The sequence below is a fragment of the Rana temporaria genome, chromosome 8, assembly GCF_905171775.1.
Source record: "Rana temporaria chromosome 8, aRanTem1.1, whole genome shotgun sequence".
Taxonomy (NCBI): Eukaryota; Metazoa; Chordata; class Amphibia; order Anura; family Ranidae; genus Rana; species Rana temporaria.
The window spans coordinates 23941485-24013573 of NC_053496.1; the positions used below are offsets into that span (position 1 = coordinate 23941485).

The 72089-nt window shown below is 42.8% G+C and overlaps 1 long non-coding RNA gene across 1 annotated transcript; it reads right to left on the reverse strand.

Annotated features, from left to right (window-relative positions):
- Positions 1-1853: 1853 nt before the first annotated feature.
- Positions 1854-17507, reverse strand: LOC120910338. Its single transcript, XR_005741527.1, has 3 exons — positions 17360-17507; positions 2539-2766; positions 1854-2039 (listed from the first exon to the last, which is right to left on the reverse strand). It is a non-coding gene; the product is annotated as an uncharacterized LOC120910338 (long non-coding RNA).
- Positions 17508-72089: the final 54582 nt, after the last annotated feature.

The window sequence follows — 72089 nt, forward strand, 5'->3', positions numbered from 1 at the left end:
CGCAGTGTTTCGTATTTTCATAGGCCTTGCAGAAATCATTTATTGGAGGATTGTGCTTTCATTGAATAATCATCGGTGGAAAATTAGTGGCTTTGGGACCCAACGTCACAAGAGAATAGTGGAGGCTACCATTGCTCTCCTTTTGAGAATGCCATGCCAGCTCTCTGTTGATGCTGGGAATGCTTTGGCTTCAATACTGTGTAGATGAAATAAGTATACACACGATCCGAAATTCCGACAAGAAAACCGTGGATTTTTTTAGACAGAATTTTGGCTCAAACTCGTATTGCATACACACGGTCACACAAAATTCCGACCGTCAAGAATGCGGTGACGTACAACACTACGACGAGCCGAGAAAAATTAAGTTCAATGCTTCCGAGCATGCGTTGACTGGATTCCAAGCATTAGATAGAGAAAATTCCTGGACTGCCGCACTCCTTGAAACAATGTCTTTATTCAGCAAAAAAAATCCAAAACACAAAACAACCAAAAACAGTGCAGTCAAAAAGGAGAGGTGGACAAAAGGAAAAGGGTGGCTGACATATTTCACATCTTTCGATGCTTAGTCGTAGCATGCGTGTTTTTTTTGTGCATACAGACGATTGGAATTTCTGACAAGAACTTTTCTTGTCGGAAAAATTGAGAACCAGCTCTCAAATTTTTGCTGTTGGAAATTTCGACAGAAAAAGTCCGATGGAGCCTACACACGATCAGAATTTCAGACCAAAAGCTCACGTAGAACTTTTCTTGCCAGAAATTCCGACGGTGTTTACGCGGCTACAGGGAAAAATAATCCCTTGATAGACTACAATATTGTGGGTACCGTGCTGTCCAGAACTACACTGGAAAAAATATTTGGAGATACTTACCGGATTTTTTTGGCATATACCATGCACAGGCGTATAACACACATCTCTATTTTAAGAGGTAGGTTTCAGGAAAAAAAATGTTTTTTTAAATAAAGAACTTTGAAGCAAAATAAGGGTCAATGCCCATCAATGCAGCCGGATCAATGCCCATCTGCAGCCTCAACATTTCCCATCAATTCAGCTTGATCAATGCCCATCTGCAGCTTCACAATTTCCAATCAATGCAACCTAATCAATGCCAATCTGTAGCCTCGCACTTGCCCATCAATGTAGCCTGATTATTGCCCATTTGCAGCATCAACATTGCCCATCAATGCAACCTAATCAATGCCAATCTATAGCCTTACAATAGCCCATCAATGCAGCTTGGTTAATGCCCATATGCAGCCTCCCTATTGCCATGAATGCAGCCTGATCAATGCCCATCTCAGGGAGGGACGTGGGATGAGAGCCATCAGATTACATACAGCAAGAATCTCCTGTTTACTCGGTGGCCTTTTTAATTAAAAGTCCCACCTCCTGGACCAGCTTCTATGATAGACAGAACACTGGTCCAATGCCAGCCCAGGAGACTGTACTTTCCTATTACAGAGGCCGATTAAACAGAAGATTCTCGCTGTATGCAATCTGACGGCGCTCGTCCTGCCCCCTCCCCGAGGCAGCCCCTATTGCAGTATCGGCGTATAACACGCACACACTATTTGCAACTGATTTGCAGGGTGAAAAAGGTAGTGTTATATGCCAACAAATACAGTATTTCAAAATGGCCATGCAGTGGGAAAAGCGAATAGAATTCTAGGATGCATCACTAGAGGGATCACAAGGAGGAAGGAGGTCCTGATTCCCTCTATATAGATCTTTAGTTAGACCTTATTTAGAATACTGTTTCCAGTTCTGCAAACAAAAACATATTTGGGCCCACGGGACTTTTAATCACACATCAGACATATAAGTAAAAAATATAAGCAAGTTTATTACCATACATTTAAAAACAACACATATACATAAATAGCCCAAAAATATATGTAGTACTGAATATTGATCAACATAAATAAACATTGCAGTTAATATTAACATCCACCATCAACCTGGAAGACCTGTGCTGACATTCTCGACACGTTTCGCAAGGAAAACCTTGCTTCTTCAGGAGAAGCGTAAAGAAATGATCTGAAGATTAATACAGTAACACACATGAATGCACGGCCAACAAAACACACATCCACACACACAAAAACACAAACAAGAGGAAAGAGATATGTACATGCAATAATACACATATATATATAGGCCCGGGTTCTCGTACAAGTCCGAGCCGTCGTATCTATGCGCCTGATTCTTAGAATCAGTTACGCATAGATTTGTATTAGATCCGACCGGCGTAATTCTCTTACGCCGTCGGATTTTAACTGCATATTTACTAGGGGCGTGTACGCTGATTTACGCCTGAGAATACGGCACTTGCCTGTCAAAGTTGCAGAGGCGTAACGTAAATAGGATACGTTTCGCCCGCACAAAGATATGCGGTTCTACGTGAATCCGGGCCATACTGTATATACGTATATATATATATATATATATATATATATATATATATATATATATATATATGTGTAAAGATATCAAAACCAATGCATGTCAGACCTCACAAGGTCAACTTACAACGTACATTGTTAAAAGTGATGGCCAACTATCGCATCAATGATGGTTTAGCCAGAGAATGGTTTAAGACCAAATATGTTTTCCAATATACTTCAGTTATATCTGATAACAAGAAAAGGAAGGAAAGGAATAGCCACAGGGTCCACTTTTTTTTAACCAGGACCTGAGAAGGGATGGGGGTTAGGAGAACGAATGCTCCACTGTCAGTATGAAACACCACAGGTAGATGTCAGATCTGAAATAAAGAGAAAAATCAACCTAAACAAATGACATTATGGCGGTGAAACAAACATGAACTAAATATAGGTGCTAAAAAACAATCAATATAAGGAATGGTGTGGATAAGAGAAGCCTCAAGAACCATTAACATAGTGTCTGGGACGTAAATAAGCTTTACAGATTGACCAGATACGCTGATACGCCGCTGATACGCTGATACGCTGCTGATACGCCGTCGTATCTCTGTTTCTATCTATGCGACTAATTCATAGAATCAGTTACGCATAGATAGCCAGAAGATCCGACAGGTGTAATTGTTTTACACTGTCGGATCTTAGGATGCAATACCGCGGCCGCCGCTGGGGGTAGTTTGCGTCGTAAACCAGCGTCGGGTATGCAAATTAGGAGTTACGGCGATTCCCGACGGATTTTCGCATTCGCTACGTCGCCGCTAGTCTAGTTTCCCTTCTCAAAGTTTGTCAGTTTTTTGTGTGCCTTAACTTTACGCAGCAATCGTATTGCTGTATAAAGTATGGCCGTCGTTCCCGCGTCGAAATTTAAATAACAACGTCGTTTGCGTAAGCCGTCCGGGAATATGGAATTACGCTACGCGCGTCGCCGTTCGAAAAAATGACGTCACGGCGCGCAAAGCACGACGGGAATTACGAAACTGAGCATGCGCAGTAGGTCCGGCGCGGGAGCGCGCCTAATTTAAATGGCACACGCCCATTTAAATTGGCCTGCCTTGCGCCGGAGGCCGCCGGCGGAGGATTTTATCGCAAGTGCTTGGTGAATCAGGCACTTGCGATGAAGACTTGCGGCGGTGTAACTATGATACGTTACGCCTCCGCGCCCCTACGTGAATCTGGCACTTAATATCTACAATCAAGAGTAAAGAATAGGGGGCGACATGATTAAAACCATTAAATAAATCAAAGAGGTAAATAAGGTTCACAAGGGCAGTTTTTTCAATGTGAAGCCAAGATCAAGAACACAGGGACTTGACCTCAAGCGGGTAGTTGATGCTTGGCAACAGAGAATGGATTCAAACTTGTTTGGAACAAACATTGATCTATATACTATACTTTTTTGCATAAGGAATCTCTTTTCTGAAATGTGTGCTTGTTTTGTGTCTGTGACTCAAAAGTATAAACCATCATTTTGATTTAAAAAAGTATTATTATTACTCCAAAAAAATATTATGACTCATAATAAGGGATGAGGTTTGGATTTGGGTTATACTTGAACCTGACCTGTTCACAGTTTAGTGAGCTGCTCAAAAATCTGTCTGTATTTTGATAGTTCACCCCCTTAAATCCCTGGCTGCTGTTTGTATAGGGATCTGTCATTTAGTTGTAGCAGTGGTGTGGGGTGACATTGCCAGGCAGCTGGTCATTGTGATTGATGCCAGATCTATATTGTTAGGCGACATGAATGATGATGATTTTACATCATGGGACATGATTAAAGAACTTTCTCTAAGGTGTTGGTGTGTTTATTTACCTTGAACTATATGGGAAGGAGTAACACAGGGTAATATTGGACCCACACACATTCCTCTAGAATAGTGGTTTTCAACCTACAGTATATACTGCTGTGACCCCTTGATAAAATTTACAGCACCCAAGGCAAGACAAATAATTTGCGCCCCTAACCCACAGACATTTAGCGATCTGAGTCCCTTCCGCTTGTACAGTATTAAAACCCATTATGGTACATTTTAGGGTGTCCCACTCTTTCTCTTTGTTCCCCTTTCTTTCTTCTTTTTTTAAGTGTATTTTGTGCATGTACTCAAGAGAGGAGCCGGACTGCAGGAGTTGGGAGTAGGCAGGCCTCCCCCAGAGGCAATCGGCCACCTTTCTCCATGCCCCGGGTGGCAATGGTGGGTGTGTGAGGGGGTCCTCCCACATAGCCCGCCCTACCTGCCCCGCTTTGAAGCCCAACGGGGCAGAGGGACTCCCTATAAGGGAGTGAGAGGATTTGCCCGCTCAACCAGCCTCGTTAGTCCTTCGCCTCTCTTTTTAGAGACCGCGTGGTCAAAGTGCGTGCATGTTAACCCAATTTCGAGTGCGTGTGTAAGTGTGGTGGTTTTTGTGGAAGGGGGGTGGGCGTACTAAGCGCAGGCTTACCTCGCATAGCACACCCACCGGGAGCCGGGCTGAGACCACCAAACTCAATTCACATGTAGCCGAGACCGGAATCCGAACCCCTAGCTGCAGAGGTGAATGGCTTGTCAGCGCAGTGCCAATCGCGTTGAGCCACCGCAGCTCCGGCCTTTCTTTCTCTTTTATCTCTCTCTATCCTAATTTCTTTTTTTCCCCCATCCCTAGAGAAGCCATCTTTCTTGTTCTTTCTTTTATTCTTTCTCTCCCTTTTTCTTTGTTCCTCCCCCTCTTTTCCTCTCCCTTCCATGTACAGTAGTCTCTATTTTTATTGCTTCTCTTACTCCTTGGTGGGGAGGTGTTGGGAATGGGATGAGTGGCAGTGCTGGTGGGGGGAGTTGGAATGAGTGGCAGTGCCGGGGGGAGTTCTGATCGGCCCACTTAGGTGCTCTTGATCAAGGTAATCTGCTGATCTGAGAACTGTAGTGGGGTCTAACACTACCTGTAATCACAGGTAGTGTTATTCCGTGTACACACGATCGGAATTTCCGATGAAAAAAGTCTGATCGGTGTTTAGAAATAGAACATGTTTTATTTTTTTCCGATGGGAAAAAAAAAGATAGGAAAGTCTATCAAAAAAACCCACGCATGCTCAGAATTAAGTCGACGCATGCTCGGAAGCATTGAAATTCATTTTTCTTGGCTTGTCGTAGTGTTTTACGTCACCGCGTTTTGGACGGTCGGAATTTAGTCTGACAGTGTGTATGCATGACTGATGAAAGTCAGCTTCATCAAAAATTCCGACGGAAAATTCCATCGAGCTGGGCGGCCACAGGCTCCAGGGACAGCCCTGATGGGCGGCTACAAAAAGGCTGGGAGCGGTGCAGGCTTCAGGAAAAGCCCAGGATTCGGTGGCCCCTGGCAAATAGTAGTTCGACCCCCCCGAGCGGGTCCCAACCCCCAGGTTGAGAACCACTGCTCTAGAAGGTGTCAGATATCTGGGGGCCCCTTATTATAAAATAGGTGTTTCGGATACCATAAAGTCCTCCAGCCATAAACTCCTACGTCCTCTTGGGGACTTTGGGGAATGAGTGTAGAAATTAGGCTCTTGTCCTCTTAATATGAGGATAAGGTACCTTAAGTTGGAAGGGGGGGACTTTGCATCTGTACCAGGTACATGCCCAAAGTTGAAATGCATGTGTCCTGCCATGGTTCAGGAAGGAGGGGAGGGGGACTTGCTGCCTTCCATTTTACTGGTCACCCAGGCTGCATGCCCAAATAGTGGCAGATATGAATTTCAAAGGGGACCCCATACCATTTGACACTCTTTTTTAAACGGGACAGTACTTACTGTATTTAAAAAAAGTCCCTTATCCAGACATGCAGCCCGGGTGGTCATAAAAGGGGAGGGGGGAATTGAGCATGCAGCCCCCAACAGTGGTGGTACCTTGCAAGGGAAGGGCAGTAAAGCCCCCCCCCGCACCCCCACAAGGCACCTTGTCCCCATGTTGACAAGGACCTCTACCTCACATCCAGTTAGTTATGAACCTTACTCAAAATACCTTATCCAAAATGAAAAAATAAATAAAAAAAGTTTTGCCTTTGGTTACACTTTAATTGCTGCATTTATATCTTCCCCCGTGCACAGATAGCATAGATACAAACTACATTTACAAAGTGCTGTGTACAGAAATAATTTGTTTTTAGTCTGAAGGTGTCAATAAAAAGACTTAGGAATCAATGGGTGCCACTGAGAGCTATGGACACCAGTTTTTTCTGTGTTGGGTAAGGAAACTGCTGATCTTAATTATGGAGACGAGGCAAATTCTACTCTGCCAGTCAGTGACCCATTCCCATTCATTTCCTGATCCGAGCCACAAGCGTGACCCTGCACAGTTCTGAAATGTTATTTTTGTAAATAGAAACTTTTCATTTTTCCAGTACAGGAAGGAAAACAACTTCCAAATAAACAGTATTCTGCGCCGCTTGGGGAATATACAGTATATATATATATACACACACACTATATTACCAAAAGTATTAGGACGCCTGCCTTTACACGCACATGAACTTTACTGGCATCCCTGTCTAAGGCCCCGTATACACGATTTGATTTTCGGACGTCTGAACGTCCGTTTCTTGTGGCATGCTAGTCTCATGTCGAAAGTAAAGAGGTTTTTAGAATACAATGTCAGAAGTGACATAATGGGGGTTATTTACGAAAGGAAAATCCACTTTGCACTACAAGTGTAAACTACGGGCCAGATCCACATACCTTTACACCTGCCTACCTACGCCGCCGTAACTTTTCCGCGTTGGTTCAAATCCTGAAAGCTTGCGCGCCGAAAGTTACGGCGGCGTAGTATATTTCTGGCGGCGGAATTCAAATCGGCGGGTAGGGGGCGTGATTCATTCAAATAAAGCGCATCCCCGCGCCGAATGAACTGCGCATGCACGTGAGTTACGTCCATCCCTATTCACGGACGACTTACGCAAAAAAAATTCTAATTTCGACGCGAGAACGACGCCCATACTTAACATGGCAAGTCTATCTATACGCCGGATAATAGCAGCTTTAACTATACGCCGGAAAAAGCCGACTAGCGACGACGTAAGAGAATGTGACGGCCGCGCGTACCTTCGTGGATCGTCGTAAAAAGCTAATTTGCATACCCGACGCGGAAAACGACGCAAACTCCACCCAGCGGGTGCCGAAGTATTGCACCTACGATCTGAAGGCGTACGAAGCCGTACACCTGTCGGATCGAAGCCAGAAGCCGTCGTATCTTGTTTTGAGGATTCAAACTAAAGATACGACGCGGCAAATTTGAAAGTACGCCGGCGTACTGTCTTTCTGGATCTGGCCCTACAAGCGCAAAATTGCACTGAAAGTGCACTTTGAAGTGCAGTCGCTGTACATCTGAAGGGTAGATCTGAAATGAGGGGAAGCTCTGCTGATTTTATCATCCAATCATGTGCAAGCTAAAATCCTGTTTTTTATTGTCCTTGCATGTCCCCCTCGATCTACAGCGACTGGTTTTAAATCATCCCAAAGGTGTTCTATTGAGTTGAGGTGCAGTCCAGTCAAGTTCCTCTACCTCAAAATCGCTCATCCATGTCTTTATGGACCTTGCTTTGTGCACTGGTGCGCAATCATGTTGGAACAGGAAGGGATCATCCCCAAACTGTTCCCACAAAGTTGAGAGCATGGAATTGTCCAAAATGTCTTGGTATGCTGACACCTTAAGAGTTCCCTTCACTGGGACTAAGGGGACAAGCCCAACCCCTGAAAAACAACCACACACTAAACCCCCCCCCCCCCCCACCAAATGATCTGGACCAGTGCACAAAGCAAGGTCCATTAAGACATGAATGAGCGAGTTTGCGGTGAAGGAACTTGACTGGCCTGCACAGAATCCTCAACCCGATAGAACACCTTTGGGATAAATTAGAGACTGAGAGCCAGGCCTTCTCGTCCATATCAGCGCCTGACCTCACAAATGCACTTCTGGAAGAATTTTCAAACATTCCCATAGACACACTCCTAAACCTTGTGGACAGCCTTCCCAGAAGAGTTGAAGCTGTTATAACTGCAAAGAATGGCCAACTCAATATTGAACCCTACAGACTAAGACTGGGATGCCATTAAAGTTCATGTACAGATATAGATAGATAGATAGATAGATAGAGAGATAGATAGATAGATAGATAGATAGATAGATAGATAGATAGATAGATAGATAGATAGATAGATAGATAGATAGATAGATAGATAGATAGATAGATAGATAGATAGATAGATAGATAGAGTGTAAATGTCTAATATGCTATAAAATCTATTATATAGGGTGTTATATTTGGATATATATTATATGCAATAATTGAAGAACGTATCCTAACATTTGTAGCATCCTTGTTCTTCATTAAGTCTCTTAGATTTTAAACCTAATAATTCAATAACAACTTGTAATTCTAAACTGAGAGATTTGCAACATAGTATAGACTTGGCTATGCAATAATTATTAAGTGTGGAAACATTCTCCCAATGTATTTACGACTACACCAATCCAGACCAGCCCATGCAGCATACAAAATGCCATAATGTGTCATAAAACCCCTGCAGCGTTTCTCCATTCATAGCTGCATACCTGCAAAATGTATTTAGTACCCTGTGAAGTGTAACTCCATCCATTGCCTGTAACCCTTTAATTGTGTATAATAGTCTTCAAACTATTGGTATAGAAACAGAGGTTCTCAGCAACTTTATCTAGAACCGAACCTCTGTTCCATACAGCTAAAAAATAAGATGTCACCAGTACTCCTATGATGTCACATAATCTTCGCTGTCATATTCCCTCAATATTTCACCAAATATACAGAATAGGAAAAAACATGGCAGCAAACAACATAAATATTATACTCAAGTGCACAAAATTGTGATGCAACATGTAGATAAGTATTCAACATAATTACAGATCTGTTGATATTTCTGATATTTGCAGAGTAGTCTAGCAAAGGAATTGCCGTTGATGGGCAATGATTGAATCCTGATAGTCCCAATCTCTGCAAACTGCCGGGGAATTGAAAAGCTCAATCTTATTGGCAGCGCTGTGTCCTGACTTAGGCCAACAAGGCCAAGGCCTAGGGCAGCACGTTGCAGGGGGGCAGCACGGAAAGAGTCTCCGCCGGCTTGCGCTACACTGTTAGTGTAGCGCCAGTCTTATGGGGCGATCTGGGCAAAGAGGCAAATTAGTCTAGTGCCCCATAAAGCAGCCGCACTGTTTCCGTTATGCAAGCGGCCAGCATTCTGCAACTGTGTGTGTGTGGGGGGGGGGGGGGGGCATAGCTTGTAATTTTGACCGTCCTATCATCCATGTATTTTCTGGTGCACCATTGGCATGGTTATATCTTCTTAGTCCTCTCCATAAAATTATCAGAATTCTGTGCCTAAAGTAGAACTATAGGAACACCCATTTTGGATAGAGTAAGGCCCCATACACACGATAGAATCCATCCGCTGAAAAATCCCAGCAAATGGGTTTCAGCGGATAGATCCTATGGTGTGTACACTCCAGCGGATCTGTTTCCGCGGATATTTCTCCCCTGGGATGGATTCCAGCAGATCGAATATTTGCTGACATGCTAAACAAATCTATCTGCTGGAATCCATCCCAACGGATGGATCCACTGGTCTGTATAGACTCACCGGATCCATCCGTCCGAAGGGATCCCCCGCATGCGTCGTAATGTTTCGACGCATGCGTGGAATTCCTTATATGACAGCGTCGCGCACGTCGCCGCGTCATAATCGCGGCGACGGCGCGACACGTCATCGCCAGAGGATTTCGGCGCGGATTTCAATGCGATGGTGAGTACACTCCGCTGGACCGTATTCGCGGATAAATCCTCTCATGTGTATGGGACCTAAGGGAAGGGCGGGTCTTAAACAGCAAGGGATGCGGCCTTGACAGGAAGGGGTGATTTAGGGGGTGCACAAGTTTAGTCAGGCCTAGGGGAGCACAAAACCTAAATACACTACTGCTTATTGGTCTATTGCGCAGGTATAGCCCTCCTTGGAGCCTTTATGCATGTGCAATATGGCGGTGGTACATGTTTAGTGTCAATATGGTTACTAATCAACATACCACCCCTTCTTATCATGGATGTGAAGTGTGGGGATAAGGAATTGGGGAGAGAAAATGATTATCATTATTAGAAAGGATTTATATAGCGCCAACAGTTTGCGCAGTGCTTTACAATAAAAAAAGGGAGACAATACAGTTATAATACAGTAAAATACAAGAGGATTAAGAGGGCCCTGCTCAGAAGAGCTTACAATCTAATAGCGTGGGGCAGGTGGTACAAAAGGTTGGAACTGTGGGGAATGAGCTGATAGAAGTGGTAAAAGATTAGTTGGAGACGTGATAGGCTTCCCTGATGAGATGAGTTTTCAGGGAATCGCCTGAAGGTAGCAAGAGTAGGGGAAAGTCAGACAGGTTGAGGTAGCGAGTTCCAAAGCATGGGAGAGGCTCTGGAGAAATACTGGAGATGAGCATGGGAGGAGGAGACAAGAAAGCTTGAGAGTAGGAGGTCTTGAGAAGAGCGGGTAGGATGATTTGGGTGATGAGGGAAGAAGATTGAGAGGGAGAAAATGAAAGGACAGAGAGGGGAAAACAAAGGGCATTGGGTAGACACCTACTGTAGAAACGTGACATCAAAACACAAGTGAGCTCAGGCTGAGGCTTACAAATCAGGCAAACATGAGAAGCAGGCATGACCAAGAAATTATAATCTACTATGATAGACAATAGTTCTAAAATAGAAACAAAATGCCCCAGTTGGTGTTTGTCTTACCTAATAGCCCCTAAGCAACTGACTAAAACAATGGGAAAGAAGTTTTGGACACCATACATATTAAAGATTAAAATACAAATAAACAAAATATCCACATACTGAATAAAGATCAGTGTGGCACACTGGTCCTCCTAAAATAATATGTATGAAAATGCTGTGTTTAAATCTCTAGGGTTCTCGGTGTCTAATGTAAACATCCCATATGCTTCCCTTCTCAGAAGTACATTGTCCTAGTTCCCCTCTCTGTAGAGTTTATTAACCTTTTCAGTGATCGTGTTCTGTGATGCAGTTTTAACAATATCTATGATCTAATATTGTTTACCACGGTGTAGGTGGAAAAAAAAAAACCTCACTAGTGTAATCATAGAATTGCAAATGTTGCAGTTATTGAAATTAGGACAGCCTTTTTGTGAAGCTCTCAGGGATTTATTGTGGGAGTAAACCACCAGCGGTAATTGGTTCGTTTTAGGTGATAACTCATTGTTGGCCTTCAGAATATTGCTATTGGGAAGGGTGGCTGTTTTGATATGTCTTGACAATTGGGTGTACCTTTGTATAAAGCAAGTAATATAAATACAGTCTTCTGCAGTGGCGGCTGGTGCTCACATTTTTTGGGGGCGCAAACAAACTGAAAAAAAAACATCATTTGCAACCACATCAAACACAGCTACTGTGTCCATCAATTGCCGCCACTGTGTCATCAAATACAGCCACTGTACCTATAAATTGCCGCCACTGTGCCATCAAATGCAGTTACTGTACCCATCAATTGCTGCCACTGTGCCCATCAATTGCTTCCACTGTGCCCATCAATTGCTTCCACAGTGCCCATCAATTGCTGCCAGCGTGCCCATCAATTGCTGCTATTGTGCCCATCAATTGCTGCCAGTGTGCCCATCTATTGCTTCCACTGTGCCCATCAATTGCCACTACTGTGCCCATCAATTGCTGCCAGTGTGCTCATCAATTGCCACTACTGTGCCCATCAATTGCTGCCACTGTGCCTATCAATTGCCACTACTGTGCCCATCAATTGCTGCCAGTATCCCCATCAATTGTCGCTACTGTGCCCATCAAATGCTGCCAGTATGCTCATCAATTGCCCACCCGGCACTTACCTGTCTCGGTGGGGCAGCGGGTCACGGCAGCGATGTCCTCAATGTCTTCTCCCGTCGTCTCTTCTCGTCCTCTGCTATGATTGAACGCCTGATAGGCGTTCAATCACAGCGCCTGTCATTTCAGCCAATCAGGTGACAGGTAACAGACCCGAGCACCTGATTGTCTGAGAGGCGGTTCAGTATTAGGAAAGCGAATATTCATTCGCTTTTCTAACACAACTCTGAGTGAACTGCGAGCGCCCAGCGTGTCGCCTGTTGTTCACCTTTTTGGACACCTATTAGAGCCTATGGCTCTAATCAGGTGCTTCCAAAAAAATACCCCTCCGCAAATACCCAGCTGCTGTAATTCAGGTGCACGGCACCCAAAAATGGGCCGGGCACCTAAATAGGGGGTGGCAGCAGTGACCATAGATAGATTTATGCAATGCATTAATCTATCTATGGCGATAGACATGACAGGTGGCAGGACAGAGGGGGTGGCGCCCATGCTGCCTTTATGGATGCACCGCCACTGTGCTTGTTTGGTGGTTATGGTCCATTCTTGCATCAGTTGGAGCATTCTATTTAGAATTCCGCCAAAATTCAAGCCATTGAAGTTGATTTAACAATCCACTGATCCAGGTGCAATCTTATCAGCCGAACAATGACAATGGATGTGGAAAACAATTGATATGGGCTTTATCCTATGAAAATCAAGCCATCTATACTCTATACATGGCTTAGGTACTCTAAACAATACCTAATCTTTAAAAAAAAGTAATTCAATCTTATTTTATTGAGAAAGGAAAAGTGTACAGTAGACAAATATGTCATTTATTAACACATATATATATAGAAATAGACATCATTACAATACTGATATCAAACCGTCTCATGTTTTAGATAATTCCTGAGCTTCGATTGATTTAGTTTGGTATGAAAGCCTGTATAGCTATATCGTCTAACCTGACTTATTACGGATAGGTGAGCACCTCTATCCACTCAACGAGTGGCGCCCACTCATCACAAATAAGCTAGGGCTTTTGTTGATGTGCTAAGCGCGTTTCTCTGAGGGGGAGCTCAGTGTGTGCCACAATTCCAGTCTGATGAGACTTAAGATTATGATTTAGGTGATCGTGTGAAGCCTCGACCGAGGAACTCAACTTGCGAAACACATCGTTTTCCTCGTCAAGTTCCTTGTCAGGCTGTCGAGGAACTCGACAAGCCAATTTTCTCCATTCCCGTCAAGGAAATAGAGAACTTGCTCTCTTTTTGGCTCGTCGAGTTTCTCGACCGTTTCCTTGACGAAAATGTACACACGACTGGTTTCCCCGGCAAAAAAATATCTCCCAGATCGTGTGTACGAGGCCTGACACTGCAACATATAAAGGGAAAGGAGAAAAAGAGAGTGGGAATAGAGGGGTCAAGGCAGTAAGGAATGTAGATACTGTATTAAGAGAGAGACATTCCACTTTGGTTACACATTTGCTTCGGTGGAGTCCTCTGTAGCCCATGGAATATATTCCGAGGAGTATCGAAACATAGTCCAGGTCTTGGAAAATTGCTCCTCTTTACCCATTTCCTGCGACAACATTCGTTCAAAGCTATTTATTTAGTCCACTCCAATTGCCCAATCCCCCAGGGAAGGCATGCTCGTCGACTTCCAATGTCTGGGCAGAACCATCTTTTTATTTTTTTAACCAACTAAATATAAATTGTTGGGTAATTTTTTTTTAATTTTTGAGCATTTTTAACCTTACTTTAACTAAAAAAAAAGCTCCATGAACCCAGAATCATTCAACCCATTTCTTGTGAGCCCATGGCATCAAGGCTCTCCCCGCTGCATTTAGACTCACAGGTTAAAGAGTAAAAGGATCCACACATTATCTGAGGGAGAAGAGGGGTAAGAGGATCTCTCAGGCCTCGTACACACGACCAGTTTCTTCGGCAGAATCCATCAAGAAACTTGGTGGGAGAGTTTTTTTGCCGAGGAAACCGGTCGTGTGTACATTTTTCATCGAGGAAACTGTCGAGGAACTCGTCGAGCCAAAAAGAGAGCAAGTTATTTTTTTAAATTGGCTCGTCGAGTTCCTCGTCGGGCTGGTTTCGGACGAGAAACTCAAGCGTGTGTATGCTAAGGAACCCGCGCTTGCTCATAATAAAGTATGAGACGGGAGTAAAAGTAGCATTTGTAATGGAGAGAACACATTTTTAAAGCTGTAACAGACTGAAAAGTGCAAATAGTCTCTTACCAAACTTTTACTTAACACGCAAACACATGAGATTAGCAAAAGCAGCCCCTAGAGTTGTGCAAGTGGAATCAAACTTCCCCTGCCGTCCTATGTGTTGTAGTCACCGCGTTTGAGAACGAGGAGATTTTGTCTTGATCGTGTGTACGCAAAGCAAGCTTGTCGAGTTCCTCGACAAGCCTAACAAGGAACTCGACAAGGAAAATTATGTGTTTCGCCCGACGAGTAACTCGGTCGTGTGTACGAGGCCGCAGGTTATTGGAGCTGGTAAAAGAGACTTGTAAAAAGTAAATAATTTTTGGTCTGAGAGTGGGGGGTGCTCCAATGGGGGGAGCCTAGATTTGGGTTTTATGCAATGAAAAAGTAGTATTTTGTAGTAAAGCATCCTGCCAGCATTGCCTCTGTGAAGTCTGACAATTCTACAAAATGCTTGCAGAAATAACTACCTTTTTTCACCCCCCTTCTCCAACATGTCCTCCTCAGATGACAATGTAGGCATACCAGAGCTTCCACTGACCTCTTTCTGTTGTAAACATGTAAGTACTGTACAATATCTACAGCCTAGCAGTGAGAAGTGCACCGAGTGGACATAGGATTTGAAGTCTGGGACCCAATTATGTCATCAACAGACATGATGTGACTTCATCTCACCCATTTTCCCTGCTAAAGAGGTAGAGAAGAATAAACAGTCACATGACCAAGTTAAAGTAGTAACTGCCAGTACATTGGTGCTGGGCTTCGTAAGCTACAATTTTATACGTTTCCTATCTAGGCTTACTATATATTTTAAAAGTGTATGTATCGCCATTTTATTTTTCTTCAGATAGAGTATAGAATGATTAAATCCCCTTCCAGGTTATTTCTTTCTTTGCTGTCTGTGTACTATTTGGGAATTTTTTCTTTACTTACTATCCCCGCCAGGATTGCAACAGGAAGGTAGAGGAAATCTCCCAATGTGCAAAATGTTCTCTGAATTGCACCCAAGTGAAGCGAGTGACCACCTGTATTCAGTAAACACCGGGGCAGTCGCTCAACCTGGGACTTGGAAGCTTCCATGGAAATCCCACAGACATGGAACCTTAACCCCCTTGGCGGTAAACCCGAGCGTGACTCGGGGTAGGTTTCCAATGTTAGGATCGGTATCCCCGAGTCACGCTCTGGGTGGACGTGCAGAGTGTGCAGCGGCGCGGCTTACCTTCTCGCTGGATCCACAGGCAAGTTACTTACCTTGTCCCTGGATCCAGCGATGCCACCCCGCTGTGTGAGCGAGTGGGACCTCCTCGCTCGATTCACAGTGTCCCTGTGTGCCGCCAATCTTTGTTCCCTGCGACGTTACGACGCACGGGGGCGGAGAACGGCGCCAAATTCAAAAAAGTAAACAAACATTTTACATACAGTATACTGTAATCTTATAGATTACAGTACTGTATGTAAAAAATACACCCCCCCCCCCCTTGTCCCTAGTGGTCTGCCCAGTGTCCTACATGTACTTTTATATAATAAAAAATGTTCTTTCTGCCTAAAAACTGCAGATTGTCCAAAAGTGTCCCTTTATGTCAAAAATGGTTTTAGATCAGCTAGAAAACAGCGATAATAAATTATAATCACTTGCAGAATTGTGCGATAGCGATTTGTGGGGAAATTCGTCATAAAAAAATAAAAGTAATGACAGCGACAATTCTGCAACTGAGCAAATTTCAGTGATTTTGAGTTGATTACATTATTGAATAATTTTTATTATAATTGTATTATTATTTGTTATAATTATTTATAATTATTTATTAAATTATAATTTATAATTTTGTTTTAAAAAAAAATCATACCCGGGATGCCTACAAGACTCTTGCTTGGTCAGATTTAAGTGAGTTATTTCAAAAAATTACAGACCTACAGTATAAAACGCCAAATTTCCTTGCAAAATAATTGTACCGCTTTTGGTACGTAATTCCAGACAGAATCATACCGCCAGGGAGGTTAATAGCTTAAATATATATATATATATATATATATATATATATATATATATATATATATATATATATATATATATACCGTATATATATATATATATATATATATATATATATATATATATATATATATATATATATATATATATATATCTTCTTGTAATAGAGGAGGTATTATACTCACTTCTTCATGTAATAGATGAGGTATTATACTCAACTCTTCTTGTAATAAAGGAGGTATTATACTCACCTCTTCATGTAATAGAGGAGGTATTATACTCAACTCTTCTTGTAATAGAGAAGGTATTATACTCACCTCTCCTTGTAATAGAGGAGGTACTATACTCACCTCTCCTTGTAATAGAGGAGGTATTATACTCACCTCTCCTGTAATAGAGGAGGTATTATACTCACCTCTCCTTGTAATAGATGAGGTATTATACTCAACTCTTCTTGTAATAAAGGAGGTATTATACTCACCTCTTCATGTAATAGAGGAGGTATTATACTCAACTCTTCTTGTAATAGAGAAGGTATTATACTCAACTCTTCTTGTAATAGAGAAGGTATTATACTCAACTCTTCTTGTAATAGAGGAGGTATTATACTCAACTCTTCTTGTAATAGAGTAGGTATATATATTATACTCAACTCTTCTTGTAATAGAGTAGGTATATATATTTTACCCAACTCTTCTATTAAAAGGAGCTGGTATTGTGTTATTTTAAAGACCTAGAAGAGTTGCTTAGTGTAGGATATATAGTGAAAGCAGTCCTCTGACCAGTTGCCCTGGGCCACCTCTTTGTTTATACTGTTAGTCTAATAGTAAGAACATACCTCCAGGAGAGGAGAAACAAAAATATCCTCCTGCTCCTTCTTTGAACATATAGGAGGCTGATAGGTGGTCCTTGACCAAGCCGGACTGTTTCACTTTAGAGGATGTCAGTGACCTGGCCATGTTTGTCTGGCATGGGTTTCTGAAATACAACACTACATGAAAATGATTATCAATCTTTCAGTATAGAAAACAATTCATACATTTGAATTTCAACTGTGTGTAGTATTACCTTTTTTTTTTCTGGGAGTTCAGCTACAAACATAATCAAAAAGGTTTAAACCAAGCCAACAGTTAACTTTACGAAGAAAAAAAGGATATATCGTTTTTAGAAGTGTGCATGCCACAGCGCAATAAAAGATGCAATCCTTATTTCCCATTTCTCTAAAGACTAAAAAGTCAACATGTTAACAAAGTGATTTAAACTGTGCCACTAAAATAGAGCTGTTTGTAGAAAATCTCCATACCGGCTGTTTTTCTGTATAGCCTGTTCTCATTACGTTATATAACATTAGCCGCGCTGGAGCAGCCGACCAGATAGCGCTATTCCACCCGATTTATCTAGCATTTATTTTCTCGCAGATGCTATCTCCAGTAATTTCCTTGACTTGCGTTCCGAGTCCAGCGTGTACAACGAGCGCTGAGTCTTTTAATTAGTCCCTCCTGCTAATTTAGGCACTGGGTCAAAATTTGGAAAGGAAGAGGCATCTCCTGGGTATCCCCTCCTGAGTCAGAGCTGGGAAAGTGGATCTCTGTATGTGCACACAAGCATACATAATACACTGTGCTGGCAAAAAGCAGACTCTCTCATTGTGATAGATTTAAAATATTTCCTCTATGTGATGATTAGCAACTGATTGTTTTATTGGCCTGGATTCATTTCGTAAATGGCAAAACGTAATTGATAAAAGCACGCCAAATTAGTGTGCTTTTAATATGTGTGCGTGTGCATGCACTGGTGTGTATCTATCTGTATATCTATTTGTACACCTATCATCTTTCTATTCTGAAAATGGATGCTCCTATATATTGGAGAAAAGTGTTTTTTTCTCTAAAGTGCATGTTAAACCAAAACCTTAACTTTTTTTTTTTTTATTTGTGATAAAATGTGGCAGGGTTAGAAGATTTATCAGGTTTAAACTACTGTATGTGTCCCCACTGGAGAGATTCACCTTCGTTATTGGTCCTGGTAAACCTTGTCTTTGGTACAGAGTGATGGACAATCCAAAATGTTTGAGTTGTCAAAGGAACAGGAGGTGATGGGGAATCTTCCAATGATTAAAGGGGTTGTAAAGGAAAAAAAAATGTTTCCTAAATAGCTTCCTTACCTTAGTGCAGTCCTCCTTCACTTACTTCTTCCTTCTATTTTGCTTTTAAATGTCCTTATTTCTTCTGAGAAATCCTCACTTCCTGTTCTACTGTCTGTAACTCCACACAGTAATGCAAGGCTTTCTCCCTGGTGTGGAGAGTCGTGCTCGCCCCCTCCCTTGGACAACAGGAGAGTCAGGACGCCCACTAACACACAGCTTATTTCTCTATCTGCAACGTAGAGAGCGTCCTGAATCTCCTGTTGTCAAAGGGAGGGGACGAGCACGACACTCCACACCAGGGAGAAAGCCTTGCATTACTGTGTAGAGTTACAGACAGAAGAACAGGAAGTGAGGATTTCTCAGAAGAAATAAGGACATTTAAAAGCAAAATGGAAGGATGAGGTAAGTGAAGAAGGATTGCACTAAGGTAAAGGAAGCTATTTAGGAAAATAATTTGACCTTTACAACCCTTTAAACGCATTTTGGTGAAAGCTGTCTAAAGCTGGGTGTACATTCGTAGAATTTTGAACAAAAATCCTTAGGAAAATTCTTAATACATTTGAATATAGTTTGAAAGTAGTTGAAGATTTAATTTGCTTTTTACATTCGATTTTGGACAAAATTGGACTTTACTAAAATAAAAACTACATACACTGTTAGAAATTTGTCAATCCTAGAAAAAATTACCATTCTGTGTCTTCAAATTATCACGTCAGTATTAGAAAACCAACATTGATTTGACCCCACTAAGGCCCTGTTCACATTTCACGACTTGGGACCACGGGCATAACTGCTACGATTCTGACCAAGATCTCAAATGACGTAGTGATCACTGCACAATGAGCAACATGCGTTGTCGCATTATACCATAATGGCACTCCAAACTCAATGCGAGTCTGCCACTATTGTCACATGTCAATTGCGCCAAATCATGCCTTTTAAAATCATGTGAAGCTTGTCACCCAAAAAGTAGCAGGAGCTTTTTTGTTGAGCAGCAAACCCGTGTAGGGCAGCTGGCCCAATGTAAAATCACGTGAAAATCACTCACAGAAACGCTTGTTCTTGCTACGTGAAAGTGTAAATGAGGCCTGATGATTAGAATTAATTCATATTTTTACAAAAAATTTTAAAACATTCTTTTTTTTTGGTTTCACAAATTTTATGGAGTGAACAGAAAATTGTTATTCAACATTACATTTTAGATCAAAGAAACAAAAAGCAGGGAAAGGGGGGGGGGGAGCACTCACATTTTCCACATCCGTAAATTTAGAAGACAAAAAAAGGGGGGCAATTACTCAAAAAAAACGCAATTGATGGTTGGATTTTGGAGGCAAGACGGGAATATATAAAAAAAATATAAATTTTATTACAAAATAGAAAATTTAACAATAAAGATAATGAAACCATATAGAATATATAGTGTATATGGACAGTATCCTCTGTACATGGAAATTCTGGAAATGTAATACATTTTACATATGGAAAATAAGTTTTAGTAAAATAGAGATGCATTTTAAACATTACAGAGATTTGAATGTTATGTAAATAATTGTATTAACAAACCCTCAATGAAGTTTGTGATATTTGTTTTAATTAGTCCATAAAATAATTGTTATAGCGAGCTCTAATTTTCACCCGAATTTAGTTTTAAAGGGAAATTAAATATATATAAAAAAGGGGGGGGGGGATTTAACAAATATTATATATAACATGGGTGTTGGGGTAGGTAAGGATGGGGTGGGATTGTGTTCAAATTGCCCTCTAGTAGCTGGAGTGTTCTATCAACAAGATATGTACTCTATTTTTCTACATTTACTGCATCATAGGCAAGGGCAGTGTTGCCAACTGTCCGTATTTTTACGGACAGTTCGTAAAAACGGGCACTTTTTTCCCCCATTTGTAAATGTCCGTAGTTGCGGGAATGTGCCAGTAAAAATAGCAGAGATCTGTTCGGCTTGGAACTGCACATGGAGATTGGAGGCAGGGGGTTATTGGAGGCAGCGGGTGATGGTGGCTGCGGTGGCACCGCAGAGGGGGATGGAGGCAGGGGGGAATGGAGGCAGGGGTGTTAGTGGCAGGGGGAGATTGGAGGCAGGGGGTGTTAGTGGCAGGGGGTGATTGGAGGCAGGGGGTGTTGGTGGCACCGCAGAGGGGGATGGTGGCAATGCAGAGGGTGGGGGATGGAGACAGGGGTTGTTGGTGGCACCGCAGAGGGTGATGGAGGCAGGGGACGATGGATGCAGGGGGTGATTGGAGGCAGGGGGCCTGGGGGAGATTGGAAGCAGAGGGAGATTGGAGGCAGGGGGAGATTGTGGCACAGCAGATGGGGGGGAAGGCAGGGGGTGTTGGTGGCAGAGGGGGATGGAGGCAGGGGGTGATGTGACTGAATAATTTACCCTTATTATATTGAAAATAACTCAAATATGTTTTTTTACCTTAATATCTACCTTAAATCACATTGCCATTTGCCTAGCGTACTTGTTTGTAGCCTAAATACTGAAATTTGCACCTAAAAATTTAATTTTGTAACTTTTGTGAAATGCCAGTAAAAATAGGGCTGTGCCAGTAAATTTCCGGTGTCGTGCCAGTAAATTTCAATCTGGTAGGTTGGCAACACTGGGCAAGGGAATGTTTGAATTCTATCCAATTGTACCACGTTGAAGTGAAATTGGATATTTTTTCCTGCGATATACGAATAAGTTCTACTTTCTCTATGTTATTTATTCTATGAAACCATTCTTTTTTCGTTGGAATACTACTTGAACGCCAGTGGCAAGGAATTCAATGTCTTGTTGCATTTGTCATAAACATAGATAAGGATTTGAGATTTGAGGGGTTATTTCCGAAAGGCAAATCCACTTTGCACTACAAGTGTAAAGTGCACTTGAAATTGCACTGAAAGTGCACTTGGAAGTGCAGTTGCTGTAAATCTGAGGGGTATATCTGAGATGAGGGGAAGTCCTACTGATTTTATTATCCAATCATGTGCAAGCTAAAATGCTGTTTTTTATTTTCCTAGCATGTCCCCCTCGGATCTACAGCGACTGCACTTCCAAGTGCAAGTTCAGTGCAGTTTCAAGTGCACTTGTAGTTTGCACTTGTAGTGCAAAGTGGAGTTGCCTTTAGTAAATAACCCCCATTGTTTCTTAGGAATCATGTTGTGATGTAGAAGGTATTGTGCTGGAGTGAACCTTAAATTGATTTAAAGTGATTGCGGTAATGGTTTTATGGACCATTTTCCAGAACCTCTGGATCATGGGACACGACCACCACAACATTTTTGTAAGGAAAAATGTTGAACAAAATGATATACTATTTTAATACTAGTGTATACCCAACTTTAGCAGATATATCTGCTTGCTTTAAAGGGATCTCATCTTACTTTCAGTTGTGTCTCCAAAACAGGACGTGAAAGGAAATCTCCCCAATGGAACACCTATAGCAAAGACAGGAGCCCTAACTATTTGTTCTCGATCCAAAACTAAAAAGAAAAATGGCTTTACGTACACTTTATCTATATATATATATATATATATATATATATATATATATATATATATTTTACTAGATGGGCAAAAAAAGAGGAAATACTATTACAAGATGTAATGAAAGGTAATAGGATTTGCACCTATGCGGAAATCACACAACAATGGGGAAATAAGCCACTAGATAAATGGAGGTACACACTACTACAGCATTTTGCACAATCACAGCCACAACCTTTGTATGGAAAAGGACACATTAGGTTAATAGAGAAACTTTTCTGCTCCCCCTTAGCTTAAATCAAAGTATTTATAAAATCCTAACCAAGGAAATAGAACCTGAATTCCCTTTATATTTGGGGAAATGGGAAGAGGAGATAGGCCCACTCAGAGATGAGGAACTTAGAAGGAAAATTTTGAGAATAGCTTGTCTTTCTTCAGGAGATACAAAGACAGTGGAAATGTGCTATAAACTCCTGGTGAGATGGTATGTGACCCCCCAGAGGGCGCACAGGATCGGGGCAGAGCGACCCACAACTTGCTGGAGGGGTTGTGACGCCCCGTGGACCTTTGCGCACCTCTGGTGGGAATGCACAAAGATTCAACCCTATTGGGAGAGAATCTTGACAGCAACCTATCAAATTACAGGAGAACAGATTCAGAAGAACCCTTGGGATTGTCTATTTCATGAAATACAATACCCTAGTTCCATTCCTTTTAAATGCAGCTAAAAGTTTGATCCCGAGCTTCTGGAGGACCCAAGAAGTTCTGAGCATGAGGGATTGAGTGTTAAGGGTTGAAATGATAAGAGCCATAGAAGAAACTACCCATATAAAAGAGGACTCACTGGAAATATTCTGGAATATATGGGGGAAATGGAGGGAATTCAGGGAGTCGGGAAGTTGGAGGAACTGACAAAGGTGTAGTGAACCGGGGGAGGAGAGGGGGGGTTTCTTCTTTTTTTTGGGGGGGGGGCTGTTTGGGGGGAGGGCCTTGTGGGTAGGGGGAATAAATGTTTAGTGCGTAGATAAAGGAATATGACTTGTTATCATATGTATCTGTTTATACTTGTCTATACAATAAAAGAGAGAATATAAAAAAAAAAAAAAACGAACACTTTACCTGATTGCAATGTTACCTCCATTTCACTGTCATGCTCGGTCAAAGCAAGCCTGCATTTGTGAAAAGTTAAATATACCACAACTTAGGTAGTCAGTGGGTTGCCCTTTGTTTCAATATTACCAAATTTATCCTGTCTATAAGCAAGCTGCAATTAAAAAACATATATGCACTTACACTTTACAAAATGTTTTGGACCTGGGTGACCACAGAAATTTGTGGAAGCAGAAGAGACACTGTAAAAGTAGCCCTTGTGGAACCTATGTGAGCTCTGGTCCCGGGTCAAGAATAAACGGATGATTCTTGTGTACAATATAGATGGCAACGGTCCAAAGGTTGTAGAACACAACATCTTACAGATCGCATTCACAACTGAGCCACATCATTATTCTACTCTTTCCCAAACCCCGTTCTTTTGTCAGATCAGTGACTTGCATTACAAGCAAAGTTCAACAATGAAGTCATCCCTGGTTTGAGTTACTGGACAGAATTATATTCGTCCAGCTGCGCCTGCTAAATAACAATTTGAGTATTCAAAAATGACATCACACTATCATGAGTCAAAATTAGAAAAGAAAGCTAGAGTGTTGAAAAACCTTCTGGAGCCAAGTTGACTTGTATAATTTAACTTTATCGGAATGGTTGATGTAATTATTCAGTTTTTCCATATGGCGAAAAAAAGGTATTTCTGCTTAGTATAGAACATTTTTTGTTATAATAGCAAGGAACAACCGTTTCTCACTGGCCAATAAAATAACTCACTAATCCTGGGAAATAGCCGAACAGTTCTGAGAGAGCTGTAGAGCCAATGGACTAGTATTTTATTATAAATTAAACGGAAGTGTTCAGATTCCTGTGTTTAAAAGAAAAAAAAAACACAAAGAACTCCAGTCAAAATAAAATGCACTTGACCTTTTATGAAAAAATTATAATATGCTCATTGCTTGTGTTTAAAGCAAATTCACTCTGATTTGAGAAGCAGTGAAGAAATTGCCTTTGATTGTTTAAATTCATACTGCCATTACCAAGTAACTAACTTATTTTGTACTCCATGCTTAAATCTCTGCATGTTGTAGAAAGCTGAATAGAATTCAGCACTCTGAACACTGCTCTGTTCCTAGATTTTGTAGACATTATTTCAAAATGCCTCTACCCAAAATCATATCATAGTTGCCCTGCAATATTAACCTGCACACTGAAGGGCCTGGCAGGAGCAGATTGCTTCTCCTCCATGATATAGAACACTTCTGTTGCCGATAGACTTGCCTAAAGTAAACCTGCAAGAATAAAAATCCTAAACCACCCCCACTCTGTGCTGAGCCACCCACTGCCACGTAGATTCCAATCAGCGCCCCTACAGAATCAGTGATCATTAGCAACATTTGCATACTCAAAAGTCTACCACTTCCATGTCTGAAACAAGCAGAGATTAGGGATGAGCCAAACTGCCCTGGAATTTGGTTCAAGCAGGGTTTGGCAACCTTCAAAGAAGTTTGGATGCTAAACCCAAGCCCCGCTGAAATTAATGGGAGCCACATTTGTAAAATTAAAAATGGTCATTTGCTAGTAGGCAAGGAGGTGTCAAGAAAAAAGCATGGGATAGGCACTGTCCTGGAGAACCTGTACTAATGCAAACAATGTTTTTTTTTAATTACATTTGCCCATACGCAGTGATTTTTTTAAATGCTTAAAGTGAAATATTAAACATGCCAAATTCCTTATGATATTGGTTGAGCTGCTCAGAATAATGTGGACAAGTTAGAATGCTTTGTTAGCTTCTGCGATTAGAGAGAGGTTTTCAAAAGTGTAAATTAAGGATTTGGAATGTATTGATATCTTGCATAACATTGCATGTTATCCTTGTGTTATCATCATATAATTTTCAATAAAAATTATTGAAATTAAAAATGACAAATTCCTTTAAATAATATGCCTGGGGTGTCATAATCCTGAAGGTGCGCATCTCTGTGATGTACAGAAAGTGCTGCTTCCTTTTGAACCAATGCTTCGAACCAATGCTAAAGATCAGACAACAATAGCAGAAGTTGCCAAAAGGGTGGCGGTAAAGAGCTGAAAAACACATGATTTGGTGAATGTTGGCTGAAAAAGTTCTGCCCTGTGTATGCATACCAATTTCACGACCAACACCCCTTCGGACAAAAATCCACGGAAAAGTCAGATGGAAGTCCGATCGTATGTATGAGGCTTTAGTGGTACTCTGCTATACAAGGGAAGGGGTGAGATAGTGGTGCCATGTGGCCATATTTAGACAATGATGTACCTCCCTCCAATCCTTGCCATTTTCTCTATGTGGCTAGGGATTCCCGACCATGTAAGTGAACGGGCCTGGTTATGTCAGTGGTTGGTAAAGAAAGCTGCAGGTTCAAGATCCTGCTGCATCCTTAGCAACAATTTAGTTTGAGTGAATGTTACATTTAGAATAAACACAGAAGACTCAGCTCAGAAACCTCCTCCTTCGTAAAGCGGAAATAAACCCATCCATACAACAGTTACATTTCCGGCACATGCCAGAATTGTGACACTCCCATTGGGTGTTCTCTCAACCAAACTGTCAAACCATCCAATGGCTGGTGTCTTAACTGATCACATGTTCAGCATCATGGCAGTTGTAGATTAAACAGAGGCCAATATGGCAGCTTTGTTGGCTGAAAATGACAGGTGGGTTTACTTCCACTTTAAGAGCCTAAATATAATGGGTAATAATAAGGACTCCAAAATTGCACAAATATTCACGGCTAAATATTTGATGAATAGCCAGATTCAATAATATAGCAAAATGTTTACAAATTACAAATCCTTTGTCCGGTAAAGTTGTAAATATATTTGTGTGTCATCTGTGTACCTATATGTTTGCTTGAAAATCCATTTTAACTGCAATTTTGGCGATCAAGAAACAGTGGGGTTGATTTACTAAAAAATCTGGTGCAGCTGTGCATGGTAGCCAATCAGCTTCTAACTTCAGCTTGTTCAATGAAGCTTTGTCCTGCCAGCTGACTGGTTTCTATGTAAAACCGCACTAAATTTTGCACTCTAGTTTTAGTATATCAACCCCAATGTGTTGTCGTAAAGTTCACCATACATATTTTGCCTACTTTTTAGGTTAAGTTTCTTCATTTATAAATGTTGCAAAGAAATATCAAGTGCACGATGGTGCCTCAACTACATTCAGTTAATAAAACATTGGAAAATATAAATTTGATATGTAGAAGGTTTGTAAGGGAACGGAAGGGTCATATTCTCTGAGTGTAGTATAGATGCCCCTAGGACAGTCATGTCACATGAAACCAATACGGGTTTAGTTCACTCAAGTGGAACACCACTGCTTCCTGATTTCAAGACCCATCATGAAACTAACATTAAAACATAAAATGGAAGGGCTTGAGGCAATTTAGGTATTCATATAGTAACTTTTGTGGGTCTGCTATAGATGTATGCCTAAATTTTTTAATCAAAGTACAACGTTAAAGAACCTGTAGCACTAAACTCAAATTTAATTGGGAAATTATTAATCCTAAGCAACACAATGACTAAATGGTGAGCACCCTTGCTTTGGTTTCTGGGATAGATTCCTACCAAGAACTCTATCTGCTTGGAGTTTTGCTATTTTTATTAGCTGGTTAGGCAGGAAAAGTCAGTTTGAAGGTTCAACTGTTGTTCTGGAAAAAAATGCACTCAAAGAATCTGCATAGGTCAGGGTGTACCTACAGAAATGTGATCCTCTCCTGGTGCAGCTGTAATTGTCAGGAGTATGTAGGGATCCCAGCATGTCTAAGGCCTCGTACACACGATAGGATAGCCAGAGGACAACGGTCTGAAGGACCATTTTCATCGGTCAAAACCGATCGCGTGTGGGCCCCATAGGTTATTTAACCTTTGGTTAAAAAAATAGGAACTTGCTTTAAAATTTAACTGATGAACGCCTAACCGATAGGTCAAAACCGATCATTAGTATGCAAAAGCATCGGTTAAAAACCCACGCATGCTCAGAATCAAGTCGACGCATGCTTGGAAGCATTGAACTGTGTTTTTTTCAGCACGTCGTTGTGTTTTACGTCACCGCGTTCTAACACGATCGGTTAGTTAACCTATGGTGTGTCGTTGTGACGGACCATCAGTCAGCTTCGTTGGTTAACCTAAGACAACGTTCCTTCAGACCGTTGTCCTCTGGCTATCCTATCGTGTGTACGAGGCCTAAGAGCAGCCAAGATCCAGCCAAACAGATAGAACTTTACCCCTCTTCCCCTTACATCCTTTAACCCCCAAACTAATTACCATGTTTCAGTTAAAAAAAAAATCATAATACTGACTTTTTCAGGTGTCATTGCCTGAGTGACATGCATATGTTCCTTTGTTGTCCCTTGGTGGGCTTCTGCAGTGCATGGTGACATTACAATGATGGGAACAGTCAACATGAGCACAGATTGCAGTACTGGAATAATGGTCTCTGTTCTCATAAGAGGCGTAGGTAAGGCACGTGTGATAGTGGACTTAGATGGGTAAAAACATTTTTTTTTAAGAGAAAACTGGTGTATAGATAGGAGGCAAATAAAAGAGGCAAAGAGAGGGAGGTGTATGCTCCACCAAAGATCAGCCCTAAATGTTCTGGTAGAATTTACAGTGAAGCAGTTGTGAAAGAGTGCAAGCAAAACAAGACATCACAGGATCCAGGGACAAGGTAAGTAATTTCCTGCCTGTATCCTGCAATACGATCCCGAGTCTGGCTCGGGGATACCGCTATTGGTGCTGAAATTCCATCTCGAGCCAGACTCGGGAATACCGCTAGGTAGGTTAATCCAGGACACATGTTAATTACACAGGTTCTGTGGCTGATTAAGGTGGTAATTAAACTCACTTGGTGCCTAATTCATATGTGTCCATCATTAAAGGGATGACGTGGCAACCCTACACTGTTCCCCCTTCACTGCAACATTGTGATGCCCTCTTCTCTTTCTTATGTGCAGTCTGCAAACTCCACTTCTCCATTATCTGTTGCATCAGCCAATCACCGTGCTCCAGACCCAGCCAAGATGGCTGCCCCCGGCACTGGAAACACTCAATAGATGAGCATTGCAAAGTGGTCTTCTTAATGATGGCTGCTGCACTTCTGCAATAATGAATATTCAGTTTAACCGTGTTCTCAGCATTTATCAGCTACGGTCAGGGTTACACAACAAACTGTATCTATGTATACGATGTAACTGTCCAAATGTACCTATAATTCTAAATTGGTTAGTAATATACACATCATGGCTAAAGGTTTATTTAGGGGTGATGTCCAGATATCTATTTAGGCTTTGGAGCATAGCATGTTAATAAATTTACTGATTACAAAAGAAGTATTGTTTTTTTTTAATTTTTAAAAATACATAATCTTATTTTAATTGATTATTTGGCATCTAAAAAGTCCCATAAGAACTATATACCTATTTTTGTATAGATAAAATCTAGGAGGAAATAGCAGGAAATGGTGAGGCTTGGTACTTTTTGCTGAACCTCATTGTCACTGAACATAGTCATGTTAAGAGTCTGTGATGGACCTTCAAAGATACAAGCACCATTAACTTTTCCCTAGAGTGACCCTCTAGGCATAAAATTAAGGTTCCATACATTATACATATACGTTGTAATTGATATTCCCAAGAAATGTTTTCTAACAGATGTCTACTGTTGCTTACCTGAGAATGGCCGGATAGAGAAGCAATGATAGGATTAAACTCCCTGTTGCCCAACTCTGTATTCATTCCTCTCTGATCTACGATCTTGCTGTGCTTCCAAATTTTGCTGAATGAAGCTGCTTTGTGCAGTAAACGTTGAGTGCCTGGAAAATAAAGCCAGTAAAAGTCATTTCGTCCAAGACCGTTATCTGACCTCTGTTTCACCCACAACACTCATAACCTACAGCAAGATGGAAAATCTATTTCTTTTTTTTCCTCTCTGCACCTACCATATATTTATACAGTAGAATTCGGGTAAAATCAAACACTCATTTTTTATCATCTAGCTATAGACAGTGTGACGTTTAAGGTAACATAATATAAGTCCTGCGCACAAAATCCCACAGGCTGGGGGGTGGAGTTTTTAGTAGAGTGGGTGGACAACCTCTGTGAAGTTTTTAAGGGGACAAGGGCTGGGCAGGAGGGGAAGCTGACTTGGGCACCGTGGTATCATTTGAGGTTCAGGGGCACCACAAGGAGATTGTGGGGAGAGGATTTGTGTTGAGAGGGGGAATTTGGGGAGGTAAGAATTGTTCTACATGGGGAAATTTGGGGAGGGTTGCTAGGAGTGGGGAATTTGGGGGGGGGGGATTTGTGTTGAGAGGGTAGATGGGGCAAGAGGATGTGTGCTAGATTGGGGGATTTGTGCTAGAAAAGGTAATATGGTGGTGGTGGATTTGTGCTAAGAGGGGATATTTTTGTGGGAGGGGAATTTGTGCTAGTAGGCATGAGTTGGAGGCATTTGGACTAGGAGGGGAAATTGGGGGGGATTTGTGCTACAATGGAAGATTGGGGAGGGGAATTTGTGCTGGGAGGAGGGCGTTGGAGTGGGGGTGGGAGGATTTGTGATAGGGAGGGGAACTTTTTGGGGGAAGTATAATGTGCTGGGAGCACATGTGGAAAGAGAGGATTTGATCTAAGCATGCAGATTAGCGTTCAATTTTTTTAGGGGGAAGATATTTTTGCTGACACATAATGCTTGTACATCTTTGGGGGGCACAATTTGAGATGTTAACCCTGGGCTCTAGATGACCTTGTCCCGGCACTGATTCTGCTGCTTCCTTTCACTTCCAGTCCCAGTGAAGCTCTGTGGTGTCACATTTGTTGGGCGGTACATCCCATCTGCTGCTTTTGCAGCTTTAGGGGAAGAGGTTGGGGGTGGGAGAGGTGATAAAAACACAACTCAACTGCCCCCTCTACTGGAAGTGTAAACAAGCCTTTGGGGAAGCAGGGAAACCTGTACATGACCAGTCGGCCCTGTAGCAGTCATTATGGCAGCATTGCCGTTGCCTGCCTGTACTCTGTGTTTGTTTATAGAGGGAAAATATTTTTGCTGCTAAGAAAAGACGTATACATTGTTAAAAGGGACATCTACATCAATAACCATAATATATTCTTCTGATGACAAGATAAACCATACAATTTTCACGGTGACCTTGCGTTAAAAATATTCAATATTATATTGGCTGTACTGTTTTCCAGTCTAGGCCATTCAAATTGCATTCCTGAGAAGTCAAATCATCTGTTTATGAACAATATCCCTTAATACTGAACTTTCTGAAGCCTTAGAAGATCCTTTTTTGTAGATGCTTTAATAATAACGTTAAATTGTATTTTTATTACATATGAATAATTCAGCCAAGAAGAAACACAATTATGATACTGAATTTGTTTTTTCAGGTGTTTGTACCGTTTCCAAGGCTGGCTGGTTAATGGGAAGGGGTAATCAATATAACCCCATGTCCTAAATATTATCTATTTATTTTCCTCTCTGCAATCTAGGCCTACCACCAACTAAATCTGTGTAAAATTTAAAGGGTCTCTAACAAAAATATGGTTACATGTGAGAGAGCTACTAATACTGTTTGGAAATGCAACCCCAGTTTGAGAGTTGGCCACATTCACTGCTACCGTGCTTCCTCTCTTCCATGCCCTAATAGGATGGAGTGATTGTACAAGGGGATAGAGAGTGAAAGGAAGACTGTCATAGGCCACTGCCATGACCAGAAGTTCATCCCAGCACTGAGGAGATGAGAACATATAGCACCCCCTATTGGCAGGTTGTATGACCAGTTCCAATGCTAGGGGACTATGGTGTTTGGCAGTGCCGATCCTGACCTCCCTGGGGCCCTAAGCAAAATTACATTTCACATTAAAGAAGTTGAGAAGCGGGGGGGGGCAGAGTTTCTGCAGTCGGGGGGTGCTGACTTCTTACCTCTTCTCCCCTTCTACCATGCAGCCAGCGAGTTGAGAAGTGGGGTGAGGGGCCGAAAATTACTTCTCACCAGGCGGGGCCTCTAGTAATTTGGGGGCCCTCCGCAGCTTTGCGGGGCCCTAGACAGCTTGCATAGTGAGCCTATAGGGCGGATCGGCCCTGGTGTTTGGAAAACATTCCTGAGTTCGGACTCATATTCCACAAACAAAAAGGGCCTTGTCATGGAACTTACATTTGCATCACATCGTAGCTAAAAGAGGCCACTATCCAGAAGTTCCATTTTGGGTCTGTCAGGGATGCACCACAAACCTGGCCAATATATACCAGAATAATAAGTCACATGGTCCAGATAGGAGATCTGTCACCACTGCCAAGCTGATCAATGCTCCTTTCCCCAACCAACCCAAGTCCCCTGACCATGCCAGCTATTCCTCTGGCCAATCCAGCAGCACTCTCCCCAGATATTGGGGGTGCTTTACCATCTCCAAGGGACCAGATGACAAGTCATGCATATTGAAAGGCCACTTTGCCATTTACTTGCAGCCATAAAAAAAATTAAGCCTACTTTACATGCGGATAGTCTTCACTAAACAAATCAAAGGGACACTTCTTCATTTTATGCTTTTTTACTGAACAACTGGACAGTTTGTAGAGTAAACAGCACTTGGCATAATAAACTGCTGCAAACTAGCTTTACTCTATCAGACTGCAGATCTGGGGCCCAACTGAAATGGGAAAAGCATGCATGTGTCTATTTAATTATCACTCTTTGTCCCCATAGTTTAGTCCAACCTGACTGATTACAATGGAAATGGCTACTTCAGGCTACTTCAGGAGGGGGAGCCAACTGGGGGTCTTTTACTGGTACTGGTCTAGTCCTACTTGCTCTACCAACAAAGGTCTTAATGTACTGGGGTGCAGCTACACTTTTTGGAAGTGATGGCCACATGGGCCTTTTCATTTCTCACATTTTGTGGTAGTCCTCACTGCTATGCTCCCATGTAGGACCCGCTGACTTCTCCCCCCAGGCCACTGAGAGCCTGTGCTGGAGACCTGCATGCCACGCATGGGATCTGCTGCTGCTGCTGATCCTGTTGCAGTGGGACACTCCAACTGATCTTGTTCTGGTGAGAGTCAGTGGCTGCAGACTCCACTGCTTAGTCTATTTGCACATTATATCAAGCTACAAGAGCACATTATACAAGGCTAGCGTTGCAAAATGACATCAATCCTCAACAACAGTTATATTACATGGCAAGAGTATATAACACGTCTTCAGCACATTATCCCACACTACATTTGCTCCCTATGGGTCCTTTCACATGGTCACACTCCTATTCCTTCAGCAGATCCCCCGCTGAACTAGAGCAGAATGGGATGGTTGTCACTTTTGTGACATCTGTGCTTGTTTCGATTATTTTCCTAATTTTGGCGGAGGACTTTGGTGAGCTCATTATGACTCTGTGGGCTGCCGGATGTAAACAGACCTGTTACCATTTACATCAGGCTACCTTTGATTCATCAATCATATTTAGGTACAGAAAAAAAACTTTGGCAGCAATGCACTACCTCCACTCAGCTCAACACTTCTCCCTTCCGCCCATCAAGCAGTTGTGTACCACCACTATCTTAATTTGTTTTACATTGCACCTGGTGATACTAGAGTTGTTCACAGTGCTCAGGTGGACCATCAAATGGTAGTTTGATTCCCTTGCAGTCAAGATAGATCTTTGATCTGACCATAATTGGGTATTCTCTGAAATATGAATTTTCACCACATTCACTAAGCTAAGGGAAAATAGCCTTGCAAAATAAACAACCTATTTGCTTTTAGTATATCAACCCCTATGAGTCCCATAACTGGAACAAGCATGCAACATGTAAAATCAGAAATTGAATATTTTTTTCTATTTATTGAGGTTTTAGATAGAACCTGAATACTTGTTATGCATGGAAGAAACAACATATAAAGAGATCCAGGTGTCCCACAAAAAAACTCATAAAGAATCAATGAAGAAACATAAATATATGTTTATTCACATGGTTGTACTTAAAAAACCTAAACTCACATGTAAAAGCAAAATGATAAACACAATAGATATTTTTTGTACATTAATTTTGGTTTTGTGTTTTTGATTTTTTTGTGGGACTCTGAAGCTCATCATATATTGATGCTTTTAATGTCTTAGGGCTCATTTACACTTGTTTTGGCTTCAACACACATTAATGACTCTCTGAACACCAGTCAAAGCTCCTGGTCACTAAATAAAATGGTTAGCTTACAGTCCTTTTTACACTTTGCTTTTGCTTTGCTTTAAAAATTATATCCCATGTAGCTTTAGTGGTGCTTCAAAGCGTCTTCAACACTTTTTAAAACAAAAAGAATAAAAAAATAGGGTAAAATTCTTCTAAAAAGTTAAATGACACGAAGTGTGGTTCCATATTAGGAAAAAATTTAATAAAAAAATACTTACATTTGTTAAGCTGCGGTCACCCCTAGGGGTGGGAACACACAACCTACCAAGTACACAGTTGGAAAAAAACCTGTCTTCACATAGGATAGAGATGGTCCTTCTCTATGCCTTGGGGTTTCCTGTTCTTGGTCCTCTGTGGGGGTTCTCATCTGGGTGTATGGAGCTGGTAAGTACAAAAAGAGTCTGAAAATAACTAATCGGTGGTCCGATCGACTTAGGTGCCCAAAGATTTAGGCCTCATGCCCACAGACATTTTTACAGCCGCTTTTATGAGCATTTTTTGCAGCTTAAAACTCCTCTCCATGTTAGCCTCATGCCCACCATGGCATTTTTGAGCTATAAATGGCATAGCCATTTTTAAGCTGCAAAAAAAAAAATCAGGACCAGGGTGTTCTGAGGCTCCAGCGCTAGAGCTGTACAAACGTCAGATGCCAGCAAAAGGTGTTAAATGTGATTTAACGAGGCTTAATACTGTGTTAAGCCTCGTCCGGCGTTTCTGTCTCTATTCAAAATGAATGGTTACCTATGGGAGTCCATTGATTGGAATATAAGTCGCACCAGAAGTTGGATCAAGAGGATCTGACTTGCGGTGCAACTTGTGTGCTAAGAATCTTGAGGGGGGAACCCCCGCGAAAATGTATAAAAAAATTGCGTGAGGTTCCCCCCCAAAACGATACCAGACCCTTCGGTCTGGTATGGATCTTGGGGGGGGACCCCCACACCATTTTTCTTGGTGTGGGTTCCCCTTAAGATCCATACTAGACCGAAGGGTCTGGTATCGTCTTGGGGGGAACCTCACGCAATTTTTTTAAAAAAAATTGTGTGGTTTCCCCTCAAGATTCTCAGCACACAAGTCACACCGCAAGTCAGATCCTCTTGATCCAACTTCTGGTGCGACTTCTATTCAAATCAATGGACTCCCATAAGGAACCATTGATTTTGAATAGAGACAGAGAAACACGTCTGAAAGCTAAACGTGCATTGAATTCAATGCAAAACGCAGATAAAATCTAGTTTTTAACGCCGCTTTTTTCCTGGTGTCTGTACTGGCTTTACAACCCGTTTTTTAAAATGTCCGTGGGCATGAGGCCTTATGTCTAAGAATGGGTTGGCGTTCCCTGCTTTCGTGTACATCAAATTTCTTTATTTCACCAAATAAAAGGCATTTTGTGGCTTTAAAGTGGTTGTATAGTCAAAAATTTGACTTTACATTTATTTAAGCATGGCATTGTTTTAAATTGTTTGCTCTTAGTTTTTCTTTTTTTACCTGTGTCATTCAGTAGTTATCACTGCAATAACTAGTGCGGACGTGTACTGCGCATGCGCCGGATCCCCGTCCATTCCGGCAAGCAGAGCCTCTGCCGGATAAATTCTTTCTTTATGTCGGGGCTGCGTCATTTCCTCATGCAGACGTCAGCCCTGACATACCGCGATGGTTGGTCCCCACATCCAAGAGCATCATGGTCATCACGTGATCTACACATCACAGATGGTGTACGCTGTGAATATCTTTTCTTCATTACCATGGTAACTGGAAACGAAGTAGAGGCTTGAATATAGTGACCTTACTGCCCACGCGCGGGATTACACAGGCAAGAAGAAACTGTGGGCGGAAATAGAGCATGAATTCAACGCGGAAGACCACAACTGAAATGGCGCAGACTTACCACAAAAATGTATCTTTACTCGATCGCCAGTTACACAGTAAGTAAAATAATGTAGGTAAAACAATAGCGCTCAATCGATGTAAAACTTTCTGGGCTTTAAAAAAATATAAACTTTTATGATAGTACCGGAGGGTATACAACCGCTTTAAATTGCCATTTCCTCAGCTGACGTTCACAAAAGTGACAACCTCGATCCATTCGTAGACATAGAACTTTGGACACCTCTGCCGGTCAAGACCACCAACGGGTTATTTTTGTAGACCCCTTTTGCACTTATACAGATGGTTAATACTGAGAAGTTTCAATATCCTGCATAAGCTATTGAGGGAGCTGTAACTTTTTCCCTTCTGCTGAGCTTTATGTAAAATTACTTGGTCCCCCCACTCCCCCACTGGATCTTTAAACTTCTCTTTAAGATGATAATATAAACTGACAGAAAAGTTTAAGCCGTAGAATTATTTATTACCAGAGGCCTATCCATATAACAAAGAAAACAGGTCCGTTCCAACTTTACATTGTAAACTGATATCTCTGAAACATGGATAATCCAGTACAAAATTTACAAAACAGTTTAGCCTGGAACATAACATTGCTATAAATTACTGCGGCTGTTCCATTTGTATGCAGTTTATGATCTCACAGGGTGGAGACCATCAATAGGCAAAGCTTCACATGTTTTCCTTAATTTACTTTTCTTTAACTGTTGTGTTGCTACTTAATAAAGTCAATATTTACCTATTGGAATCAATCATGCAGTTCGGTATTGATTATGTTCCACTTTAACCTGATTGTCAATAGTGCAACCAATGATTTAGCTGGAATTGAAGCTTGGTTTGCCCTGTCTGAGATCGGCTCATGTCTGAAGAGCTGATTAGCACTCGTTAAAATTTAAAGGAGGAATCCATTCTAAACCACAACCATTCTTTAACCACTTGCCCCCTTATGACCAGGGCATTTTTTTGCCATGCAGCACTGCACTATTTTAATTGCCAATTGCACAATCCTGCTATACTGTACGCAAATTGAATTTTTTGCATTTTTTCCCACAAATAGAGCTTACTTTTGGAGGTATTTGATCAACACTGTTTTATTTTTTATATTTTTGCAACATAAACTAAAAAAGCAACTACAAGAGGGAAGGTCTGGACAGCCGCGCTCCAATTAAAACGCCTTTATTTTCCAAAATTTGACAAAAGTACAAACCACAGCAGGGTGCAGTATAAAAAACTGACGCGTTTCACACTCTCAACAGTGCTTAGTCATAGCCCCGCTGAGGAAGTTGCTACAACGTAACGCGTACGGGGGAAGGAGCCTGAAGTCGCTTGTTGCCATCTCTGAGAAGACACATGTTTTTTAATTCCTTTCTGCCGTTTTGCCTTTTGGGCTAATGTGAGTAGCCTGTTAATGCCTTTTTAATAAACCTAAGCCGTTTTTAAAGCAGAGAGCACTTAGATCTGTTTTTTCTCTTATCCTTGATCTCAATGCTGCCGAGCCTAAGGCCTCGTACACACGACCGAACATGTCCGCTGAAACTGGTCCGTCGGACCAGTTTCCGCGGACATGTTCGGTCGTGTGTAGGGCCGACCGGACAGTTTCCCAGCCTAACGGACAGGTTTCCAAAGGACAAAAGTTTCTTAGCATGCTAAGAAACTTGTCCGCTGGAAGCCTGTCCGTCGGACATGTCCGATAGTCAGTACGACTCATCGGACATGTCCGGTAGTCAGTACGACTCATCGGACATGTCCGCTGGCCCGAGAAGCCGCGCATGGCGTCGAAGTGATTCGACGCATGCGTGAAAGCATTGAACTTCCGGGTTTGCGGACGTGGCGGCGTCAACGTCACCGCCACGTCACCGCGCTGTCTGTCCGCGGGGAATTCGGTTTGATGGTGTGTACAACCATCAGACCGAAATCTCAGAGCGGACATGTCCGATGAAAACGGTCCGTGACTGTTTTCATCTGACATGTTCGCTCGTCTGTACGAGGCCTAAGAATTTTGCTATCCACATATTGCACCAATCTGTCTATCGATTTCTGCTGGTATGACTGCCTGGTAAAACAGGGGTCCATACCTTAAGGTGAGAGTAGCCATTCTTAACAGTGGAGGGATCACTTATTTAAAGTTAAAGTCACCGGTGAAGATTTGGAGTGGTTGTCACCCAATTCCTTTGGAATTTTTCACTTTTTGGACTGTTTTTTTGCATTATTTATGCACCATTCATGATTAATTTGTTATCGGTATAACAACTGTGTTTTGCACTTTAGTTTAATTGTATTTATATTGCGCTGCACTATTTCTAATGCATTTTTGCATCTTTTGGATTTTGTGATTGTCCTGCCAGTGTTCAGCTTGCATTCGTGAAGGGGGAGGTTTATTTTATTAAAAAATTTTGCGCTGATTGCACCCTTTTTGTTTTATATAGCTAAAAAAAGACTGAAAAATTTCAAATAAAACTTTTCTACTTTTTGCCATTAAACATATGCAATAAAATCTAATTCCGTCATAAATTAAGACTAAAATTAATTTTGCTACATATCTTTGATAAAAAATAAAATCCCAATAAGTGTATATTAATTGGTCTGTGTGAAAGTTATAGCATCTACAAACTATAGTATATTGTATATGTTTTAAAATTGTTAAATTCTCATGAACTGATCTCATTCATTAACCACTTTGGCCCTGGAAGGATTTACTCCCTTAATGACCAGGTAATTTTTTTGCGAAACAGCACTGCGTTACTTTAACTGATAATTGCGCGGTCGTGCGAAATGGCACCCAAACAAAATTGAAATTCTTTTTTTCCCCACAAATAGAGCTTTCTTTTTGTGGTATTTGATCACCTCTGCGGGTTTTTTTTGCACTAAAAACAAAAAAAGACCGACAATTTTGAAAAAAATAATTATATTTTTATACGTCTCTGCTATAATACATATCCATACGTATAGATATCCTACATACTCTCCTGATGAGAAGGGAAAGGGTAGGGTTTGAAAACTCTGTAGACATCTGTCTGCTTGGCAGGCCGCATTCCTCCTCTCCCTACAGGGGAACTTAAACCTGCTACCTACACACTGTTGGAACTGTGAGTGTTCCTGGCTTGTGCCTACCCACCTTTGAACTACCTCATGCATTATTTCAATACAAGTTACCTAATTACACTGGTACTGTGTATGCTATTACCGGCGCACCATGCTGCACCCCACTTACAAGGTGACTGGATAAAAAATAAAATAATTAACGATTGTATTCTGACAGCGGCACTAGACACTGAGAGAATACAAAACGATCAGCAGCTGCAGCCTATTGACTGCATCTGCTGATTGAAGGAAAAGTTACCAACATGTCCATTCAACAAAAATTGATTAACCACTTGCTGCCCGCCCACCGTCAAATGACGGCTGGGCGGTGCGGCTCTCGTTCTACGTGGACGTCCTATGACGGCCGCCCAGAACAATCGCTCTCACGCACCACCTGGGCAGAGTATGAGGAGAGGAGAGCCGATCAGCATGGGACAGCTAGGTATGTAATCAGTGCCCTGATTACAATTAAGTGCCCACCAGTGCCAGCAATGATTGCCCACCACTGCCAGCAATCAGTGCCAACCAGTGCCCACAATTGCCACCAATCTGTGCCCAAAAGTGCCAGCAATCAGTGCCCACAAATGATGCCAGGCAGTGCTGGCTATTAGTGCTGCACATCAATGCCCATCACTGCTGCCCATCAATGCTCATCACTGCTGCCCATCAATGTCACCTATCAATGCCCATCAGTGCTGCCTATCCATGACACCTATCTGTGCCCACCAGTGCTGCCTATCTGTGCCCACCAGTGCCGCCTATCTAATACATTTTTTTAATTCGTAAATTTGCGTATTTGAAAATTCATATTTGAAAATTCATACATTTTGCAAATTTGTAAATTCTAAAGTTCGGAAATCCGGAAATTTGGAAATTCTGAAATTTGAAAATCCGAAAACCCAAAAATTTAAAAATCTGAAATAATAACAAACTAATATTAACTTAACTAAAACTAACTATTAAATTATTGGTATTGGAATTTTATTTTCAAATTTGGCTGTTAGTGAATGTAAAGAATACAAATTTATCCGAAATAATGAATGCTGTCTCTAATGCCGAATGCCGTATCTAAATGAATGTAATGAATTAATAATAATAAATAACAATAAGAATACTTGAAACTTTTTATTATTACTTATAATTTATTCCATTCCATTTGTTTAGATGCGGCATTCATTATTTCAGATAATTTCGTAACTTCAGATAAATTCGTATTCATTACACTCACTAACAGCAAAATTTTAAAGGAAATTCCATTACCTAGAATTTAATAGTTAGTTATTATTAGTTAGTTAGGTAGTTATTCTTTAGAATTTATGGATTTTCTTTCTTAATTTCGGATTTTCAAATTTTCAAATTTCCAATTTCTGAATTTCCGAATTTATGGATTTGTAAACTTTCGAATGAAACGAAAATGAACACATTTTTTTTTCGGCAGTGCACATGTCTACAAGCGACCTCTGTTGAGCAGGGGAGCGCATGCTACACATTCTGACAGAAATTCAACCAGTCTCTGCCAATCTTAGGAGACATGTTCTGATGGCGTCATTTTACCAAGGCTTTTCAGATTATTGCAATGTTTTTTTATATTTTCACAGGCGTATAAAATGGTGACACTTGTAACGGCTGACAAACAAGTACATTGGGAGAACAAGGTTTAGAAACAAGGTAAAGTATCTTCCCCCCACTCGCAGAGAAGCAATTGAGCTTCATTAAGTGACTCCAGGGCCAGCTACTTACACAGTTTATTGATTTCCAGTCCAGTCCATGTTTAACATAATTCTACATAGACAGGAGCTAATTCTACATTTAAAGCCGGCACTCCATGGGGAGTACAGGGTGCAAGTGGCCAGGAGAATCTCCTCTCATTGTTCGTTCGAGTCTATGCTAATAACCAAGGCCTATTGTAACTAAGAAACAGAAAAAATATATTTATTTGTATATTTTATTTCACACAAATGTTATAAGATCTTTACACTAGCAAAAAAAAGTGTACATACATGTGGGTTTCAGTCTGAGAGGGATTGGACTAATTCACAGTTCTTTGTAAAAATTGACAATTCTCAAAAACCATATCTGCCATTTTTTTCTTTTACATGTTCAGTTAACATGTACCCCCTGGGCTGGCCCAAGACATTGTGTTGCTTGGGTCCAAGAATTAAATGCTGTGCCCCACTCGCCCCCCCCCCCCAAAAAAAAATCACGCCCACCAAAAGTCCCCCAGAATTAAAACTAGAATTACATTTATCAGGAAGTCAGATTTACATACAACAGCAACTTGTCTATATGCAAAATTATATGACATACCAATTATGTTCAATTCCAATTCTAAACCACAAACTCCATATGAGACTCCCCTCCTCACAGACCATCCCAACACAGATCCCCCTCCCCTCCATCACAGACTCCTCTCTCATCACAGACCACCCCATAATCAGACTCCTGTCCCATCACAGATCCCCCCATAATCAGACTCCTCTCCCATCAAAGATCCCCCCATAATCAGACTCCTCGCCCAACACAGATACCCCCATCACAGACTCCCCTCCATCACAGACTCCTCTCCCATCACAGATCCCCCCATAATCAGACTCCTCTCCCAACACAGATCCCCCCATCACAGATTCCCCTCCATCACAGATTCTCCTCTTCCATCACAGATCCCCCCAATCAGACTCCTCTCCCATCACAGATCTCCCCTCTCATCACAGACTCCTCTCTCATCACAGATCCCCCTCATCACCGATCCCCCCTCATCAAAGATTTCTCTCTCATCACAGATCCCCCCTCATCACAGAAGCCTCTCTCATCACAGACTCCACTCATCACAGATCTCCCCTAATCACAGACTCCTCTCTCATCACAGATCCCCCTCATCACAGACTCCTCTTCATCACAGATCCCCCCTCATCACAGACTCCTCTCTCATCACAGATCCCCCCACATAACAGACTCCTTTCTCCTCACAGATCATCCTCATCACAGACTCCTCTTCATCACAGATCCCCCCTCATCACAGACTCCTCTTTATCACAGATCCCCCCTCATCACAGACTCCTCTCTCATCACAGGTCCCCCCTAATCACAGACTCCTCTTCATCACAGATCCCCCTCATCACAAACTCCTCTCCATCACATATCCTCCCATCACAGACTCCTTTTCATCACAGATCCCCTCTCATCACAGACTCCTCTTTATCACAGATCTCCCCTCATCACAGACTCCTCTCTCATCACAGATCCCCCCTCCTCACAGACTTCTCTTCATCACAGACCCCCCCTCATCACAGACTCCTCTCCATCACATATGCCCCCCATCACAGACTCCCCCCACCCCAGACCCCCTATCACAGTCCTGCATAGATATTACAGATTTCCTCTTATATAAGATTACAGCAAGAAGGTGTAAATCCTTCTGTGCTGCAGCTACCCACCCCCCCCCCCACAGAGACCTACTTTTTCTTACTTGAGCCCGTCTGTTCCAGTGAACTCCAGCCGCTGTCTCCGTCCTCATTGGATAGATTGATAGCAGCAGAGGCAATTGGCTTCTGCTGCTGTCAATCAAATTCAGGGACACGGGAGCGAGGACAGGGCCGAGTCCTGCTACTGTGTCAATGGACGCAGCAACAGGACTCAGGAGCGTGCCCACACGAGTGCCCCCATGGGCACCTCTTCCCCTCCCCTACCTTAGTTACACAAGAAGGGAAGCAAGGCAGGTCCATATGGGACTCTTCATGTGAAAGGCATGTGATTAATTGCTAAGACTGCCACACTGTCTAGTAACCAATCACCCGCTTCTTAACTTGAAAAGTCCCGCCCTTTGTCCGAACTTGCCATGCTTCCTGTCTTGTGTAAATAAGGTAGGGGAGGGGAAGAGGAGTGCTATGAACTGCTGGGCCAGGTGCAGGAAAGCTGTACATCTGATCTGGTGCTGGCAGTGCACACCAAACTGCTGGAAAAAAATATCTTCTTGGGCATCAAATTGTTGCCCCTCTCAAAGTGCCGCCTGGGTCCAAACTTAAAGTGATTTTAAAGGTTTGGTTTTTTTAAATAACAAACATGTCTATACTTACCTGTTTTGTGCAAAGGTTTTGCACAGAGCAGCCCGGATCCTCCTCTTCTGGGGTGCCCCGGCGGTGCTCCAGGCTCCTCCTCTTCATTGGGTGCCCCCACGGAGAGCTTCTTTCCATAGGGGCACTCATGTGGGCACGCTCCTGAGTCCTGCTGCTGCATTCATTGACACAGTAGCAGGACTATGCCCTGTCCTCGCTCCCGTGTCCCTGAATTTGATTGACAGCAGCAGGAGCCAATTGCCTCTGCTGCTATTAATCTATCCAATGAGGACGGAGACAGCGGCTGGAGTTCACTGGAACAGACGGGCTCAAGTAAGAAAAAGTAGGGCTCTGAGGGGGGGGGGGGGGGTTAGCTGAAGCACAGCAGGTTTTTCACCTTAATGCATTCTATGCAAACTTAAAGGGGTTGTAAAGGAAAACATTTTTTTTTCATAATAAGCATCCTTTACCTGCAGACATTCCTCTTTTCACTTCCTCATTGTTCATTTTTGCTCAGAAGTTGCTCTATTTCTTCTCTGTTCTGTTCACTTCCTGCTTGTCTGATTGTTACTCACCACCGTGAAGGGAGGCTTTACTGCGGTGGTCAGTGACGTGCTCACCCCTTCCTGGGAACTACATCTGTGTGGCAGGACGCTCTGTACGCGTTGGAGACTTCAAGGAGGTGTGAATTACTGGGCGTGCCGCAATGCATACTGGGAAATGTAGTTCTTACATGAACAAACGATGCAAACCAGGAAGTGAATGAGAGAACAGAAACTAGAACGCCGGAGGTGATATAGATGAAGGAATTTAATAGGTATTTACTATTTTTTTAACAGAATCATTACACTATCCTGTCTGTCTACCTTGCAGACATTAATTTTAGGCACATTTTTTTTTTCCTTTAGTGACCCTTTAATAAACAAAAGTACTTTGCATTCCAGTAATGTTTATTGTAAATATGACCTTATAGAGAACAGAAGCACAGCACAATCAGGATTAGGTAAGAAGAAAGGAAATGCAAAAAGGAGGCTTAGAGGAGAAAGTAATAATAGTAAAAAGTCTTACAATGGTTATTCAAGCAGGAGCCATTGGCTGTGATTGACTCCTGCTTGTTGGACAATGACTTAAAGTGTTACTAAACCCACAATAGTAAAATCAGTCTGTATATGCAGTAAAGCACGCTTGTTATACTCACTGGGGAACCTAAGGTTCTCTGAACTATCGATATATATATGCTCCTTTACAAAGTACAGTAAAACTGTGGACTGCGAGCATAATTCATAATAAAAAAAAATCGGAAACATGTTTGTAATCCAAAGCACTTGTATATCAAAGCAAATTTCCCCATAAGAAATAATGGAAACTCAACAACCATTTATTCATAGTTCCTTTAGTTTATAGTCCATATAAAAAGATTATAGCAATGTGATAAGTAGTGTAACCATAAAATGTCCATCCAATAATGGAAGCCCCCGCAAGGGGATTAGAAGCAAAATCCATCAGGAGCTCCAGAGTATAAAAGAGAAGAGAGGCGCCTCTAAGTGTAGCAATATGGTTACATTTAATGAAGGTACAACATTTAGCAACTCACATGGTTGATGAGGCACATCTAAGTATGCAGGCATCCATGATAAAGCTGTCCACATAGACCATCCCCCACACTGCCGACTCTCTCCAATGTCAGTCTGCAATTGTGACTATCGGGAAGACTACCCTGCAGTAGAACAATCTAAAAAACGAGGCTTGAATCACTCGTGGAACGCAGAATGGAAGAGATGACGTTGGTGGTGATGCAGAGGACGTTCTATGTGGACAGGTTTACCCCTGTATGCAGGCATACCCCGCTTTATGTACCCTCACTTTACGTACACTTGCAGGTACGGACACATTGGCATCTATGAGAAATCTTTCTCAGCTTGACATGGCACTGCTCCCGATTTTTAACATTGTCGTCTATGAGAAATCTTGGTCAGCTTGACCGGGCACTGTTCTGGTCTTTAACACTGGTGTCTATGGGAGATCTTGGTTTAGCTTTACATGGCACTGCACCCGGTTTTTAACATTTAAAGGGTTAGTAAAGGAAAAAAAAAATTCCTTTAAAATAACAAACATGTTATACTTACCTCCACTGTGCAGTTCGTTTTGCACAGAGTGGCCCCGATCCACGTCTTCTGGGGTTCCTCGGCGGCTGTCTCTGGTCTTCCCCGCAAGTACTGACTACAGTCATGCGAGAGAGCTTGCATGGTGGTGAGTAATTGCAGGTCAGGTGCACTCCCGTGATACAGCGAGCGGCCATAGCCGCTCACTGTATCACTCGGCCCCGCCCCTCGGCGCACCACGTCACTGGATGTGATTGACAGCAGCGCCAGCCAATGACTAGAGCGCTCTCAATCCATCCGCTCTAGTCAATCAGCGGCCAGGCTGAGTGGCAAAGAGGATCTAGGGACCGAGCGCAGGACTTTCGAGGGGTCAGGTAAGTATAACGGGGGCTCGGGGGGGGGGGGCTGGCATCATCAGATGTTTTTTCACCTTAATGCATAGATTTCATTAAAGCAATAGTTCCCCTTCAAAAAAATTGTTACCCTTAGATTGATGCTCATTTTGTCTAGGGGAATCGGCTAGTATTTTTAAAATCGAAGCCGTACTTACCGTTGTAGAGAGTGATCTTCTCCGCCGTTCCTTCTTGATTGACAGGCTTCCGACAGGCTTACGGCGGTCGCATGTATCGCGTCACGATTTTCCGAAAGTAGCCGAACGTCGGTGCGCAGGCGCCGTATAGAGCCGCGCCGACGTTCGGCTTCTTTCGGCTACTCGTGACGCGATGGATGCAACCGGCGGAAGCCTGTCGGAAGACTGTCAATCAAGAAGGAACGCCCAGTCCCGAAGACCATACCCGGAAGCGCCGGAGAAGATCGCTCTCTACAATGGTAAGTACAGCTTTGATTTTAAAACAACTAGCCGATTCCCCTAGACAAAATGAGCATCAATCTAAGGGTAACATTTTTTTTGAGGGGGAACTACCGCTTTAAGGTGAAAACATTTTTTACTTTACGCCTTCTTTAACATTGGCGTCTATAGGAAATCTTGTCAACTTGACATGGCACTGCTCCCGAACCATAAGTGACAGGGACACTAAACTTGGGGAGGGCCAAGAGGGGACCCAGGACTACAACATATTCTGACTTTGGGGTCGACCAGCTTGCCTAGGTAATCCGTTATGCCCAGTAGTGTATTTAGGTTTTGTGCTGCCCTAGGCCTAACTAATCTTGTGCACCCCCTCATTTAAATAGATTTCCTCTCACTTTCGGTTTGGCTATGGGGCAGGAAGTGAAGGGAAATCTCTGCAATGGGACAGGGATGGTAAAAAATAAACTAACAGGGGCTATAATCCTCCCTTACTCTATACAAAATAAAAAATAAAAAGTGTTCTACTTTAAGCACAAATTTCTGATCATTTCATGGAGAGGACTAAGAAAAGATAACCATGCCAATGATGCAGCAGAAAACATATAGCACAGTGAGGAAGGTTTGTGGTCCAGGATGATAGGACAGTCAAAATTAGAAGCGGCTTGCTAACAGTGTAGCGCAAGCCAGCGGGGACTCTTTCCATGCTGCCCCCCTGCAAAGTGCTGCCCTAGACCTGGGCCTTGTTGGCCTAGGCCAGGATACAGCGTTGCTTATGCCTAGAAATGGCTATTGCTATGCAGTACATGCACTGAGAACTGAAAAAAGGTATTGCTTCACTTTAAGTACATTTTAGTTTTACATACATGCTCTGGTACCATTGTGTACTTAAAAGTGGGGTATGCTTGTACTTAGATGTGCCTCTTTTAATCATCAACCATGTGAGTTGCTAAATGTTGTACCTTCATTAAATATTACCATATTTCTACACTTAGAGGCACCTCTCTTCTCTTTTATACCCAGTTGTGACATGACACTAATTGTATATCAAGACATCACTTGTTTATCAAGTCAAAGGCCTGGATTCACATACATCGGCGAATATTTATGCCGCCGTAGCGTATCTAATATACGCTACGCCGACGCGGCGCAGAGAGGCAAGCACAGAATTCACAAAGCACTTGCCTCCCAAACTGCGCTGGGTTTCCTCGGCGTAAGCCAGTGTAGGTGGAAGTGGGCGTGAGCCATGCTAATGAGGCGTGACCCCATGCAAATGATGGGCCGAGCGCCATAGAAATACTTAAAACGAACAGCGCATGCGCCGTCCTGTATACGCATCCCAGTGCGCATGCTCAGAATCACGTCGGAACAACTGGCTAAGATACGTCGAATCACTGCCTACGGTGTGAACGTAACCTACGCCCAGCCCTATTCACGTACTACGTAAACGACGTAAAATACGATGGCTTGTGTTCCCTGGTCCATACCTTTGCATGGGTTGCACCTCCTATATGGGGAATAACTTTACGCCGGACGTGCGACTTACGCAAACCGCGTATATTATGCGCCGGGCGCAAGTACGTATCTCCCTCATTTGCATATGTGCATAGAAAATCAATGGGAGCGGCAAATGCGCCCAGCGTAAATATGCGCCCACGATACGATGGCGTAGGCAAGTTACTTCGGTTGTAGGAAGCCTATTTTTAGGCGTATCTCAGATTGTGGGCATGGCGCACAGATACGATGGCGCATAGTTACACCTACGTGGCGTATCTCGAGATATGTCGGCATAAGTGCTTTGTGAATCTGGGCCAAAATGTATTAAAAAAATAAAAATAGCTTGTCTTGCAAAACACTTTTACATCAAATTACTCTCAATCCAAGGTTTTCATGTACAATACTGCTGTTTTGAAATAGTAAAAATAATAAAAAATAATTATTATTATTATTTGGTGGTTTTACACGTTTTTGAATATTAGCGTTGGCGGTGTCATAGATAGTTTTGCTACAGTAGTCATAAAACCTTTGTGTGTAATTACAGTATAGGGTTCCTTTAAGACCATATCAGCAGTACCATGAGATTACTTCGCCACCCCATGTAGTCTGTCTCCGTTTGTCAACAACATTCCTGCTTCACTTAGCATATGTTGGCTCAAGTAAAGGTTACTGTTACTTCCTGCTGATTCTGTAATCTTATTAAATGATTTATTCCTTCTGTGATTTGACTTTCCAAATCCTGAACACAAATACATCTATATCTAATAATGATTTTATTTTGGACCTTCCAAACTTTTAAAGCATTATTAGACCCGAAAACAAAAATGCATTTGTTTTATTTTTTATACTTTTCTCCATCTATTGTCTGCCAGTGATCCTGCCAGTAACACACTTTCTGTGTTAGGTTGGCTCTATTCTGGATGGAGGAGAAATGGAGATACCTTTGCACAGCAGCATTGTCAGTTCGGTAAGAAGGTAAGTGTAACGGTATGGCCTGTGGGACCCAGAGGCTCTTGAAGGATGTGGGGTACTCCTGTATCAGCTTCACCAATGACTCTTGTGTCTAGGGTCATCCTATGTCCACTAGGGGCATAGGATGACTGAGAACTGATATCATTGACTACATGAGATGGGACAGTAATGATAATTCATGTATTGCAGGATATCTTGAAATATTACAAGTTGTTCATTCTGAACACAACAGGTCAATAGGGTGTCTCCTTCAATGTGGAACATAGACTGTTGAGATGTTAATTGATGTTTATCACCTCCAGCTACCTGGCTGTAGTGATGAAAGCTTGCTGTGATTGCATTCTATTGTCTATTGTGTTAATTAAAGGGGTTGTAAAGGAACCTCCTGCTTGTCTGATTTTACTGACCACTGTGAAGGGAGGCTTTACTGCGGTGGTCAGTAACGTGCTTGTGACGAGATCCTTCCTCGCCCAGGTCCTGCTCTCCCGACACTCCTCTGATACCAGTGAGTCCGCTTGCAGATTGCAACGTCTGATGGTCCAGTCATCCAAGGTTCCGGGATCCGAATTACAGCTATGTGCCATTCGGACCCATTAAGAACAAACACCAGGCAGGCTGTATGTAAGTTCCAGCAGGACTCTTTATTTTCAAATACACAGCACACTTTTATACAGAATTTGGAACATCCCACTCCCAACAACCGCTTTCCTATTGGTCAATTGTAAAGTATCCAGTCTTCACTCAAGTCCTCCTTGACCATGCAAATGAGGACTTGAAATAGTCAACAGGGATTGGTTCAATAGCTTGGATAGAAAGACTTGTGTATTGAGACAGAAGCCCCAGGGGGTAATCAATGTACATAATAACCCGGTCTACTTAATTACTACCTCTGAGAGGTTACATTGCTTTAGACAATAGAATACTAATTCAATGCTCCTGACAGGAGGCTTCTGACCTTTAGAACAGTACAAAGGCACTTAGCATAAACACTTACATCTTCAGACGGGCTGTCTCCGACAGAAGACACCCACACCTGATAATCACAAAGGCTTTAAACAGGCTTATCACATAATGGAAATGTCTCAATATAGCTCAGTAACCACTCCATTACTCCAAGGTCCATGACATTACTTCCCCTGGGAAACAGTCCAACAGCCGCAGTGGGACCCAAACGGGTCAACTCGAGGATGTTGGAAAAGTAGTCTTAAGGTTCCAGGACTGTCCGCTGGGATGACCCATCTGCCTTCCTGTTTTGAGGTCCTGGCCCATAATCGGATGGCAAGAGGCTCACATTCAGTCCTCTCCAAAAGCCCCTGTCCCGGCTAGGTCTGTCACACATCTCCCCCTTTGGCAGGAGACTAGCACTGGGAGAGACCCCAATTCCGGTACCCACCCAGTACCCCAGATAACTTGTCCCAAACAGAGCATTACTCACCCAGCCAATCTCTGCCTCTCTCAGAGAACACGCCTGCCGCTGGGGAGAGGCCTGGACTGGCCCTTCTCCCTGGAGTCCTTTCAGCCGCTGGAGAGAAGACAGGGTGGCTGGGCTCAGTCCATCATGCCGTTGGGAATATGGGCCAACTGGCCACCATTCCTGGGGTATACCAGTGGAGACTGCAGTCCCATCCACTGATGCTAGGTAAAAATCCCCCGGTGCTTGCAAAGCAAAGCCGACATCCTCCTGTCTCAGTGCCGCACCATGTTCTGGGGTTGTGTCCGTGGAGATCGGAGTCCCATCCACTACCACAGGAACCCCCTCTTCTGTTAGTTGAGAGCAGAGGCCCGGGGCACTCTGCCCTGATGCCAGCTCTTCCGCTGGGCTGCTGTGAGTGGAGACCACAGTCCCATCCACCGATATCCGCTCAAGCTGTAGTGGGGTGTAGCCGCCAGTAGCATCCTGTCCTGCTGCCAGTGATTCAGCTGGGAGTACGAGCTTTACCACCTCAGTTTGTTGCTGGGGAGGGGGGCCAACCGCCCCGGCTCCCTGGAACTCCACAGTTGGTCCCGGTGCTGGGCAGAGATGGCTAGCACTCCGCCCTGTTGCCAGCACTTCTGCTGGAGGCTCCCCAGGTTGTTCTTCCTCAGCAGAAAAGTCTATCAAATCCCCTGTCTCTACAACTGGTGTCTGGGGATAGAGGTTCACCATCTTCTGTCCATGGAACCCAGAAGATGCTATAGGTACTGAGCAGAGGTTAGCAGAGCTCGGCCCTGCGGTCAGTACTTCAGCTTTGGGAATGGCCATCTCCAGATTTTCCACTGCCGATTCACTGGCATACTGCTGGACAGGCACAATCCTCCATTCAAAATCATCCCATGCAGAAACCGGATCATCAAGGTCAGTCAGCGCTTGCTGCATCCGCCATAAGACCTCCGGGTCCATAGCTACAGGGGCAGGTTGGCAAAGCCCACTGTTACTCTGCCACATTGCCGATTCTTCAGCCAGGATTTCATCACTGTCAGCTGATATTTCCTCAAAGTTCCATGTAAAGGGAACCTCACCCTGCTGCTGAGCGAAGTCTAGCAGCTGTTTGTAGGCGATTTCCAGTTCCCATTCCTGAGCGGCCAGGAATTCCAAATCTTCCTGTAACCAGTGCACTTCCGGGACATTCAGTCTTCGCTCTCTGTGCTCCATTATTTCCTCCCAACGCCACTCCCGATCGCTCCCAAAGTTGGGATCCCTGGACATCCTCCAATACAACAATCCCAGGCCATCATAGCCAAAGCCTTCCGTGGGGCTGTCATCCGCTGACCACGGGCACTCTTGGACTACATACCACCGGAGGGCTCTGTAGCTCTCGTCCAACCGCATCTCTGCCCGGATCAGCCTGCTTAACTCTGCTGTCAACTCCTGCTTCGGTTGTTCCCCTAATAACAGCATTCTTACTTCATACTGTGACCAGTACCTTACATGGATGGAGGGGAGAGCTTTTCCCTGGTGTCGCTGCTCACGGGCTAGCGCTTCTTTCCAGAGTTCGCAGCGGATCGAATCAGACCATCCAAGGAGGACCTCCTCTGATACTGGTCCTCTGCGCTGTATCTGCTTCTCTCGCAACCTCCTGCTGAATTCCTCTTCCATGGTTACTGGTATCTGTACCTCTCCTCTTCTTTCCTTTGGTGCTGCTTCTTTAGGCGTTGTCACCGATCGCCGTATTTCTGCAATTCTCAGCTCCTGTTGCCGCTCTCGTTCTCTCTGTTGTCGCTCTCGTTCTCTCTCATCCTGCCGCTGGAGGTCTCTAATGGTATTCTGTATGGCGGTCTCTGATGGGTTCGCACCATATAATGCCAACCGCTGTTGAACTCGCTGCTGGAACAAGTCTTCAACTGACCGGGGTCCTGCATCACCATCCCTCTGATCCATCTCGGCTAGCGCAATGATCAGGGTGGCCTTGTTCTTCCCACCGGTCCCTCCACGGCTCTCAAGCAAGTCTTTTAGCATGGTTCTCCTGCAGGCTGCATAGCTGGTCATTCATGGTGGTGGTTTGGAGTTGTCCCAGTAACTGGAGAGCAAATCCCACCGCTGCCAACCAATGTGACGAGATCCTTCCTCGCCCAGGTCCTGCTCTCCCGACACTCCTCTGATACCAGTGAGTCCGCTTGCAGATTGCAACGTCTGATGGTCCAGTCATCCAAGGTTCCGGGATCCGAATTACAGCTATGTGCCATTCGGACCCATTAAGAACAAACACCAGGCAGGCTGTATGTAAGTTCCAGCAGGACTCTTTATTTTCAAATACACAGCACACTTTTATACAGAATTTGGAACATCCCACTCCCAACAACCGCTTTCCTATTGGTCAATTGTAAAGTATCCAGTCTTCACTCAAGTCCTCCTTGACCATGCAAATGAGGACTTGAAATAGTCAACAGGGATTGGTTCAATAGCTTGGATAGAAAGACTTGTGTATTGAGACAGAAGCCCCAGGGGGTAATCAATGTACATAATAACCCGGTCTACTTAATTACTACCTCTGAGAGGTTACATTGCTTTAGACAATAGAATACTAATTCAATGCTCCTGACAGGAGGCTTCTGACCTTTAGAACAGTACAAAGGCACTTAGCATAAACACTTACATCTTCAGACGGGCTGTCTCCGACAGAAGACACCCACACCTGATAATCACAAAGGCTTTAAACAGGCTTATCACATAATGGAAATGTCTCAATATAGCTCAGTAACCACTCCATTACTCCAAGGTCCATGACAGTGCTCACCCCTCCTGGGAACTACATCTGTGTGGCAGGATGCTCTCTATGTGTTAGAAACTTCAAGGAGGTGTGAATTACTGGGTCTGCCGCAATTCATACTGGGAAATGTAGTTCTTACATGAACAAGTGATGCAAACCAGGAAGTGAATGAGAGAACAGAAACTAGAATGCCGAAGGTGATATAGATGAAGGAATTTAATAGGTATTTACTTGTTTTTTAACAGAATCATTACACTATTATGTCTGTCTACCTTGCACACATTGGGCCAGATCCACAAAAATGGGCGTATATTTAGGCGGGCGTAGCGCATCTCATATGCGCTACGTCGCCGTAAATCAGAGTGGCTCGTAGGGTAACCACAAAGTACTTGCTCCCATATGTGGGCCGGCGTAACGTAAATCTGCCGGCGTAAGGCCACGTAATTCAAAGTAGGCTTGGAGTGGGCGTGTTGTATGTTAATCTAGTATGACCCCACGTAATTGATGCTTTTTATGAACGGCGCATGCGCCGTCCGTGGGCGTATCCCAGTGTGCACCTGCCAGTTTTTATTGCTGTCTGTGCCCCCGTTAGGGAGATTCACCCTCTTTATTTGTCCTGTTTGTCATTATCATTGAAAGCGAAAGTAAAAGAAAATCCAAAATGTTGGGCTGTCACCAGAAAAGTAATAGAAGGGAAATCTTCCAATGGGGAAACTAGTTCTGGCGGCCTGGGGGTCCCCAAGTGATTCCCTTAATTTTCTGGGCTTTCCTCTAACTTTCTGTTCAGGCTATGGGACAGGAAGTAAAGGGAAATCTCAATAGAAAAAGGAAACCGCTGCTCCAGATGGGTGCACTTCAATGGTAGATGTATGGCTCAAAACCCGATGGGTGCAGGCAATGCACAGAGCATAAATTAAAGAAGAAAAATTATGGACAGCCGCACTCCAGTAGAATGTAAAAGTAAAAAGTTGTGCCTTTTATTCTAGTAAATAAAAACACTACAAGAGCAAAAAAACAGCAAACAGTGGGGTAATAGAGCTGACGCATTTCACATTGATGGACAATGCTTAGTCATAGCTTAAATGACTAAGCATTGTCCATCAATGTGAAACGCGTCAGTTCTATTACCCACTGTTTGCTGTTTTTTTGCTCTTGTAGTGTAATTTTTCTTCTTTCATTTATAAAGGGAAATCTCCCTAATGGGGTTAAAACACTCTCCTACTTCCAAAATGAAAAGAAAAGTTTTACCTATAGTTCCACTAATACATATTTTGTATGCCAGTACTTGCCAAAATTAAAGGGGCTTGGAACTTTAAGTTGGGGTTCATAACTGTGGCCCTGAAAGCCAACTCACATTTCATGTTTACTGCACTACTAGGTAAGGACAGCAATGCATCAACTTATGTATGATGACACCCATGGGTCCATGTAGAGAACTGGAGCATGCACTTTAGGGGGACTGTAATAATGAAAGTTGAGGACCACTAGTAAATTTAGTGTTGCAACCTCCATAGAATTGCACATTATGGCATTTGTAAAACAAATACTTTACTTTTTGTTGACTTATTATAATGTCATGGAAGAACATTGAACCTGTGATCACTTGAAACCCAAATTAGTTCAAGCCCAACTCCAGGGAAAACAAAACAAAAGAAATTCCTTTGCTCAGTAAGTCTAGGGAGGCATGAATAAGGTGTAAAACTTAAAACTTGAAACAGTATTAATTTGCTATTGTCACACAACTGGGTGGGTTCAGGGCACAGTGCTCAAAGCCCACCCTTTTTAAAGCCAATTATAGCCTCAGGCTTCAAAAACCCATTGGAATTGATGTGTCCAGTGCCCCGCATGTAGATTAGGCCCCTTATGAACGGGCTGCCACTGCTCTTTTCTAAGGTGCTCCTGACCATGGTTGCATGTCTGCCTCCTCCACATACAATGCAGGGTTTATATCTTTGCATTGTAAGTGATGATGCAGACAGACTGTTCGCAGCCAGGGGCTTCAGAAAAAAAGAGGAGAGTGCTGGAGCTGTAAATTCTTCAATCCCTAGGCATAATGAGCCTTTGATGTGTGTGTGTGGGGGGGGGGGGGCACTGCAAGGGTCAGTCTTGTATAATTCTCAGAATTGGGCCATAAAGAGGCAACAACATTGTAAAACAAACCATCACACAAAGATAATGGATCAAGCATTGACCCCCATGCCTTTTTTCAATACTCTGCAGATACTGTACCACTGGCCAAGAAGAAATCCGCTTGTTGGAAAGTTGCAGACCACAGATATCACGTTGTGCTTCCTCTCAATTGACCTAAACATTTACACATAGTGGACTGCATATACTGTGGTATTTAATTATTTATTGTTGGAACTCACCTACAAGATAACCGCTACTACTTTATTGTTGATACATCTTAAAAACTCAGTTTATAATATCCAAGTATTCACTAAATGCAGCCCTTTTGCACTAAGACTTGCTGGGTTATTTGAAAGCTTGGAGTGTTTGTTTTCACACATTTTACAATTCCAGCCTAACACCTCTACATGCACAGTAAATATGTGTGTAATTACATTTATCACTCACTTACCGTGTTTAGAGTTGCAGAAAGGTTTAGTGTATGGATTTTTTCATAGTACACAACTATATTCTCAAGGTATTCCAAAATATTAAAGGATCAGTAAAACTCACAACAGAATAAAACAAGTAGTAAATAAACTTTAAAGTAAGCCCTCACTGACCTCTTGAGCTGCAAGCACTGTGGAGAAATTAATCTTTAAAGCTCACAAGAGAAGCAGTGAAGTTGTCGTGTACCTGGTTGGAGACTGAAATGACGAGGTTGGCTTCACTTGTATCTCCAGCCCAGGTCCCACTGTAGGTGGAACAGATGTTGGCGGGAACAAGAGGAACACGAGTGCTTGCAGCAAGAGACATAAACACGGCGAGTCATGCAGGGCATCGGGTCAGGAACAGCGGAGATGCAGGGTAGACAAGCCAGGGTTAAAGCAGTACTCTGCAGGAATTGCAGGTTCTGGATGTGTGGCTGAGATCCCAGCAGACTTAAAGCAGAAACACACTGCGACAACTGGAACTGAAATGAGGGACAGCCAAAACAGACCATCAGGAATAACGTGGAGCCAAACTGGAGACAGAAGCATAGTCAGAGGAGCAGCCAGAGTCAGCAAAGAGAAGGTGATGGGGTACAGAAGCATCAGACAAGGACACAGTCAAGAGTAAGCCGAGGTCAAGAACAGATGAGCAGATGTATGAACAGGATCCAAGGTCAAGTCAATAACAAGCTGGGTCAGCAACGGGTATGATACAGGATACAAACATGGCACACAGGAACAGATGAAGACCAGTCTGCACTGAGCATGAATCGGAGAATCCTTCAAATAGGCGCTGGCGCCAATGGACACTGTGGACATTCCTGCGCATATGCGTGCATCAGGATACTGTTCCGCGGGCAATACCATGCGCATGTGCACATCTGTGCGCCCAACATGTCACGGTAGTTTCCTGACAGAAGTATTTCACGTAGGATCTCAGCACTCTAATCTCCCCTACTTATCACCAGTTCATTGCTGGAAGGGGGAGCAGCTAAGTTGCTGAAGTGAAATTGAAAGTACTTCCTGCTGTGAATTTTGAGTATGAATTACTCCACAGTGTCTGCAGCTACAGAGGTCAGTGAGGGCTTGTCTAAAAGCTTATGTACCACTAGTTTGTTTGAATACATAAGTATGTGAATGTCCTTAGCCTAGCTCCTGTTTTATTTTAAGGCTGAACTCCAAGAATAAAAACATAATCCAACTTACCCATGTAAGGGCTGATAAAATTGTGCTTAATTAGTCACCTTCTGATCAAATGGGATGTTATATTTTATTGAATAACATTTCAGTTTTGGGCACAGACACATTTGTGCCAAGTAAAAAGCCAAACAGTCAAAATACCCAGGGCGAAAAAATTCAACTATCATGCCAAAAAAATATGCAATACAGGCAGAGTGTTATAAACGAACCCCTTAACCCCCAGATGTAAGATTTACCACGAGCAGCAGGAATTGTTTATTTTCTGGTTTTATTGGTTCTTTTATGATTCACTCTTTGCATCTATTCATTCTAGGAGTAATAACAACTTAAACTTTGAAGCAGACTTGTAACATGAAATAAGAAATACTGCACAGCAGTAATGCCAGTTAAAGCAAAATCTGTGAAATGCCATTATACTTGTAATAAGTAAAGTAATCCTTCCTATTTGGACCTCTCCCTGTATTACTCACTGGGATATTGGCAAATTCTAAAAAGAGCTGTTTAATCATTCAACTTTTACATTTTCCTATGTGGGTGGCTGCAACGAAGAGGCCAGTAACGACAAGCAAAAGCAAAAAGATTACTTTCAGACGTACAACAAATGTATTAACATGTTTTCATTTGATACACTTTTTCCTGATGCAATGGAATTATTCTCTAGTTTTATGTTTTTTGAGCTTTTTTAGAGCAACCTTTATTTCGCACATCTGGGGTGGCATAATTTTTGTTCAAGTATGGGAATTTGTGCAGAGGCTCTTCTTTTCCATACATCAGGTTTAAAAAAAAGACACACATCCCCTAGTTCAAACAATAGAAAAGAAACAAATACAGTCTAAGGCAGGGGTGCCCAACCAGTGGTCCGCGGAGCCTTCTGATGTGGCCCGCGGAGCCTTCTGATGTGGACCGCGGAGACTTCCGATGTGGCCCGCAGAGACTTCTGATGTGGCCTGCGGAGCCTTCTGATGTGGTCCGTGACCTTGTGCTCTGGGATGGTGGTTTGGCAAGCCCAGATCGCAGGTTGCTGACCCGTCATCCCAAAGCATCAGTGTTGTGAATGAAGCCGGTGGTAGAGAAAGCAAGCAGCTGCAGAGAAGAGCCACATAAGCTGATGCTTCCGGTATAGCCCCAGCTCCTGTCACAATCGTTACCAAATGTACTCTGCCTGGGACAGCAACAGTCGGGGAAAACTGAATGGAAATCACTGTGTATATATGGGCATATTTGTTTTGCAGTGGTTACTAGGATGTATTCAAATGAATCCACAGGTGCAGCGCAGTGCACCTGAAGGTTACCTGCAGTGAGCCATAGATTTATTTTACCTGTGGGTATGTCGTTCTTTCAGAAATTGCACCACACCTACATGATATAATAGAAGTCTATGGCAAAGTGCAGCTAACCTGCAGGAAAGCCACAGGTGCATGTGGTGCATCAGTGTGAAAGCAGCCTTAGGACCCAATCGGACCCTCCATTCACCTCTATGTTAATTTACCCCCTGCTTACCTCCAATCCAATCTGCTAAAAAAAAACTGAAGGGCATCAGTCCCATTCCGTCTGGGCTGATTGAATTGGAGGGCCCATAGAGTAGCGTGGGCTGTGTCCGTGTCCGTTCAGCGTGGACACAGACCTGTCATCCTCCCATTCTACTCATTTAGGCTCACGACCGGTTACCAAGTCGCTTCAGTGGCCCTCGCTCTTCAAAAGGTTGGGCACCTTAGCAGTCGTGGTGGGTACAATTATCAACTCCAGACTCGACTATGCAAATGCCATCTACCTGGGACTCCCAAAATACCAAATCACTCATCTGCAAGTCGTTCAAAATACGGCCGCTCGACTCGTGACTGGGAAAAAAACATGGGAATCAATCTCACCTTCACTGAGATCCCTTCATTGGTTGCCAGTAAAAGACAGAATCACTTTTAAGGCACTCTGTCTGACACATAAGCGTGTTCAAGGAAATGCCCCCTTATATCTATGCGAAAAATTAAAATGTCACAACCCCAATCGCGTTCTGCGATCCACCAACCAAAATCTACTTCAGATACCCAAAGCCAGATACAAGTCCAAAGGAGAACGAAGATTTGGAATCCAAGGACCTAGAATATGGAACGCTCTACCAACCAGCATTCGGTTGGAGGTGAATCACCTGGCCTTGAGAAAAAAAAATCAAAACCCATCTTTTCTGAGGGCAAAAGTACAGTAGGGAAAGGATACTAAGCGCCCAGAGGCTATTCAGTTTGCATGTGTTGCGCTATATAAGTTTCTCACTCACTCACTCTCTAAGGATATCATCAAACCCATTGCATCCAGTTCTGGTCAAGGTACCTTCCTTAGTATTCATATAATATGAACTAGTATTCACATGCTTTTGAGTTATGCTAAGATCTGGCTTATAACAATCCTGACCGTCTGTGAACTCACATGGGCTTTAGGCAACTTGGAAAGCCCGATACAGGACTGAAGGTTTCATCCCACCCAATACTCTTTGGAACCTTCAAGTTTCTAGTCCAAATCTGGAATGACCAAATTTAGAGAAAACTTATGACATTGTTTTCTCTGCACACAAAACATCTGCTGGCACTTCCCAAACTGACTCCTTGAGAGTCCTTTGTTCTTTTTAAACCCATTTTTATAGTGGCAGCTACTCTCACTGTCACAATTGACTATGAGGTACATTGCAACAAGTGGCATACTGTCATATAGTAAAATGTAAAGTACTATAGCGCTGCTAAATACTTAAATATATGACACCAAGAAAATAACCAAATAATATTCGCAGCATATAAAAAGGTAACCAACCAAAATTATAATGTGAATGAAGTAATATGCACTGAAAATTAACTCAAATGGTGTGAAACTTACTACAACAGTACAAGTGTTAGTGAAATTGTGTTAAACAAACATATAACAAAACCATAATAATAGTCCCAATCAGTGGCTGGGTATGTGCTAATCCTCTGTATAGCAGGAAAGACACAATACTGATATAATGACTTGAACAATGTTGGGTGGAATCAGCCTTCCCAGTCTCAGGTAGCTGCCTCACAGCCAGGTGTAAAATCCTCCACACTTAGCACAGCTCATGCAAGTCAAGGAGAGAAAGAAATCCTCATATCGCAATCATGTACATCTCAAGAGAAGGTAAATGACAGGCTTGTGACAAAGGCACACTCACGGATCCCCTGGACAAAACAAGCACCAAACAATCCTCCTTTAGCCGCTCAGGTTAAATGTTCTCCTCATTCGGATGTGCGATCCAACATTCCCGTCCGTAGCTCCTCCCCCACGAGTTACATCACTAGACACGTGACTTAGTCATGGGTGAGCGCCACTTGCAAAAAAAATCACTGTGAGGATACAGGCCTCTGCCACAGGCCTGCCTCAAGGCCTCTGCCATAGGCTGGACAATTTAGGATTTAGGAAAGTCAGTTTGAGTAGATCCTTCCAGTTAGTTCAATCAATGTCACCCACTGACAGCTTAAGCATACCTGTCATACGGTGCGGCGACTGGATCCCCGGTGGTTCGCCTAGGCCTCCCGGACAACCTCTGGTTCTAGGTTCTCCTGAGCCAATTCCCACCGCACAGCTCCTAGCTTGGGATCCTTTCAGCAACAGTTTGGGACCCAGCAAGCCGCTGGGGTCCCTCTCTAATTAAGGTGCACGATGTATGACCTCGGCATGGCAGGACGCGGTGGCGGGGCCCATGGATGCGCGTACCCCGAAGGTGGGTACCGCACCTGGAACTCGGGCCCCGCAAGAACAACCCGCCAAAAGCAGCCGCCACAGATATATCCCCCCTCCCAGCATGCCCAACGAGGAAAAAATCCCCCTGATTGGCTGCTGAAAGGAGGTGGATCCCCCAGAACCCCTCTAGCGCCAACTGCCGCCCAGGGGTGTCAGCACACCCCCGGCGCGCAGACTGACCTACAGGACAGATTCTGGAATTGGCAGCAGCCTACATTTTCATAATTCGTGAATGGGAGTGATTAAGCCTTCCATTCCCCACTAATTTTAGTGTAGCGCCCGTACTGAAAGTAGGGGGGCGCTACACAAGCATGCATGGAATTTTGTGCATCGGAATTGTGTACACATGCTTGGAATTTCCGGCAACAAGTTTTGTTGTTGGAAAATTTGAGAACCTGCTCTCAAACATTTGTTTTTGGAAATTTTGACAGCAAATGTCCGATGAATCATACACACCGAGCAAGCTCACATCGAACATTTGTTGTCGGAAATTCCGACCGTGTGTACGCGGCATAAGTCTTGCAAAGACTTCAACCAATACAAATCTGCCCTCCAAAAATAAAATTTTTCCCTCCACACTGCCAAGCAGAACTATTTTATTACTCTCATTAACACCTTCTGATCCAGTCCCTGTCAACTCTTCTCTACCTTTAACTCTCTTCTTCATCCTCCATTGACTCCACCCACTAACTCAATGCCCAGGAGATTGCTAGTCACTTCAAAAATAAGATTGATTCAATTTGTGATGAAATCTCAACTCTGCAGGTATCCCCCCCACTTACCACCCCATGTCAACAGGTACAATTAACACTACCCTTATTCAAATCTGCTTCTATAGATGAAGTTACTAAACTAATTTCTAACCCCCACCTAATCACCTGTCCCATGGACCCTATTAGCTCTCAAATACTATGGTCACCCTCTGACTATATCCTACACTCTCTAACCCACATCTTCAATCTCTCACTCTCTTCTGGCATCTTCCCCAATGATCTAAAACATGCACTGGTCACCCGCATACCTAGAAAGCCATCTTTGGACCCTACCACTCTTAACAATCTATGCCCTATTTCCTTGCTCCCCTTTTCCTCTAAACTCCTTGAACGCCTGATCTACAACCAACTGAGTGACCACCTCATTAGGAATAACATTCTTGACCCCCTTTAGTCTTGATTTCGCCCTCAACACTCCACAGAAACTGCTCTTCAAAAACTCACAAATTACTTACTAACAGCAAAAACCAACAGATACTATTCTGTATTCCTACTTCTGGACTTTTTGGCTGCCTTTGATACGGTTGACCACCCCCTCCTACCCAATAAACCCTACAACCTCTGTCTCCATGACTGTGCTCTTCACTGGCTCTCATCCTACCTATTTCAACACATCTTCAGTGTCAATTCTACTTCCACCTCTCCTATTCCTTTCTCTGTTGGGGTTCCCCAAGGTTCTGTTTTTGGACCTCTCCTATTTTCAATCTACACCTCCTCCCTGGGTCAGCTGATAGCCTCCCATGGCTTCCACTATCATTTCTACCATCTACCCATCCCCACATGCCAGGGTGCTAGGTGTTATCCTGGACTCTGAACTCTCCTTTTGGCCCCACATCCAATCCCTTTCCAAAGCTTGCTGCCTCAACCTCCACCGCATCTCCAAACCATGTCCCTTCCTAACCAATGAAACCACAAAGCTCCTGATTCACTCCATGGTTATCGCTCGCCTCGACTACTGCAACTCCCTCCTCATTGACTTACCTTTAAATAGGCTATCCCCCCTTCAGTCCATTATGAATGCTTCTGCCAGACTCATCCACCTTTCAAACTGCTCAGCTTCTGCCACCCCTCTCGGCCAATCCCTCCATTGGCTGCCCCTCGCCCAACAAATTAAAATCAAAATACTAATAATAACTTACAAAGCCCTGCACAACTTAGCCCCCAGCTACATCACCAGCCTAGTCTCAACATAAGAACCAAATTGTCCTCTTATGCCCCGTACACACTACCGAGTTTTCCGATGGGAAAACTGCCCAAAAAACGCTGGACAAAAAAGAGAACCTGCTCTCTTTTTCCCGCCTGGATTCCCTGGCAGAAAAACTCCAATGGAGCATACACACGGCCGGGATTCTCGGCCAAAAGCTTTCATCTGAGTTTACCCATTGGAAAACCCACTCGTGTGTATGGGAGACCAGGTTCTCGATTTTCCCGTCTGGATTTCTGATGGACCTTGACCCGTCGGGAATCCTGACTGTGTGTACAGGCTTTTAGTTCCTCCCAAGACCTCCTACTCTCTAACTCCCTCATCACAAGCTCCCATACTCGCCTCCAGGACTTCTCCTGAGCCTCTCCCATCCTCTGAAAATCCCTATCAGATTATCTCCAAATCTATCCACTTTTAGGCAATCCCTGAAAACTTTTATCTTCAGAGAAGCCTATCCTGCCTCCACCTAACAAATGTTCTTTTTATTTTCTTCATCAGCTCATCCCCCACAGTTTTTACCCTTTTGTTTCACTTGACCCTCCCTCCTAGATTGTAAGCTCTAATGAGCAGGGCCCCTCCGATTCCTCCTGTATTGAACTGTCTACACTAACATTGTAAAGCCCTGTGCAAATTCTTGGCGATATATAAATTCCTATATACCGTATTTGCCGGTGTATAAGGCGACCGGGCGTAAAAGACGACCCCCTAATTTTACAGTTTTTTAAGATTTTTTGCATGTCCTCACTGTATAAGGCGACCCCCCCCCCCCTTCTAAGGCTCCCAACGCTTCATATTTCTTCCTTCTGGAGCCTTATTCTTGCTGGAGCCAATCACATTCTATTAATGAATACAAAGCCTGCTTGGATTGGCAGAGGCTGTAACATCATCAGCCCACGCCTCTCTGACTCTCAAAGCCAATCCGAGTAGGCTACTGTATGTAGCCTGCTCGGATTGGCAAAGGTTGATACTCCAATCTGAGCAGGCTCTGTATTCATTTGAATACATTGCTTACCGGGATTGGCTAAGCGGTATATAATGTATATAGCCGAAGATACATACAGTATTACCGCACATCCAGCAGGCATCTGAGCAGCTGACCCGGCGTATAAGACGACCCCTGCTTTTTGGCCAGTTTTTTTAAGTGTAAAAGGTAGTCTTATACGCCAGCAAATACAGTAATAATAATAAAAAAAGTTAAAACAAAAAAGTTTAAAAAGAGAATTTTTTTTTTTTTTTTTTTCAGAGTACCTGCAAGCAGAATTATGATCTTGTAAGCAGATTGGCTGATATTTCTGGATATCCTCTGTCTGGGTATCAGCCTGACCGGCCAAAGGGTTCACTCATCTCACAAATACATTGGAAACACTGCAAACTGAAACCTAGTGCAAGTTTGTATACAGTGTACTTTCTAACAGAAAGGAGTAGGTTAATTTACTATTCCTACTATGATGATATATGGGAGCTTTGATGCTAATCTAAACATATTTTAAATTTTATATTAATTTCAGTGCCAGCAGTAATGACTCGAAATATACTTTATTATTCCCCGCTAATAATAATTTATAACTTTTATGTGTACAATATTTCAAAATCTCGGTATGGTTTACTGGCATGGGCCATAAATCCTCCTCCTTATACAGTTTTATTGATTTTCTGCATTGTTTCTATAGATGTTTTGGTGGAAGTTTGTCTGAAATAAAATGCTGCAGTTAGTCGATACTCTTCATGAGAACACTTGAAGGACTTGTAAAAGGGTCGGTGACCTGTACACCGCGGCTGACCTCTTACTGTCGAGGGAACGACCTCTTTGAACTTGGTCTTTGAACCTTACTTTCTTTCATTAACCGAACGATGTACACAGCAATAACTTATTATAATTGCCATTTATAATTCTTCAGCACCGAATATCGAGGTAAGAGAGTCTACAGAGCTAACAATGTATTTTAGATAATTGTGTGATATAAAACATAAGTGATACATGAACTACATTTACATATTATCAGGCTTATTAGGTATGTAAAAAAAAACAATGTGTAACCCAATGAAGCAATAATAAATCATCTTTCCATGATTTGACTTCACTGATTTGAAATCCAATTGGTTGATAGGGTACACTGTACTTTTCAAATATCATTGCTCTAGGCATAACTATATGTAATAACATGGGGAATTATTAAAATTAAATGGCAGGCAGATTTAAAGAGGTTGTAAACCTCTGAAAAAAAGAACAAAACCTGCAAGACAAGGCATAATGAGCTAGTATGCATCGCATACTAGCTCATTATGAAAAACTTACCTTAGAACGATGCCCTGGATCGGCCCTCCGAGTACACAGCTGACATCTTCCACCGGAATTACTTCCAGGTTTGCAGTTCTGCCGCTGTGACTGGCCCGAGCCGCAATTATGTCAGTCCTGCGCATGTGAGTGGGAGCCGCCGATCACGGCGCGACTCCTAAAGAAATTGCACCAGCGGCCCGTTTCTTTAGAACGCATTAGCCAATGATGTCGGCAGCATCATCACATATACAGAATATCTCCTAAACTGTGCAAGTTTAGGAGATATTTAACCACTTCATCCCCAGACCACATTGCTGGTTAATGACCGGGCCCCTTTTTGCAATTCGGCGCTGCGTCGCTTTAACTGACAATTGCGCGGTCGTGCGACGTAGCTCCCAAACAAAATTGGCGTCCTTTTTTTCCCACAAATAGAGCTTTCTTTTGGTGGTATTTGATCACCTCTGCGGTTTTTAGTTTTTGCGCTATAAACAAAAATAGAGCGACAATTTTGAAAAAAAATATGACTATTTTTTACTTTTTGCTGTAATAAATATCTCCAAAAATATATAAAAAAATTGTTTTTCTTTCCTCAGTTTAGGCCAATACGTATTCTTCTACATATTTTTCATAAAAAAAATGGCAATAAGCGTTTATTGATTGGTTTGCGCAAAAGTTATAGCGTTTACAAAATAGGGGATAGTTTTATGGCATTTTTATTAATATTTTTTTTTACTAGTAATGGCGGCGATCAGCGATTTTTATCGGTACTGCGACCTTATGGCGGACACTTCGGACACTTTTGACACATTTTTGGGACCATTGGCATTTTTATAGCGATCAGTGCTATAAAAATGCATTGTTTACTATAATAATGCCACTGGCAGGAAAGGGGTTAACACTAGGGGGTGAGGAAGGGGTTAATTATGTTCCCTGTGTGTGTTCTAACTGAAGGGAGTGGTGGCACTGACTTGGGGAAATGACTGATCACTGTTCATACATTGTATGAACAGACGATCCGTCATTTCTCCCCCTGACAGGACCGGGAGCTGTGTGCTTACACACACAGCTCCCGGTTCTTGCTCTGTAACGCGCGCCGGCACCAGGCGCGCGCGCCCCCTATTGGCTGAAACACGAGATGACGTATAGCTACGTGATCTCGCGCAGATCTCGCGCAGCCGAGCCAACCTGCCACCGTATAACTGTAGCGGCTGGTCAGCAAGTAGTTAAGGTACCTGCAGGTAAGCCTTCTTATAGGCTTACCTGTAGTTAAAAGTGGTGTAACAGGGCTTACAAGCACTTTAAGTTACATAGGACGTGTGGGAAAGCAAAGGAGCATGGAGGCGGCCAACACTCCCAGACAGGTGGACAGAGGCACAGGATATTAGAGCAGTATCAAGGATATGTGAAGGAATTCTGTTACTCCTGTGACCTGATTTATATCAACTTAATATCCAAAATTATAATTTTCACCTTTATGGCGACATTTATTTGCTATTTTGTGGTGTTGCTTTTCTACTCTTCAGGTCTGTGCCCAAGGGTAGAGTGTAACCCAATTCTAGAAGAAGAATAACTAGAAGAAGAATAACTATCACATCTACACAATTAAACCTACAGTTCTCTACATCAATTTTTCTCAACTCCAGTCCTCAACAGGTCATGTCTTTAGGCTTTTCCCATTATTTTGCACCGGCGATTTGATCAGTTTCACTGCCTTAGTAATTACCACACCCGTTTCATCTGAGGAAAATCCTGAAAACATGACCTGTTGGGTGTACTTGAGGACTGGAGTTGGGAAACATTGCTCTACATCAGGGAACTCCAAACAACTGCCCTTCAGCTGTTGCGGAACTACACATCCCATGAGGCATTGTAAAATTCTGACATTCACAGACATGACTAGGCATGATGGGAATTGTAGTTTCTGAACAATTGGAGGGTCATAATTTGGAGACCCCTGCTCTACGTTATCAAAACCTAAGAAGTCTCTCAGATCCAGTGCTATTCCCAACCAAACCCATCTGTGAGAGTGAAGGGACTCACTCAACCGTATAGATATCTTGCTCCTGTTATCGTCCAGGGGTTCTAAATACTCTGGTAGGCAGAACTCACTTGTGGTGTCCCCCAACAGTGGCTAACCAACAAATCAGCATCCACAGACATTACTAGGCATGATGGGAATTGTGGTTTCTGAACCACTGGAGGGCCATGCTTTGGAAACCCCTGCTCTACATGATCAAAACCTAAGAAGTCTCTCAGATCCAGTGCTACTCCCAACCAAACCCATCTGTGAGAGTGAAGGGACTCATTCAACTATATAGATATCTTGCTCCTGTTATCATCCAGGGGTTCTAAATACTCTGGTAGGCAGAACTAACTTGTGGTGTCCCCCAACACTGGTTAACCAACAAATCAGCATCCACCTACAAACTGTAAAGCCTCGCACACACGGCTGGTTTTCCAGATGGGAAAACTGTGAGGAGAGCTTGTGTATGCTCCTGTGTGTGTATGCTCCTCGCAGTTTTTCTGATGGGAAAGCTGCCCAAAAAACGCCGGACAAAAAAAGAGAACCAGCTCTCTTTTTTTCCGCCGGGAAAACCGGCTGACTTTTGCCCGGCAGTTTTTGGCGGTTTTCCTATGGAAAAAACTGCAATGGAGCATACACATGGTCGGGATTCCCGACCAGGCTCTATCGCAGTTTTCCTGTTGGGAAAACTGGCCGTGTGTAGAGGGAAAGACTGCCCGAGCAGGTTCTCGGCTTTCCCCTCGGGATTTCCGATGAAAGCTCTATCGCAGTTTTCCTGTCGGGAAAACTGGCCGTGTGTAGGGGGAAAGACTGCCCGAGCAGGTTCTCGGCTTTCCCCTCGGGATTTCCGACCAAAGCTCTATCCCAGTTTTCCTGTCGGGAAAACTGGCTGTGTGTAGGGGGAAAGACTGCCGGAGCAGGTTCTCGGCTTTCCCCTCGGGATTTCCGACGAAAGCACTATCGCAGTTTTCCTGTCGGGAAAACTGGCCATGTGTAGGGGGAAAGACTGCCCGAGCAGGTTCTCGGCTTTCCCCTCGGGATTTCCGACGGGAACTTTTCCCGGCGGAAATCCCGCACGTGTGTACGGGGCATGATACCTGTTGGGTACTAACTTGTGTCTTTACATATAGCATTGTTCCAAAGTACAATCCACATCCTATCACATGTCACCTCCCCTGTCATAAATCTCAGACACAGTTCCAAAAGCCACTCTTCGAGTGGCATCAGCTCCTTCCAAATTTTTTATTGGTCAAGGCATGCAAATTCCGAACTCACAATGGAACAACTTTCATTTCAGCTCCGTCTCTTCTCCTTTAGCATGGTCTATTTATTTTTATTGGTTTGTTTCTCATTAAATCCTTCAATTACTCTGCTGTGTAAAATGGTGAAAGTATTGGCATGTGCCACTTCCATCGTGTATTTTGCTTTGCTTATTATTACACTTGCAGAAAATGCTTTGGCGGCATTAGACTCTGCTGTGTATCGCAAGAGAGTTAATAAATATTATTTGCTGTTTTTTTTTTTTTCCCTGAGAAGCACTGCTTTTCTTGATTGTTTTTTACAGTTGAATTGGGAATATTGATTTATTTACCACTGTTACAATAATTGTATACAACGAACAAGGAGAAAAAAAAAAAAACAAGGTAGCATTTCATCAGCCCTAACAGATTAATTAGTTGTAGTAGATTAGGCACACTGTTACACTAAAAGATTTGCATTTAAAGGAAGGAGAAGAAAAAAAAAAGTTTTATCTCAGAAAAAAAGAAAAAAGGAATTTAATAGAGATACCATGCACTAAGCTGCTTTTGCGATTATTCAATTAATACGAATCTTAGGAGTATAAAAGGGCACATTTTTGTATTAACTCTGCTGTCGGGGAATGAAAAAAATGAAATGAAAAAGAAACAATCTAGCTTTAATTCTGTTAAGTTCAAGGAACAAAGAGTCATTGGAAGCTTTCATTGGAAACGAAAATTCTATTGGGTTTAGTCAATGGGATTTCTACAGCTTGGCAGCCTAGACCCCCGATCAGCGCTATCTCAGCCTAATGAATAACCTCATATCTTCAATGTAATTTTGAAAATATACGTTGCACTAGATACTTCTCCTATGTCTGCTTTTAATTAAATATGGATTAAATAAATGCAATTTGGTGGCAAATGTGGAATTACCGTGCAGGTGATTTCAATAAGCATTGTAGACTGAGTAAGATGTAGCTGGAACTGCTGTGTACATTCTCTTGCCAAGGATATCTGTTTAGAGCCCAGCAATACCGTTAATTCCTCCAGAAATGAATTTTTCTGTCCTCTAGAACTGAAGATGTAAGAAGTTGTTTTGCAGGGAACAGTTTTTGCTTTACCGACTTCTATGTTACCTATAAAGTATATTTATTTCATCTCCTTTTAAACTCTCTAATTAGTCCTAGGTTTAAAATGCTTTTTTATACAAGAGGACAACATTTTTGATGTACCGCGGCTCACCAAATTTCTTTGACCACTTAAGCCACAGACCATTTGACTGGCCAAAGACCAGGCCACTTTTTGCGATTCGGCACTGCGTCGCTTTAACTGACAACTGCGCGGTCGCGCGACGTGGCTCCCAAACAAAATTGACGTCCTTTTTTTCCCCACAAATAGAGCTTTCTTTTGGCGGTATTTGATCACCTTTGCGGTTTAACATTTTTGCACTATAAAAAAAAATAGAGCGACGATTTAAAAAAAAATAATATTTTTTACTTTTTGCTATAATAAATATCCCCAAAAAATGTAAAAAAATATTTTTTTCCTCAGTTTAGGCCGATACGTATTCTTCTACATATTTTTGGTAAAAAAAATCGCAAAAAGCATTTATCGATTGGTTTGCGCAAACGTCTACAAAATAAGGGATAGTTTTATTGCATTTTTATTATAATTTTTTTACTAGTAATAGCGGCGATCAGCGAGTTTTATCATGACTGCGACATTATGGCAGACACATCGGACACTTTTGACACCATTTTGGGACCATTTTTATAGCGATCAGTGCTATAAAAATGCACTGTTACTGTACAAATTACACTGGCAGTGAAGGGGTTAACCTGTAGGGGCGCTGAAGGGGTTAAGTGTGTCCTAGAGAGTGATTTTAACTGTTAGGGGGCGTGGCTACGAGTGACATGTCACTCATCGCTGTTCCCGATAAAAGGGAACAGACGATCAGTGACATGTCACTAGGAAGAACGGGGAGATGTTATATTTACACTGACATCTCCCCGTTCTTCAGCTCTGTGACCCAATCGCGGGACATCGAGTCCGCGGATCCTGCGGACATGGTCACGGAGCTCACGACCACACGGCGGCAAATTAAAGGAGTACCTGTACGCCCATTTGCCTAGCCATGCCATTCTTCTGTCGACGTAAAAAGTCGTGCGGCGGGCCTTAAGTGGTTAAATTTGTCTTGCATTAAAGTGGTGGGGGGGGGAAGGGGGGGGGTCTAAACTTTAACTTTTTTCTTTTTGTTTCTGCTAGCTTTATAGACCCCTAATAATTCACCAATCAGTACCTTTCATCACTCCACAACATTGACATTTATAATTAACAAAGCAGTCTTTTAAGAGGTATTTGTTTATTATCTGTATTTACAGTGGAAAGAAAAAGTCTGCAAATCCCTTAGAAATAATTGATTCTGTACAGTAATTTCACCATTAAATGATCTTTAAAATGTTTAAAATGCTTGAGTGTTTCTAAACCACACCTCCAAACTCATTTCATTAATAGGTTTCGTTGATGTAATTAGTATATGGGTTCACTTACTTTTTCCTCCATTACTGTGAATGTTTAATAGGTGTGTTCAGTAAAGGCACCAGGAAATTTGCATCAGTTTGCATCAGTTTAAAGCGGAGTTCCACCCAAAAGTTGAAGCTCCGCTTATCTGTCTCTTAGCTCTCACTCTCCCATACTGGTCACCGGAGGTTCAACATGGCACCTCATGGCAAAAACTCTCTGAGGATCTGAAAAAAAGAAATGTTGCTCTAAATAAAGATGGCATAGGCTATAAGAAGGTTGCTAAGACCCTGAAACTGAGCTGCAGCACGGTGACCAAGACTATACAGCAGTTTAACAGGACAGGTTCCACCTGTTTTTGACAGGTACGTGCAACACAGAGATACACACCAATCTGAACAGTGAAAGTCGAACATAGGGTAATTAGTGGCACACCCAATCCAGGTGCTCTAACTCAGGATGTCCTTCCTGCATCCAAAAACGAAATCACTGATACAAAAGCATGGAAAAGCCGGCACTACTGGAATTTCAGTCTTGAGTCTTTATTGCAGTATGACCATGTACAAAATAAGTGAAGGATGATGCGTTTCGGCAAGAGCCTTGTTCACAGCACAAACAAAAAGTGAAAAACAGCACATATATATAATTAAAAAGATGATGTAATTCACTCCCTCCAATTAGGTGATGTCATTGTTTGGAAATTAACGGGAAACACTGTTACAGGTGAGTATCACCCTGGAAGAGTAAGGCCCCTTTCAGACGTGCAGACCGTATGTCCGCATTTTCATCCATCTGTTGCGCATGAAAACGGGACATACATTGGTCCCTATGTGATTGCGGGTGTCAGCGGATGACCATCCGCTGACACCCATAATCACCCGCCTCCGCAAAGCTCCGCAAAATCGGACGGAAGAAAATCCTACTTTTCTTCTGTCTGGCAGGTCGGGTGAACATGGACATACGGTCCGTGTTCATCCGATCCCCCCATAGGGGAGAGCGGAGGAAAGACAGGGCGGTCCCTGCACAGTGTGCGGGGACCGCCCTGACAGCCGACGGCTCAGCTGGGATTTTACGGAGGATTCCCGCTGAGCTTGATGGCCACACGGAGGCAGATCATTACTGATCCGCCCCGTGTGAAAGGGCCCTAAAACACATCAAATTAAAAAGATACTGGGAAAACAAATTGGATCTATGAAAAAGATAAATAGATTCCAAAAAATGTATTAAAATATAATATTTTACTCTAATTTTTTTTATCTATTTATCTTTTTTATAGATCCAATTTGCAGCAAGGCTTTACTGCTGGTTTCCCTTACAGGCTATGGCGGTAGCAGCACCCGGGAGCTGACGGAATCATCGGCTGGGGTGCCGGCATCGCTGGATTTCAGGACAGGTAAGTGTCCTAATATTAAAAGTCAACAGCTACAGTATGTGTAGCTTATGACTTTAAATTTCTCTGTTTGGGTGCTGGAGCACTGCTTTAAGCCCATTGCATGGGATGAAGATCAGATCACATTTTATGGCAAATTACTGCAGGAAATCATACATTCCAAAGGGTTCACATACTTTTCCTTGCCACTGTATAACAAATTGGGATGTAAAGTATTTTTGGATTTTAAGGTAGTACTCATTTTTTTTCTGTAAAATTGTACACGTAGGGGGTTATTTACGAAAGGCAAATCCATAACAAGTGCAAACTGCAAGTGCAAATTGCACTTGAAATTGCACTGAAAGTGCACTTGGAAGTGCAGTCGCTGTAAATGGCTGGTAGATCAGAAAAGATGGGAAGCTCTGCTTGAATTTAATCATCCAATCATGTTTTTTATTTTCCTTGCATACCCCTCTTGGATCTACAGCGACTGCACTTCCAAGTGCACTTTCAGTGCACTTTCAAGTGCACTTTGCACTTGTAGTTTGCACTTTAAGTGCAAAGTGGACTTAACTTTCGTAAATAACCCCCACAGACATCTCCTTATGATGAGTAAAACTGGTTCAAGATTGCTTTCCAGTCGAAAATGTACTTCTGTTGTCTGCCTAGTTGCAGAGTCTGATTTAAACCCAGACTTGTGACCTCAAACATTTTCACGGGTTCTTAGGTTATCAGAAATGTAATGCATACTACTTTTTTATCGGAAGCCACATTCCCATCAGTTTTAACCTAATTTTTTTTAAATAACAAAAATGTGAGTGAGTGAGAAACTTATATAGCGCAACACATGCGAACTGAATCGCCTCTGGGCGCTTTAGTATGCATTCCCTAAGTGAACTTTTTGCTCTCAGAAGAGATAGGTTTTGATATTTCTTCTGAAGGCCAAGTGGTTCACCTCCAGTAGATTTTGGTTAGTAGATCGCAGAACACGATTGAGTTTGTGGGCTTTTATTTTTCCGCATAGATATTGGGGGGCGTTTCCTTGGATACACTTATGCGTTATGTCATACTTACCTCCACTGTGAAGTTCAT